Source organism: Chanos chanos, chromosome 6, assembly GCF_902362185.1.
Source record: "Chanos chanos chromosome 6, fChaCha1.1, whole genome shotgun sequence".
NCBI lineage: Eukaryota > Metazoa > Chordata > Actinopteri > Gonorynchiformes > Chanidae > Chanos > Chanos chanos.
The window spans coordinates 27,854,714-27,926,467 of NC_044500.1; the positions used below are offsets into that span (position 1 = coordinate 27,854,714).

The 71,754-nt window shown below is 40.6% G+C and overlaps 5 protein-coding genes across 7 annotated transcripts in view; 3 read left to right on the forward strand and 2 right to left on the reverse strand.

The window, feature by feature from the left end:
- Positions 1 to 1,746: 1,746 nt before the first annotated feature.
- On the reverse strand, positions 1,747 to 6,526 carry snrpc (small nuclear ribonucleoprotein polypeptide C). Its single transcript, XM_030777870.1, has 6 exons — positions 6,492 to 6,526; positions 5,870 to 5,912; positions 5,577 to 5,685; positions 5,299 to 5,388; positions 4,267 to 4,371; positions 1,747 to 2,355 (listed from the first exon to the last, which is right to left on the reverse strand). The coding sequence occupies exons 1-6, from the start codon at positions 6,497 to 6,499 to the stop codon at positions 2,231 to 2,233; spliced, it is 480 nt and encodes a 159-aa protein (XP_030633730.1). The 5' UTR covers positions 6,500 to 6,526; the 3' UTR covers positions 1,747 to 2,230.
- Positions 6,527 to 10,717: 4,191 nt separating this feature from the next.
- Positions 10,718 to 20,689, forward strand: ilrun (inflammation and lipid regulator with UBA-like and NBR1-like domains). Of its 3 annotated transcripts, none has more exons than XM_030776859.1 (5): positions 10,718 to 10,968; positions 12,067 to 12,221; positions 12,469 to 12,666; positions 16,588 to 16,904; positions 19,982 to 20,689. In XM_030776859.1, exons 1-5 carry the CDS (start codon positions 10,811 to 10,813, stop codon positions 20,015 to 20,017), a joined length of 864 nt encoding a protein of 287 aa, XP_030632719.1. In that variant the 5' UTR covers positions 10,718 to 10,810; the 3' UTR covers positions 20,018 to 20,689. The 3 variants fall into 3 exon arrangements, with proteins under 3 accessions (XP_030632719.1, XP_030632721.1, XP_030632720.1); XM_030776860.1 differs by having other exon boundaries at positions 10,811 to 10,968; positions 16,588 to 16,892; positions 19,982 to 20,017; XM_030776861.1 differs by lacking the exon at positions 12,469 to 12,666 and having other exon boundaries at positions 16,588 to 16,892.
- A 15,937-nt stretch (positions 20,690 to 36,626) lies between these two features.
- On the forward strand, positions 36,627 to 40,034 carry spdef (SAM pointed domain containing ets transcription factor). Its single transcript, XM_030778695.1, has 5 exons — positions 36,627 to 37,077; positions 38,407 to 38,604; positions 38,796 to 38,843; positions 39,326 to 39,460; positions 39,856 to 40,034. The coding sequence occupies exons 1-5, from the start codon at positions 36,627 to 36,629 to the stop codon at positions 40,032 to 40,034; spliced, it is 1,011 nt and encodes a 336-aa protein (XP_030634555.1).
- Positions 40,035 to 44,569: 4,535 nt separating this feature from the next.
- pacsin1b (protein kinase C and casein kinase substrate in neurons 1b) lies at positions 44,570 to 50,204 on the reverse strand. Its single transcript, XM_030777488.1, has 9 exons — positions 50,142 to 50,204; positions 49,035 to 49,191; positions 48,460 to 48,695; positions 48,093 to 48,248; positions 46,918 to 47,093; positions 46,346 to 46,466; positions 46,073 to 46,197; positions 45,400 to 45,602; positions 44,570 to 44,679 (listed from the first exon to the last, which is right to left on the reverse strand). Exons 1-9 carry the CDS (start codon positions 50,202 to 50,204, stop codon positions 44,570 to 44,572), a joined length of 1,347 nt encoding a protein of 448 aa, XP_030633348.1.
- Positions 50,205 to 70,537: 20,333 nt separating this feature from the next.
- rps10 (ribosomal protein S10) overlaps positions 70,538 to 71,754 on the forward strand; it is a 3,279-nt gene continuing 2,062 nt past the window's right edge. The window contains exons 1-2 of the mRNA XM_030776464.1: positions 70,538 to 70,580; positions 71,334 to 71,483. Of these exons, the coding sequence (XP_030632324.1) occupies positions 71,334 to 71,483 (150 nt within the window). The 5' untranslated portion in view covers positions 70,538 to 70,580. The remainder of the gene's footprint in view (positions 70,581 to 71,333; positions 71,484 to 71,754) is intronic.

Genomic DNA, 71,754 nt, shown 5'->3' on the forward strand with positions numbered 1-71,754 from the left:
TGACACTGTGCACACTCAACTCACTAGAGCAGAGCCAGCGTATTCTCGAACTACTTCTAACGGCCGTCTTTGGCTCGTGACATGATTTTAGTATTTAAAACCAAATGTAGTCGTGTCTTTGGGCCTCGGAAAAGGAATATTATTGTTGATGTATACTTTAATCTTAACTCAAATAAATTCTGTGCTTCTGTAGATTGATAGTAATTCTTTATATTATTGGTATGAACGGCAATGAGCAATTTCGTGCACACATTTAGACTCTGTTAAGACCTGTGAGCTTGTGCAAGCACAGATATCTGTCAATTCAACATTGTATTCAAAGTTTGATGTTTCAGAAGTTTTGGGGAGTGCTCCAACCTATTCAAAAAGACTTTTTCATAGCCGTTAGAAAGAGGTTATTGTTTGTTTTATTTAGTCTTAGTCTCAGTTTGTCTCTCTGTTCTCTACTAGTCCCTGTAAACCAATTTTCAAAATGTCTTTGTTGGCTTTTCCACCTTTCTTTGTAAACTTTCATTTGTAGAGATAGAACAGGCAACAGGCACCATGCAGAAGAAAATCCTTTTGAATAGTCCTATCTCAGCTGCTACACAGCATTTATAATGACACAACTGCTTGGAAATCAGGGCTACATTTAATGTGAACTATTATGTCCTTCCTTAAACATTGACTGGTTGTACACTTTTGTTGCTTTAACGAAAGCCAAAAGCTGAAAGTTGAAAAATACTTGCACACAGAAGAAACAAATGAAGGATATGAATCAAAGGTGCGTGTTTCTAGCTCTCATGTCCAGAAGTCCTGCTGGTTTTTGTTTTTGCCAAATGCTGTCACTGATTAACTGATTAATACACCCCAGAGGTCACCCTCGTTAATTAAGACGAAAATCTGTGAACCCTTGGCAAATAGTGTCTCCATTAATTGTAATGTGTTGCTCATTTACACAATGTGATATCCTACTGTGTTTAATTCATACACCCAATGTCTTCAACACCCTAAATACAGCACTCTTTTTTTTTAAAGAGTATCAAAATCACAATGCCAACAAGAGATCTGATTCTGTGCACCAGTTCCAAAATAGCAAATTTCAAAATGTGTATTCCATTTTGTTTTATGTCCCCCCACCCCCCACTACTTTAGCAAGTGCACTCCAGTGAAAATGACTTCAATTTTTTGCCCTGCTCCATTCTCTGAGGCTAGAGTTTTATGTAAGACGGTGAACTGATTTTAAACATTGACCTGGATAATCTCATAAGAGCTGTAGGAGTGTATGTATGTGCATTTAACTGTATGTATAACATGATCATCTGGCATGAACGCCTGTTGAAATCTAAAGAAAGAGCACTCTTTTTGTTCTAATGTAGGTACTGGATACAACATTGTCATGGGAGATTTAGACTGATTAAAGTAACTCAGGCAAACATCATATCCCTGATCTTCCCCTTACCAATCACATATGTTGTGTATCAAACACTAAACTAATTAAAAACGGCAACCTGTGAGATCATCTTTGTGTTGTCTGGCTAACTGAATATCTGGGTTTATTGAGAATATCCTTGCATTTTTCATCATGAGAGAAGAGTGGATACAGTCATATGGTTTGAGTGGTATTCTTAAGCTCTTGTGTTAAGAGCTGGAATAAAAAAAAAGTTTTATAATGTAATGTAATGAATATGATATTATAAGCCAAACTCACCACTGGCTAAATAAAGTCAACTTTTATTTCTCAAAAAAAAAACAACAAAAAAAAAGCTGAAGTCAAAATAAAATCCAAACTTAATTCATACAAATCACAATAGAACTGTCACAAATGAACATGATACCCAGCTTCACTCATCTGCTAAACTGCATCCCCACGCGTAAATGCAGACATTAAAAAAATAAAAAAGAGAGGAAAAGATGAAATTTAAAAATTTGACAAACAAAAATCGGGACAAGGTGAGACATAAAAAGTATGCTCCGTTAGCTTACACGCCACTGAATCAGAAAATGGTTTTGGAATATTGGCTTGTGTTGAAAGACAAGCTCAATTAATGAATATTCAAAGAGAGCTCAATAATTAATGTCACATGAATGTTTCTGAGCCAACGATACACAAAGCTAACCAGTTTTCAAAATTAAATTGGAAGTAAAACTACTGAACTGACTAAAAGAGTGTGGCAGTGGGGTCCTGGTTTATGAAGCAGACGGAAGAGACTGTGCTGTGGTAAAGGTTAACACCTAAAGTACTCCACTTTCATCGGTCAGGGCGGGCCATACCAGGTCTTACAGATACCATCATTGGCCGAGAGGGAGGTCGCATCATGTGAGGTCCTGGCATCATTTGCATATGTCCACCCATTGGAGGTCGCATGCCTGGACCTAAATAAAAAAATAAAAAAAAAAGAGAGAGAGAAAGAGAGAGAATGTTAACAATGGGACAGAGAGAAGGATCTCCCTCAGTTTCACATGTCAAAGGGAACCAGATAAGATTGAATGAAGGAATCCACACAGGCTAAATGTTATCATAACTGAGAATTACTAACTGCAGTCATCTGCTATCTCTTCCACAAGGGTGCAAATTTGGCTAAATTTTCCCCACCATTAGTCAACCCTCTTTAATCAGTTAATAACCGTTAACAGATAAGCCAAAATTGCTCCGAAACAGATGTCGTACAACCATAAAAGAAATAAAAATGTAAAAACTTTTTCCCCCTCTTGGAAAGGCTCAGACTGGGTCATGACGCTCTAATCAGAAATGATGCTGTTATGTTTAATGGGGGCCACAAATGCTGAATGGTGAAGAATGTGTTACACTGGATGCTATCAGTGAATGGAAATGTAATGCATCATTAAATCCCCTTTCAGACACAGAACCCGCAACTTTGCTGGATTACCTTTCCCGAAAATGCTGGTGGATTCCCCCTTTTCACACTAGCACCCCAGTGCCAGAACAAGCGTGTTCACACGTGGCATGAAAATCTCAGAGAGGCAGGGTGTAACTTCTAACTTATGCAGTGGAAGACCCTTTGTTTTGAACAGAGTGATGGGTGGACACATCCTATTGAGTATCCATTTGCTGACAGTGATATCCATTTACAATACATTTTGTAGAAAAACTGATGATTGTGACATGTTATACTGGGTTATCTTCACTGATTGCTTATCGTGCATTAGCTAGCTTTTGTTTAATTGATTTGTTTTACTGATCTCCTGGCTCAAGTTGCAGTGAGCAAATCACAGGACAAATATGTCATCAAAAACACTCATCTGGTCCTCTCATCTGGCAATGTACAGCTCTGTTCACACTTAAGTCTATCTATAATGTTTCCACGTATGTTCCTAGGCCTGGTCCCAAAAAATTAACTTTTCTGGCATCTCGTCTTTGGTTTGCGTTCACACAAGGTCCCATTCCAGAAAATTCCTGGCACGTTTATGGTTAAAGTTGTATGTGTGAAACGGGTTCAGCTTAAATGTCCACAAAGAACAAAAAAAAAAGTTTGAATAATGATACCCATAGCAGCAGACACAACTATCATGTTCCATTTGCTTGTTCATTATTAAATCAACCCAGGTCTTATGGTTAATCCATTGATCATAAGGTTCAGTTACCAGTGCGATCATAGCTTTTTCTTTAACATGTAAACGGTTGTGTTTATATTTTAATGTCTTGGTTTTCCACAGCTCAGGGTTCAGTCCTGACACCCTCTGTTAAAGGTCAGGCTGTCTGCCAAGAACACTCTACATTTCAGTTTTCTTATGTAACTCAAACCATCTCTTTAACTGACAAGACCAGCCGGTCCAAAGGTTGAATGGCAGTTAACTGAAAAATGGTTAACATCTTACTTGCCATTTACAATCCATTGCATTTAATAAAGAGGCTGTTGTGGCCCTTAGATTGAGAGGTGATATTTGTAATACTACTACTACTAATAATAATAATCGGCATGAAAAACACGTCAGTTTTGGCTGAACAATAGCTGTGGTGGCTGGTGCGGCTGGGGGGCCGCTGGAGTCCATGTGGTCAAAGCAGTATGGTTTGCTTTTGAGTGGCAACACAGAAGATTTCTATACTATTGATCAAGGACTGGGAAACATAAATCCACACATAAAAGCAAGTACCTTCAAACGGCTACCAAACTCCTGTTCGACGAGGTGGCAACTCACTTTCGCTGTTCCATTGTACTACTTAATCTCGTTGTACTTGTGCAATGACAATAAAGATATTCTATTCCATTTCAAGCTTCATTTGATTTCACAGATTAATAACAGATTTTTCCAGATCGGTCTTACCTGGCCCGCCAGGCATCATGCCATGTGGTGGAGGACCCATCATAGGCATCATTGGAGGTCCACCCATGGGTGGCGCTGGTAACATGCCTGGCCGAGGGGGACCGCCTTAAGGTTGAGAAAAAAATCATTTAAATGAAAACCTGCTGAAACGTCAAACAAATGGGTAAATAATGAAAATGTGCGGGATGAGCTGTGCTTATAGAGAGTTTTTTCCTTCATATATCTTACTTGAGACGCTACTGTAATATGACATTTCTACCATCAACGACATAGACATGAAGGAAGAGACAGGCTATGCTTTTGTGGAAATAAAAACAGGAAAGAGACACAACACTGTTCACTGAATGACCCCACAACACAAGTGCAAAAGCTTTACTGATATAGTCATCAGTTTCTATGTCAGCCTGTACATTACTGGAGGTGATGAGAGGTAAGCTGATTTTAGCACAGTTTGAACTGTTCCAGTGACAGATTTGTCTGCCAGAATAACAGCATCATTATTAATTAACATTTCACATCTTTAGAGTCCTGCATGGGCAACATATAAGCCAGTGCCTGTGAACTCCTGCCAAATCTCCGACTGGACAACATTATGCACAAAACCTCAAACATTACGCTGTGAAGCTGCTCACACACACACACACACACACACACACACACAGCATTTTCTAGGCAAAGCAATGCTTTGCTAAGCTGGAATGTGAATAAATACTGGCTACCATAACGGACGGAGAACAGCACGTTCTTGACAACTGGCTTGTGCTCCAACACATGATTAATTTATGTATGTGTTAAACTGCCAGCTGCCACTTTCTCAAACTGCAAAACACACATCATTTCCAGACAATGTTGTGGCAGTGTTGGCATATCTAAGACTTAAATCCAAGCCCTACTTGCACCTAACTCTCTCATGGAGGAAAAAAAGGCTTTAATACAGGTACTCTGTGTCATAATACTGAGTGGAATATCACAAAATATGCACTTAATTATAATGATGTACTCTAGAGCATGACTTTGAACATGTCCACTTACTGATATTTGGGTGGGGGAGTAGAGATCCACCAGGAGGTGGAGCACCAGGAAAAGGCGTGGGAGGGATTTTCCCCTGCTGGAAAGCCGCCGCTGGAATGACAAAGAAAACAAGTGATTTAGCTCCAACTATTAAATACTATTCAGTTTCATTAAACAACTAACAGCCTCTTCCGTCTGACTTCACAATGCTTATACGACAGAGAGAGAGAAAGAGATCAAAGTAAAGAATAGCATGATTCAAAGATAAAGCATTTTGAATAATCACTCCCTAGACTCACTTGTTTTGTCAATAAGACTCTGTGCTTGCTCTTCCATCCATTTTTGATAGTAGTCTTTCACATTTTCTTTATGCTTACGTCCGCTACAGTGAGTTTTTCGAACTGATGGCTGCCAAACAACAAAAGTAATCACAAATGATTAGCATCTTTTCAGGGGTAAGCCAAAAAATGCTCAGCTTTTAAAGCACTTCCACAGTAACATGAATCACAAGTATGGAGATGTCAATCCAGTCCCAAACTTTATACAGACAATTTGCCAACGTACATTTGCCGATTCCAATAACAATACTTACCGAATCGTGTGTTAGGTATGTGTCACAGTAATCACAGTAAAACCTAAAAACAACAAACAAGACCGTGAAAAAAAGCATTTTTAAAGAACCCTTCCAACTTTGGGTTTCAGTTACTGTCCTTTGCAAGTATTATAATGTCACTCTAAAAACGCCGGCTAAGTGAACCGAGACAGCATTTACTTGGTAACTCTGATTCAGCCAGTGTCCTGCAGCAGAGAACAAGGCAGGTTAGATGGGATAGCTAAGCTAACTAGCTTAGCAAACATTTTCAGTTCATGGACACTAATCATTGTCATTTACAGTTTTGGAACATTCCGTCTAGTGTAGCGTCATTAACCCAAATAACAGACCAGCAATAAAACTGTTCCAGGAAAACCCCCAAACAACAAATGTTTGTCCTACCTACAAATATGATCTTTCTAGAAGCGACGCTCAGATGCAATAGCTATCTGACTTAGCATACAGCTTGGCTAAGCTGACTACAATAAATCAAAATGTAATTCTGCGATTCTGTGGCCACACTTAATTTGCTGCAGAACTATACGCTTTAAACCAGTTTATATTCGGAGGTATATACATCACAGAAAGTAAAAAACACTCTACATATGATGGAACAACTTACTTCGGCATTTTCACGCAGCGAAACAGCGCGGTGTTTCAACCGGAACTAGTTCTTCTTCGTGGATTTAGTCTTTTCTGAAGACGAGTTTCAGATATTGCGTTGTTGCCACCTACTGGAATGCGCTGTGTAGAGGAGACTCATGACGTTTTGTAAGTAATGTATGATTTTTAATCTACTATTTACGGCCATACTTAATGCTTGATATTCCTAACTTCTACAGAATTTCACGATTTTCACATACCTGCGATAATGTGGATCAACCCGTACGAAAGTGCCTGGTTTCTTTTCATTTGTAGTAGGTATACAATCGCTTTAATCCTATGGTGTGTGTATTACCACTCACAGTTAACGTTCTGTAGTATCTTATAGGAAATCATTTGGCACTGTCATGATCTCATGACCAATACAGGCATCTGATGAACTGACAATGCTCGTAGTTTAATTATACTGCTCCACATCAATATGATCAAGGATCAATTATTTAATTGTTGAAAATATTTTGAGATTATACAGTTTTATGATTAAAGGTCACCTAACACCATTTGACTAAATATCTACAAGTAAATCATCTTGTGAGGCATTTAAAAGTAGTATACTGTGAAATATTTTTTTTTACCCTGCATCATAAACCTACAGCACATCACAGATGCAGAAGCCTCTCCCAAAATAAAGCAAACTCTTAAATAAATAAATAAGGAGAACACAGGAGAACATTGCCAAAAGCAGGTACTTCCACACTGGTGCAGCAATATTAATATTCCATAATGCAAAAGGTCACACGGAGGAAATACAAGCATCCGTTATTCTGGCCATTCTCACCTAAAGGAAGAGATTTCTTTGACTTTGACTTTGAGAGAAAGGTGATTTTGGTGCTATGTTTAGTGGGAACTTCAATAAGGAAGACTACTCGTCTTGCTAATGTTCCACGAGGAACAGTGGCAGAGGTAACATTACCACGCAAGTCTGAGGGAATGACATCAGCTGCAGTGAACTGATGTCAAAAGCACATACGCCCTCAAGGTGCTGATAATGATGCAAAAAAAAAGTCTTTTTACAAAATACACCTGGTGTAGACAAACAAATGAATAAAGGTAAATAATGGAATCAAAAGAGTTTGTAGTCCTACCCATCTGGCAAGTACTAGCTAATCCAGTGAATTATCAGGCTTTTTTTTATTAGTAGTAATTAAGATCTGAAGCAAGACCTGAAATCTTTTATGTAGCAGAGATCCATTGTGACACAAGTAAAACAAGCAAATATCATAAATTCTCAAATAAAAGCCATGTCTCAAATAATGGCCGGGTTTCACATACAAGCTGGGAAACAAAAAAAAACCAAACAAACACCCCCCCCCCAAAAAAACAAAATAAAACATAAATTACACAAAGGCTCAGATGGTAAACTCATCATATCTCCACAGCATTATTTACATCAGTACAGCAACATACAGTAATTATGCTCACCTCTCTGTTGCAGTTAGTTTCACTTTTTAACAGAAATACCATACCAATAGTGTTCTGACTCACAAGGATTGTGGTCACTGTAGGACTAATCATAAATAATAATAGCCTGTCTCAATTAAAGGCCTGGTTCTTTCTTCAGCTGGGGTAAATAAAGGTCCTGGGCACTATTTGAGAATTTACAGTACAGATAAAACATAATGAAGTTTGATAATAATGATCAAAGAAAGAGGGCTTGGCTGTATTTACAATATGTAGAGCTACACGATAAGGAAATCTTATGTATTATAGTCCTCCTAGTCAAGCAAATGCCAGCTAATCCCACAAACTAGGTAACAAGGTAACAATGGAATGAGAAGTAAACAGATGAAGGTTCGTAGTCATAACAGTCTCGCCTGGATTAACAATGGATGTATTCTAACTGTAGTTATATAGCAGAGGCTAAAATTGAAGCTAAATGCTGTGTGTAACTATAGCTACACTCTGACTGATGATTGTGAATTGTGCTGCCTCTCTGATGGAGAGAGGGCAGAGGTCGGTCTGAGGTCACAGAGGGTATTCTAGCTGTGATCAAATTAGAATCATTTTAGTTGTGTCTGGGATCAGTGAGTGATCTGATAAGAACTGCAACCTTGGCTCTGACATACAACATCAGTGGTGTCTGGAATCAACAGAGAGTCAGAGAGAAAATGACATGGAGAGTCACCGAGAGGTTTACTCTAGTAGTCGTTAATTGGAGATGCGTCCAACGACATGGCTGCTAAGCACAAGCACCAAAACATATAAAAGTATGTTTCTGTGGTAGGATATTCATCCAAAGAAATGGGAGAGGGTTTGGAAAAGGAACAAAAGCTGTTCTTACACTAGTAGCTGGCTGGCAAAATTTTTATTAGAGGGACACCTTCCTTTTCCTTAAGACAAATATTTAAATTATAAAAGAAATAGTGAGTTTCCTTATTTATTTATTACACAAGAACTAATCAAGTAACACTTACAGGACCCATTTCATAATCTCCATTGTTAATTTAGCTTTAGACAGTCACCAAACATGCTGATCTAGCCTCACCTCACTATCTAAGGACTGAGATTATCCGGATCCACATGTTTCAGAACATTATACATGCGACAATTGAATGGAACATTTAGTAGAGAAAAATTTAACACTGACTGAGACATTTATTTCATAAAACTGTTAATTTTACTGTTTCATATCCAATGCGGAAAGCAATGTTTTTGGCAGCACTGCTTACAGTATCACAATTTGAAAGAGGTAGAGAAGGAATTCCTTTGTCTGTGCTCACATTGCCCATGTCTTTGAATATGACCAATTACAGCAAGGTGGCAGCGTCCTTGGTATTAATTCTATTTTTTTTATCTCCTGGTATTATTCACTTCCATTCCATTGTTAGGGTGGATGTAAAACTACTGTATGGGTCTGATCACTTTTAGGTTTCACTACCAAGAGCTGCCCAAATTATCTTGGAAATTTCCATGTATTTCCATTTCAAGAAGCCGGGCAAACCAGACAAATAACTCTGAAAGAGTTGTCTGAGAATATCTATCTATGGCATGACTAGGCATTTAATTAGAACACTCTGTCATGAACTTTAGAGAGGGACTTTGTTGGTCAAGTTGCAATGCACAAGCATAATAAGTTAGTTTTCCCAACACTGGTAACAATATATAGTGAAAAGAACATTATGAACCGCAGTTAGCTGTCTCCAGAGCAACAGAAAAAAAGTTGGTGAATAATGAGTGAATGAGTCACCCCTCATTCCGCTCTCAACAAGCAGATGAATGCACGTGTGCCAGAGTAGCAAGAGAAACGTACAGGCGAGGGTGCTTGTTTTTATGGTTAGAAACTCTAGCAGCTTTGAACGTGCGTGCTACATTTTCTTAACATGTTTTAGAGCTACTTAACCTTTAGAGGGAAAGGTAAATTCCAATAAAGACAAATAAAAACAAAGTCTTTATAAGTGAATACCCTCCTCCACCACCCTGGTGGAGGACCCTGTGCAGAAACATTTCTTTTCTGATGAAGGTGGTCTCTCCAAGGACGATGGTGCCCCCATCCACAGAACTCATTATTCACTGAATGGTGCAGTAAGTGAAAAAATGATGCAAACCATATGCAATGGCCATCTAAGTCACTGTATTTCAGTTTGGTTGGTTGTGGGAGATTCTGGTGTGGTGCCTAGGACAGTTTGCCACCAGAATCTGCAAAGCAGCAGACAGTGGAATTTCTGGTGAATTATGGTCCCGTATCACTGCAATACAGTTCCAGACACCTGAATCAATGCCAAAGTCTATCTAAGCTGTTTTGGCAGCTCAGGGTGGTCTAATGGCCAATTTATATCGGTGTTCACTTGTACTGCTGTCTCTCCGCAGTACTGCAGCATAACATCACTGTTCTTGAGCCTGAAAAGATTTGAAAAGACTAGATAAATGTAAGGTGCTTTGAAACTCGCTCCATTCTTTGGGTGGCTTTCATCGTATTGCTTACTCTTGTCGAGTCCTTTCAGATTTTGAAATGGGGAGTGGAGCGGGAGCTTCTCGAAATGGTGGTAGCGTCCATGTATTTCTTTGTGTGTGTCTGATGGCAATGACACCCTGGCGATAATACACTTTTCAGTTGTAGCACTCTGCCACAAAACCCCAAGTAGAAGGCAGTTGCACCCACCTCGAATAGCAACAGCTGACGTACTTTGTACATGACGCACAGAGACGTTCTCGATTAGCGACGTCACGAGTTGTCCCCAGCCATGCGTACTGCGGTTGTTGTTGACTTGGTTGTAATGACTGGATAAGGCCTCGGACTAAATTATAACACATCCCGTCGCTGCCCCGGGACACCCGCTAATGGAGGGCATGGACATAGACCTTGACCCGGAGCTCATGCAAAAATTCAGCTGCATGGGCACCACGGACAAAGATGTTCTCATCTCAGAATTCCAAAGATTGCTGGGGTTCCAGCTGAACCCCGCTGGCTGCGCCTTCTTCCTTGACATGACCAACTGGTGAGTACGGGGATATTACGAGGCCTTCAGTTGCTAAATGATGACAGTAGTCACCGATTTGTCATTTATTGAGCTGTACTTCGTATAATACATTAAACCAATGCACCCCGCTCAGTTTTAGTTATGGTGGCCCTTGTTGTGAAACAGAAGTTCGTGTCAAACTTAATTATCAGCAAGCTGTGTGAAGCAGTTTGCTAGTTGTCTCAGAGCTAGCCATTCATGTTGTTGTCCAGTTAGCAATCAGCAGCCTAAGCTGTCAACGGTACATTTGTAAGTTCAAAGACAATGCAAGGTTTGTAGCTTGTCAGATATATTTGAACGTGGAAACATCCAGTGTGTTTCTGAACATCAGTTATTGTGGCTGGGAATAAGCGAGCAGATCTTTCAAGCAGGTGGCGTTACTGTACTTTTCAGTTGCTTCGCTGACTGAGGTTTGAGCTATCGCTCAGTCACGATTCAAACTGTACTGACAGAAGTTTCATAACGTATCGACAGTCAACTTGTATCTGACAGAGTTAGATCATATTGTAAACGGTTTCGTTTGCACTCGCGGACAAACTGTGTCGTATGAGCTTTTAATAGTTATCTGGCCCAAATAACCATGCTCAATTTATTATGTGTTAGACAAACTGAAGTTAAACAGTCAGTCAGCCGTTGTCTGCTATGCAACAAATTAGGTTTCGTTTTCATTGCGTTGTGTGTGTAGGGTGTAGTTGGTCACTCAGTTGCATTCTATGGCTTTGAAGGACTAAAATAATTTTGATAAACCAGCAGACGTTAAAGAGATCATCTAAGAGGCAACTCACGAGAGTTGCCTCTTTCAATTTTAAAATGAAACTATTTTCGAAGAGTCCTATTTAATCAAATAGCGTTAACATTGCAGTGTTTTCCACTTCATTTTGGTTGTTGATATTAGCTGTTTATGTAAAAGTTTACTAGATAGAGAAGGTTTTAATGTAGTTCGCAATATATGTAGATATAACTGAGGTCAGTTCTCCGTTTCGTTTTTGATTCTGCCGTAAATTGACGCTTGTCCTGAACCATTTGCATCTGAAAGATGCACCTTTGCACTAATCCTCTCCCCTTTTCTCTTAACAGGAACCTTCAGGCAGCCATCGGTGCATATTATGACTTCGAGAGCCCTAACATCAACACACCATCAATGTCTTTTGTTGAGGATGTGACAATTGGAGAGGGAGAGTCTGTTCCTCCAGACACACCATTCACAAAAACCTGGAGGATACAAAACACAGGTGTGTGTGTGTGTGTTTGTGTGTGTGTGAGACAGAAAGAGAGACAGAGTGCCAGATCTGTTGTGTTAAGAATTCAAGTTTTTACGGTTCAGCAATATTACAAAAATGCTCAAGACCACTGAAAATTACAGACACTAGCACTGTATTGGTCAGAGATCCATAGTTTGTCTGTGTTTAAAGGTATGTGAGTTATTCCTGAGATGCGTTTGCATTGGTTGAGTAACACTAATTGCGTGTTGCCTTGCAGGTTCAGAGTCGTGGCCCCCAGGAGTGTGTCTAAAGTATGTGGGTGGGGACCAGTTTGGTCACGTGAACATGGTCATGGTGCGGTCTCTGGACCCCCAGGAGATCTCAGACGTTAGCGTGCAGATGAGAAGCCCTGCATCCCCAGGCATGTACCAGGGCCAGTGGAGGATGTGTACAGCCACTGGACTCTTCTATGGAGGTAAGAGACCAAAGGACAGGGATTGACATGAACCAGCCCGGACTGGAATCCTCCTGTACATTTTACACCAAGCAAAGAAGTGATCCCATATGCTGAAGTGAAGGAATCTAGTTGTTCTCTTCAGGACAAAAGCCGCTGTCCAGACAGTGGTGGTGGAATGTGTAGTCTCTTAAATTGTGTAGCTTTGTGTGCAAGCTTCTCTCACTGCATTTTATATTGAGATGTGATACGTTGTATTTTGCATTGCATTGGGCAGTATAGTGTCAAAGTAGTTTGATTATCTAAAGTTATCTCAAATTCAGTTGTACTCATTTTCATATTTTGTGCTCTAGCTTTTTGCTTAAACCTCTTATGTCATAATTACATAACTAGGTTACTGTCAGAAAGAGCATAATTTTCACCTTTTACTTGGTGTCCTAGGCATTTAATTATGTGAGAAATGTCAGGTGATGAAAAAGAAAGAAAAAGTGGATTTCATTCAATTCACAGCCATCTTTTATGTCAGATTAAATTGGGATTTTCAGAATCAGAATCACTTAATTCACCAGATGTGCAATGCACATACGAATTTGACTTGGCAAGTAATGCAAGAACAAAGAACATATGTACAACATACTATCTACATTCAGTACATAATCACTGAAAAAAGTGCAGCTAAAACTGCAGTGACATAGTGCAACAGAATAAGTGTAATTACAAAAGAACAGGGTTGTAAAAATTGTGGTTGGACAGGCCATAACGAGTAAGTGAGAGCTGTGCCATTGTATAGAATAAATACTGGCACATGAATGAGAAATTATAGGCACTATCGTATTACGCTGAGTAAATACAGAGATCAGTAGTGGGCATAGACCTTAAGTGTGTCATCCTGTGAGAGGAGGGGGGGCAGAGTGGATCCTGGGGTGTGGATGGGTATCATTTTTCAGAGACACTGCTTTGGAGACGAGGCTGTGCAAGTGTCGTGTGGTGCTGGTCCTGACAGAGCGATACTTCTGTCCAGAGTGGAGTTTCTGGAGCAGGTCGTTGCCTGGATATGTGGGGGTCAGTGTGGTCTTTTCAGCTCTCTTCCTGGCCCGGGTGACATGCTGCTCTTTGACTGGTAGCGTCTGCTGGTCAGTCATCCTGTCTGCCATCTGAATAGTCCGCTGTAGTCTGTCCTTTGTGTGGGTGAGGACTAGGCCACACAGTGATGAGTGAGGTGAGAACGCTTTCAAAAGTGGGTCTGTAGAACTGGGTCAGCATCCGTCTGGAGACATTGAGTTTTCATCAATACCGCAGAAAGAACATCCTCTGATGGGCTTTTTTTATGATGTTGGTAGTGTTGTTCTCACATTGCAGACTGTTGGAGATGGTGGCTCCCAGGAATTTGAAGGACCCCACTACATTCACAGCTCTGTCGTCAATTACCCCGGGAGGGAATGGAGGGGGGTTCTTTGGGAAATCAATCCGCATCTGAACTGTTCTACGTGTGTTGAGATCCAAATTGTTATCAGAACACCACATAGCTTGGTGGGCCACTTGTCTTCTGTATTCAACTCTTTGTCATTGCTGATGAGACCAACTATGGTTGTGTCATCTGCAAACTGTCAGTGTGAGGGAGAGGTCACTGGAGGTGTACTCATTGGTACAGAGGGTAGAGTAGAGGTGAGAACATGCATCCCTGTGGTAGACAAGTACTGATGGAGATGGAGATTTCAACCTGTTGACTTACTGCTGCACATGTTGCATCCTCTCCGTTAAGGGGCTCAGTAACCTACAATATAATTGACAGTGTTACATGTTGAGAGTGGCTGTGAGTGAAAACGTGATGTCTCTGTAGATGTGATTTGGGTGATCCGTAATATAACGTAACAGTGTTACGCAGTGAGTGAAAACATAAAGTGACTGTGTTTGGTCTCTGTAGATGTGATCTGGGTGAGCCATAATATAAGGTAACAGCGTTACGCAGTGAGTGAAAACATAAAGTGACTGTGACTGTGTTTGGTCTCTGTAGATGTGGTTTGGGTGATCAGTAATATAAGGTAACAGTGTTACGCAGTGAGTGAAAACATAAAGTGACTGTGACTGTGTTTGGTCTCTGTAGATGTGATTTGGGTGATCAGTAATATAAGGTAACAGTGTCACGCAGTGAGTGAAAACATAAAGTGAGTGTGAATGTGTTTGGTCTCTGTAGATGGGATCTGGGTGATCAGTAATATAACGTAACAGTGTTACGTATAAAGTGACTGTGACTGTGTTTGGTCTCTGTAGATGTGATCTGGGTGATCAGTAATATAAGGTAACAGTGTTACGCATAAAGTGACTGGGACTATGTTTGGTCTCTGTAGATGTGATTTGGGTGATCAGTAATATAAGGTAACAGCGTTACGCAGTGAGTGAAAACATAAAGTGACTGTGAATGTGTTTGGTCTCTGTAGATGTGATTTGGGTGATCAGTAATATAAGGTAACAGTGTTACGCAGTGAGTGAAAACATAAAGTGAGTGTGACTGTGTTTGGTCTCTGTAGATGTGATCTGGGTGATCAGTAATATAAGGTAACAGTGTTACGCATAAAGTGACTGTGACTGTGTTTGGTCTCTGTAGATGGGATTTGGGTGATCAGTAATATAAGGTAACAGCGTTACGCAGTGAGTGAAAACATAAAGTGACTGTGACTGTGTTTGGTCTCTGTAGATGTGATTTGGGTGATCAGTAATATAACGTAACAGTGTTACGCAGTGAGTGAAAACATAAAGTGACTGTGACTGTGTTTGGTCTCTGTAGATGTGGTTTGGGTGATCAGTAATATAAGGTAACAGCGTTACGCAGTGAGTGAAAACATAAAGTGACTGTGCCTGTGTTTGGTCTCTGTAGATGTGGTTTGGGTGATCAGTAATATAAGGTAACAGTGTTACGCAGTGAGTGAAAACATAAAGTGACTGTGCCTGTGTTTGGTCTCTGTAGATGTGATCTGGGTGATCAGTAATATAAGGTAACAGTGTTACGCAGTGAGTGAAAACATAAAGTGACTGTGACTGTGTTTGGTCTCTGTAGATGTGATCTGGGTGATCAGTAATATAAGGTAACAGTGTTACGCAGTGAGTGAAAACATAAAGTGACTGTGACTGTGTTTGGTCTCTGTAGATGTGGTTTGGGTGATCAGTAATATAAGGTAACAGCGTTACGCAGTGAGTGAAAACATAAAGTGACTGTGCCTGTGTTTGGTCTCTGTAGATGTGGTTTGGGTGATCAGTAATATAAGGTAACAGTGTTACGCAGTGAGTGAAAACATAAAGTGACTGTGCCTGTGTTTGGTCTCTGTAGATGTGATCTGGGTGATCAGTAATATAAGGTAACAGTGTTACGCAGTGAGTGAAAACATAAAGTGACTGTGACTGTGTTTGGTCTCTGTAGATGTGATCTGGGTGATCAGTAATATAAGGTAACAGTGTTACGCAGTGAGTGAAAACATAAAGTGACTGTGACTGTGTTTGGTCTCTGTAGATGTGGTTTGGGTGATCAGTAATATAAGGTAACAGTGTTTCGCAGTGAGTGAAAACATAAAGTGACTGTGACTGTGTTTGGTCTCTGTAGATGTGATCTGGGTGATCAGTAATATAAGGTAACAGCGTTACGCAGTGAGTGAAAACATAAAGTGACTGTGAATGTGTTTGGTCTCTGTAGATGTGATCTGGGTGATCAGTAATATAAGGTAACAGTGTTACGCATAAAGTGACTGGGACTGTGTTTGGTCTCTGTAGATGTGATTTGGGTGATCAGTAATATAAGGTAACAGCGTTATGCAGTGAGTGAAAACATAAAGTGACTGTGACTATGTTTGGTCTCTGTAGATGTGGTTTGGGTGATCAGTAATATAAGGTAACAGTGTTACGCAGTGAGTGAAAACATAAAGTGAGTGTGACTGTCTTTGGTCTCTGTAGATGTGATCTGGGTGATCCTGACGGTAGAGGTGGGCGGTCTCCTTGGCGTGACGCAACAGCTTTCCTCCTTTGAGACGGAATTTAACACCCAGCCTCACCGCAACGTGGAGGGAGACTTCAACCCATTCGCGTCACCACAGAAGAACAAGCAAGATGCCAATGACGACAACCTTAAAGACCATGGGGGTACCTGGGAAAGCCCTATGGACTCCATTCAGCCAGATCAAAACGGACTCTCACGCAACTCTGTAAATATTACGCCAAATGGCCTCCAAAACAACTTATCTGTAGTCACTTACAGCCAGGTGTGTCCAGAGGTGGGTCACAGTCCTTTTCCATCTTTTCAGCTGTGAATTCAAAATTGAACTGTTATAGATACAGATAGTAATATGCTTGTAGACAAGAGCTATCTTCCTTTTTTAGTTGTTGTTGCTCTAGCAGCATGATTAGGAAATTTTCTTGGAAAAAGTTCTGTGTTGTGGAAAACAGCCATGAATGCAAGCACACTGCTCACACCCACACTCAATATTTTGGTGAGGTCCTATCCAGCATGTTAGACGTTTGTTTTGACTTTTGTCGCTGAGGAACAACCCTCTTGTATTAAACTGACTGATCCAACTACGATTAAAAATATTTTTCGCTGATTACTGCAGAATTATAGCTAAGGTGTATTCCCTGGCCAACCCTTAAAAGAGTTCAAAATGAAGGTGTAGAATTTTAATGTAATTTTAAATTATACTTTAAAGTTTTGTTACACACACACTTTAAATGTGATCTTCAAAAGCATTTCCCCGTGTTGCACGTGTTATCAAATATGCTCTGGAATTTTCCTCCTCAAGGGGAGTGTCTTTTCTTATACTCCTAATTTCACTTACAAATATCTGTTCAAATATAACGTACAGATAAGCTTCCAAAACAACATCAAAAACGTCTGAAATCTTCAACGTGCGGATGACAGTAATGGCACTGCTTTGTCTGAACACTCTGAGACCTCTAGACAAAGGGTTATTTTGGAGTATGGATCATTGTTTTGATCAGTATCGACTACAGCACTGGGTCACTGTGTAACATATCGCCCATTTGACTGTGGCCTTCTCTTTTCCTCTTTCCTTTTCTTCCGGACATTTTTCCAGAGAAACCATACGACTGGTCAGCTAGGGATGAGTCTCACTTTTAGCACTGGGCAGCATGTGCAGTGTGTTTATTTATTTATTTATTTATTTGTAAGAGTGCACACCTCATGAGTCATTTTTACAGTAGCCTCAGCTTGTTTGAGACTTTTCCTGCCCTCATTATGTCTTTTCTTCATGATGTTTCTTTATCGTGTAATTCTGTAGGCGGCTATCTCGCTAAAGCCACCACTCCTTTCTGAGCAGAATGGTGGGGTTTGAGGTTTTGCCAGAGCTTTTTAATGTGGTTCATTTGAAAAGGTTTCCTGCGGTAGAACTTGACTGAAACTTGTCAGGGCTGACTGATAATGACTCAATCAGACTTTATGTAAGGGCCCATTTTGTAGCAGAGTGGAAACAATAAGGTGCCGTCAGTCATATGACTGTGCGTTAATTTCTGTTTCAAGATAAGGACACCAGACATTGTTTCATGATGTTGATGTGGGTCATCACTTGAATCATGTCGATAAAATGTCAAAAAAGTGTAGAAATGAGGGCAAAAGTAGTTTAAAAAAAGGTTATGGTGAGATTTGAATTTGGAATTCCAGCACTTAACTGCAGTTTAGTGAATCCTGTCATCGGGGAGGGGGTCGGGGTGGAGGGGTGGTGCCTGTGCGGTGGAGGTTTCCGGCGAGACAGTTGTAGACCAGCAGGTTAATAGAAGCCATGGTTTACTTGACATGTCTTGGAGGATTCGTGTACTGGCGTTCATTCTCCCTGACTGGCAGGGAGGTCTTTCCCTGGAAGGGGCATGCGATATTACTCAGAATTAGCCCTTGCAAACTGAGAGAAGAGAGGTCAAAAAACAAAACAAAAAAAAATCAAGAAAAACGCCTGCCCTCTGTGATAGTAAAACCAAAAGAGAAACAGTGCTTTGTCTTGAGCTATAAGATTAGGTTTCCCTTTTTTTTCTCGTTCGTCCAATATGCTGGTTATTTATCATATTCCCTACCCAGCAATCAGGTCAGTCCAGAACTCTCTTTCTTAGAAATGTGGAGGTGTGACCTCATTGCCCTGAGAACATGGTAATTACTCTGCAATTTCTTTGGAAAAGACAAAATGAAACCCGTTAATTTTGATGCCAGTTGAGTTCTTGTTATAGTTTGAAGCAACGGTTAGGACGATACAACTAAACATCCAGACAGACCTGTTATGCCCAGTGACACACTTTTATTTTATTGCCTTGTTGTTTCTATCACTTGTGAACAGTTACATGGGTGGTAAGCAAAACCCAGCACAATTATCTCAGTAACAAAGTGGGTGTGGTGCTTAAATTGGCTTTACCATATCGTTTCTTTCATTTCAGAGCTATTGTTTGGAGACACACCTAAGAGCCCAGGCATAAGGGCTTTCGTTACTGAAAGTAAACTAAAAAAAAAAGAAATCCATGATAAGTGTGAATTCTTACCATTAGTCAGCCTGTATTGGGTGCTGTCGTAGCAGTAGGTTTATCGTTACCTAGATGTCGTTTGGCTGTGAAATAGCAGGCAAGAGACCAGGTGACCAGAAGTCACACGTAGCCACAAGAGGGAGTATCTCTACGCGCAATGGGGTCAGGCATATGAGTTCGTTTTGAAGCTGGTGAGATACTGACTACGGATTGGTGTTCCTTTCGTTTGCATTGTGCTCACGTATAAGTGTATTGGGTAGGATAACATGAATTAGTCATGCCGTACAAACTTCAGTTTCAAGCCTGTAGCAAACAGTGAATTACTGCCTAAGTGTGTATGGGGAATTCTAATGATGGCAATGATGGTTGTTTGCTGATGGTGAGAAAACAATAGAGGGTAGGTTATCTGTTATTTTTGTTTCTTTGTCTTCGGTCCTCTTTCTCTCTTTTTACTTAAAAGGTAATTCATATATGTGGTAGTTGTGTGATGGGCAGTCCTGTTCCTGCAGGGCCACACTGTATGCAGGCTTCTGCTCCAACCTATAGAAACACCTTGTATTCAGCCAATCAAGGTCCTGGAGAGACTCAGAGTAAAATCTCAGGGTTATTAGATTAGATAGGATTGGAGCATCATCCTGTGGGAATAAGTCCCTCCAGGGGCAGAACTGCTCTCACAGGTGATTGGGAGATAAATAAGAAAGAAAAATGTCACACTCTTTCAAATTTACATACTATGTAGAAGACATGGTTGGTGGGGACTGTTTTGTTTTACTAGTACACTCAATCACAGTCTCTCTCTATCTCTCTCTCTCTCTTTTTTTTTTTTTTCCCCCAGGGCATTCATGGGCCATACCCATTTGGACAGTCTTAAAGGACAAATCACGACCATATAGGCAGCTTCCAAGGCTGTGGTTCTGGAAATCATCCAGGCCTGGGAGCGGGTGGGGGCAGGTGGAGCGGAGCAACCAAGATTTTAAAAGTAGAGACTGGGGAAAAAAAAAAACCTCCCCCTCCCACCAAAACCCACCACCACCACCACCACCTACAGTTTGGACACAGCTGTTTTTATGTTCCAAAAAAAAGAAAATCGATGTTTGAGAAATTTTAACGCCCAAGTTAAGCATGTATGAATGCTGAATTAAGTCGAGTGCTCAAAAGCCTGAAAGAAACAAGTCAATTACACATTTTGTTTGTTTTGTTTTTTTTTTGTTTGTTTTTGTTTTTTTCCCCAAATCTTGTCACACTTACTTCAGAAGATCCAGGTGGAGTAAGATAGAATGTGTGTGAATGAGTGTGAGTGAAACATGCACAAGAAAGGAGTGCAAAAAATCAAAAAACAAAAACAAAAAAAACAAAGCCATCGCATAAGAATTTCTGCCATTGAAGTAGTTTTCTATTTTAATACTTTCAATGTTAATTGTTATTGTTCTCTGACTTTTACCTGGTTAACTTAAAAAGATTTTACCAAACACAAACCTGTGTATACTCATTTTGGAAAAATATGGAATTGGCAGTTTTGAGCAATGCTTATACACACACACACGCACGCACACATACACACACACACACACACACACACACACACACACATACATATACATATATATATATATATATATATATATATATATATATATATATATATGTGTGTGTGTGTGTGTGTGTGTGTGTGTGTGTGTGTGTGCGTGTGTGTGTGTGTGTGTGCGTCTCTTCCACCTGTCTGCTAATGTTTGTTTACTCAAAATTGATGCTCATATTCCTGCTGGATGGTTATGAATACTTATGAAACATGCCACAAAATCAGTATCCACATCAGTCAGTACAGGCATTTGTTAGTCTTCAGAGAGGATATCACTAATCTGGCATCCAACCTGATAGTATTAATGCAGAAAGTCTGGAAGGAAATAGAATTTAGCATCATTTTCACCTGTGGAGGCATTGCAGCTACCAAATTGAACGTCCTTGCATTGAAAGTCTTGTCACTTTGTCCATTATGATCCTGTTGCTGTTCTCATAGATGTTACCATGGCAATGCCCAAAGCAAATGTATAGGTATAGTGACACAGTTTAAGTTACTTGCCATCAATCATTTGATTTGTTTGGTTAAAAAACAAAAACAAAGAAAAAAAAAAAAAACACACTCAGAAAAAACAAAGACAAATGTTGATTGCTTACGCTTGGTTTTGGTGCAGTAGTCTGTATGCACATTTAGCAATTAAGAAATTCATTATTTCTCAAGTCCTCTGTGCAGAACCATTTGAAATGAATAGTAGACATTAACTGTGTTTGCATCGTCTCAACTCAGAACTCGCATTTACATTCAAGGTCACATGACCGGTGATGTCACAGTTGTTACCGTCATGGCTACTCTGTACCTTTAAAACTGTTAGCTCTCGTTTAACAAACACCTAAGCAGTGTTTGAAATATAAATTGATAATATATTTATTGAAGAATGTTTAAATAATGAATGATGAATACACAGCATATACCTAATGCATTTGAATTGTTTATGTTCAGCCTAAAAACAAACAAAAAAATCTCCTATACATGTTTACACTGATTACAATTAATCCCACCAAAATCAAGTTGATTGTGTGCTCCTTGAAATAATGTTTAAAAAATTAGATCGTATGAACGTGCCAATCATTTGGATTAAAGCAGATTGACATTGTAAAGGTTCGTTATGCTATACAAGCTCTGTTTATGCTGTAGAACATCCAACAAGGCTGGAGCATGGTGCACGTGAAAAACAAAAAAAAATGTTTATTTTGCTTCATATCCGGAGAATATTTTGGCATATACTGTCATATCCTGACAATTGATAAAGGAGTGATAAATGAAGAATGTCCTCTTCAGCCTTCCCCTCTCTTTTGGAACAGTCCCCCTTTTCTATGCACTTGCTAATTTGTGTGAAATGAGACAAACATGGGTAATTAAAAAAGACAAACAAACAGACAAACAAATGCTGTGACGCATTTGAAAATTGCAGACAATCTATGCAGCGCGAAAAAGATTACTCGTGTGTAATTTGAAATCACTAACTGCTATGTTACTGTTTGAAGTAATACAGTTTGTCAGATGCCATCGGCCGTCTCTCTCTGGTCACGTGTCATACACAGCTTTCTGGGGTGGACTGTCAGTGCTTCTTCAGTAGGGTCTTCCTTTAAGTTTTCTCTGTGAATGTCTTCATCCCAGCAGTAAAAACTGATTTGCCTGTTTTTCTTTTCTTTTGTTTTTTTTTTTTTCAACTTTACAGTTACTGTCTGGACGTGTGTGTATGTGTATACGAGTGAATATTTGCTGCGTTTATCTATCTTTCTTTTCTGTTTTTTTCTCCCTCTTTAATCTTTATTCTTTTTTTTTTTGTTGTTGTCTGTTGAGTTTTCTCCACAGTGGCATAATGTATGGATGAGCTGAGAATTTGCATAGAGTCTCTATGATAGCACATTTAAGAGAAAAAGAGAATACAAGATGAAAGACTTTCCTCTATGTGTAAATGAGTATTTGTATGAGTAAATTAACACTGAAACAAACCAGAAAACATCATGTGTGTGTCTGTTGTTTTTTTCATAGTTACGTTCTGCAACCTGTGTTTCCTGTTGGTCACTAAAGTATTGGAGTATTCTTTGTCCCACCATTTAGCTCTTGTTTAAATCTTTAAAATTCACTTTACTTACTCATCGCTGTCTCACATGTAATTGTTTGTCAGTTGGTGTTCTTTGTAGCAGTTTCATGACAATAATCCTTAGATATCTTCTGGAATATGAAACTTTTTTTTTTTTTTTTACACTGGGTTGTTATAGGTGTTCATTTGCTTTTTTCTGTCCCAAAATGCAATTCGTGCAGTTTTGGGACCTTTTGGGACCTGCCTCCTGTCTCTGGCATTCTGCATTCTGTTACATGTACACACACACACACACACACACACACACACACACAGAGTCTATTAAGGTAGAGATCTCTTCTGTTCACGTGGTACAACAAACAAGCACACGTCCTGCGATACTGTTAATACTGACTGTTAAGACTGACTGTTAATTCTGTTAGGGGTTGGAGATCAAACTTTACTCAGCTGCAGTTTTTCAGTTGACTTCACTCTGTGCCACAAAATTTCACAATGAACCTCATACAATATGGTAGCAGCCTTTTCCCAGGATATTTTCTCAAGTGACAGCACCTGTCATTTCAGTTGTTACTTCATACATGATGTGGCAGATCTTTTGCCACAGCTTCTAAGCAACGTGCCAAGAAGAGCAAGTGCATTCAGTTAACAAACGTCTCAATGGAGACGTGAACCAGTCGCCCGTAAATGGTAAATTTCACCGGAGACGTCTCGCTGAGGGGTAGTGAGTTGATCCAGAGAAAGACCCCTACTGACCCCTCCTCTCCCAGCAGTGCAGCGCTGACATTGGGCTTTCTGAGGGTCTACAGTGTCCTGTAGTCACTTAAACAGACTAGAGTTTGGATAAGGGTACAGGAGTGGCAGCAGTACGAGCAAGTTTATTCCTGGACATGGTAGTTTGACTTGTTTTGTTTTTTTTCAAGAAGTCATTCAGTGCTTGAATATTCCAACCAAGGGATCACTTCCACAATGACATGATCTCAGCGTCAGCCCAGTCAGCGATGGGAGGACGTGATCACACAAGTAAAAAATACACATCGAGAGACCCACCACCTCCATAAAGGTATACTCTGTTGTGTTGTTCAGTCACCGGCTCTAGATTTCTTATTTCTTATTTGAATTTGAATCTAACAAATCTGAACAAGTGCTGAAAACATGCATGCATTCTTTGATAAGTTATTTAAACTCAGGACTTAAATGTCTTGGCTGGTAAAAAGGTTGAGAGGCTCGTAACGACTTTCAAAACCACTTGCAACAATTGTTAGTGAGCTAAAAAAGTTCATTTCAAGCACTGTTTTACCAGTTCACTTCAACACTGGTTACTGGTGTCCATAAGTGCACTCAGACGGGCTGAGCTGGCAGTAAAAACACAGAAGTCCTGAATTCCTCATCTAGCCAGAGTTTCCATCATCCACCAACCCTCTAGGACCACGGTTACCTTGCCTGTAGGGCCTGTCCCTCAACTCTGGAGCTCTTCTGGTGGGGTTGCTGTGGTAGCGAGGTTGGCAGAATTTGCTGCTGTGTTTGCTTCCCCGATGAGGAATCAGGTACTAGTCTGTACCACAGAAGGGCAACAGTCTGTTGCTTTGTTACTGCTCTTTCACCTGCATACGGAAAGGTGGTGATAGAGGTTTCAGGAATGTCTCTAAGACCACTTTTACCAGTCTGTGTCTTGGCATGAATCTCTGGTTGTTGTATTATTGGTCCTCAGCCTCTGGTTTCCTGTTCTTACAACATGTCCCATATGGATTCATAGAACCTCAGAACCTCAAGCAGGAAATGGCACAAGAAACATCAAACTTCTCTAGGACAACTTCCTCCAGCTCACAGACTCAAGTGGTCTGCTGTTCAGTCATCTTAAAGTTGGCCTCATGACTATCAGCATCCAAAAACTCTTCCCCATGACACCTTCACGTCTTGGGTGATCATACATCAGGGTTGCAGCAAGATCACCTAAAACTAAAATGTCTCCAAGTAGGTTGTGATTGAATAAAGTTTCAGTTTCCAAAGTCCTAGAGTTCTCTGAAGGCCTAGATGTCAGTTGTTTGGTTTGTCTTCAGTCTTCAGCTGATGTGTTGTTAAAATGTCAAATATGACACCTTAAGTGCATAAATACATTAAGAGAGTGATGTTGGTCTGTTATCCATTCATTCTGGTATTCTGCTGAAGCTATTACATCATTCATTTAAAAAGTTTCTACACTGTTTATGAAGTAATGACCTCATATTGTGTCATCATCCACATTAATAGAACATGAGTTTTCACGATGTTACTTGATTAGATTAAGCACAGTTATTACATCATGGGTAGTTATTACTTTATGAATTGCTACATCTAATGAAAAGCAGATTAAGGACACATGTCTTCATGGCAAATTTGATCTGCAGAGATCTTTCATTACAAGATAGATAGATAGATAGATAGATAGATAGATGCTTTATTGATCTCGAAGGAAATTTAGGTATCCAGTAGCTCCATACGATACAATTAAATACACACAATAAAGTTTAGCAATACATACATTAAAATTAAAAATAAAAATACAATAAAGTGAAATAAAATAGAATAAAATAAGCTAAAAATGAACCTGTATAAAGAGACCATACATAAGCATGGGATACTAAGGCTTAATCAACAGGGTTCTGTACATGTGGAGAGTATTGATGCAATAGATAAATAAATAATGTCACAGTGCAAAAGAGTACAAGAGAATGAGACAGTAAATAAAGTGGCTTAGAGAACAGGGCTGGTATAGCCAGTGAAACAAAGCATAAAACACAAAAAGCAAGAACAGAGAGCAGAGCATCAGGTTCAACTTTGTCCCATGTTTGTCATTCAAATGAGACTTGACTGCCTAAAGATAAAGAATGTGTATGAAGAAAAAATATTTGCTCTACCCTCAACTCATTATTGTACATTGTGAAACTCACCTTGGCATTGGTTCAGCTCAAAGATCATTTTCTCACAATAAATCTCACAATAAAGTTTAGCGATGCCTTTTAACTGAATGAAATTAATATTTTTCTTGGCATCGTTTTAAGACACATCGCACAGAGGGGGCGTGGTTTATAAATTGGCAGCCAGAGTCTTCAGGGGAGCGTAGACATTTGGGTAAGGAAGCAAAATTAGGAAATTCACAAGTTAATGCAATAACGGGGGTGGCACAGGAGTGTTATGGGTTGCTCTGTCACCTCACAGCAAGAAGGTCCCCAGGGTCTTTTCTGTGTGGAATTTGCATGTTCTCCCCTTGTCTGCGTGGGTTTCCTCTGGGAGCTCTGTTTTCCTCGCACAGTCCAAAGACATGTCAGGTGAATTGGAGATACTAAATTGCCCCTAGGTGTGAATGAGTGCGTGAATGTGTTTGTCTGTGTTTCTGCCCTGTGATGGACTGGCAACCTGTCCAGGGTGTTTCTCCACCTTTCACCCAATAAACGCTGGGATGGGCTCTAGCACCCCCGGCGACCCTAATTAGAATAAGAGGCTTAGAAAATGAATGAATGAATAATGCAATAACTCCAAGAAATGCTAACTAAAAATGAACTCAGAGTAAGCACTCTGTGTCTGATGGTATGAAACCAAACGATGACATAGATTTAATTAAAAATGCCCTGGTTTCATGGACATAGAAAAACAGTCTCTATACACAAGGAAGTGGGAAGATACTTACTGTTGAAATTCCCAAGTGACAGATAGAAATCTAAGATCATTTCTCACTAAACAATTGAGAACATAGTGGAAATTCTGTCATTTACTTAGTGTCATGTTTGCACAGGTGGATGGTAACTGAAGCCTCCGTTTGTGTGTATATGTGTGCGTGTGTGTGTGTGTGTTTGTGTGTGTGTCTGTATCTGTGTCTTTTCATTTAGCCTCAAGCTACAAGGTTGGCTTGTGCATTGCTTACATTTATTGCATGTAATTGGCCACACACGGAAGAAATGTGCTTAGTTCAGTCTTGACCCCAGTCTTTCAAATGACTGATAGAAACAAAAGGTATTTGTTAAATAATATCTGTCTTAATAAGAAAAAAACAGTCCCCCCCCCCCACCCACAAAAAACAAAAGTACAGAAAAGGCAAGAAAGTGAAAGCACATAATGAAACATCACATGATGCACCTATCTGACTGAGAAACTCCTTCATTCACTCGTGTGAAAACCCGAATTAAATCCAGCAGAGGGTTCCAGACATGCACAGGCGTATTGTGCCGGAAGGTATCTGTTCAAAAGGCTACGTGTGTGTTAGCTGAACAAAGTTCATAAAAAAAAGTCATAAATTGCTATGTGTACAGTAATTATATTAATTACAGCAAGGTAACATGTGGCATGTGGTTCAGGAAGACTGACTAAGTGTAAAGCTGAGGAGGAAGACAAACGTATTCTCTGGGTGGAGGTCTTCAGAAGGACAACATCATAAAGACTTACAGAATACACAGACCATTACGCATTCATTTCCCTGTCCTTAACCGTTCAGTCATCGCTCCCCATCCAATGACTAAGCTACAGTATTTAACCCCCCCCCCCCCAACCCTGGCACATGCACACATACACACATACACACACACACACACACACACACACACAATCTCATACACAAAGAGAATGCAGCCTGAAAGAGCACATCAATGATATGATTGTGGTCAGTTGAAAAAGGCCCGATTTCTTATTACATCACGGCATGAATGACAAAAAAAAAAATCAAATAAAAAGACCGACTGTGTTACAACTCAGTCTTGTGAAAGAGATGTTTTTTTGGGGAGGGGGGGGCAGAGGAAAAAACAAAGAGGAGTGGGCTGGGAGTGACCCTGCAGGTTAATGCTTGACTCCCAGGCAGAGCATGCTGGGGGACGGAGCATGCCGGGATATTGACTTTGTACCAGAGGTCTGTTGGCTCTTACCTCTCTCCCCTTTCTCTGTCCACTGCTGCTATGGCCTTGATCAAGGAGTGTAACCCAAAGTCCTCCAAGGGTGGTAACCCTGTGTCTCTGACCCTGCACCCCAGGACAGGGGTCTTGGTGAAAGAGAGAGTGTGCTCAGTGGCCCTGCCTTGGTTAAATAAAGGCTTTTTCCAAAGTCTATCAGCCTTTTAGCACATTACACATCTGTTGGGTTGAATGTGAGCCTTTGGCTCCAGTGCAAACACACAAGCTCCCAGAGACGGCCATCAGTCATATTTTATTGTGCTCTTATGGTCTTGTGACATCATCTTAATCTCCTATAAACACCTCTTAGTGTTATGTTAGGATGTTATTGCCTTACGTAAAAAAAGAGAAACCTCTCCTCGCTTATGTGGACAGCAACTGGAACTTAGGCTATAGCTATAGATCTGATCTATTCTATTCTATTCTAATCTATTCTATTCTATTCTATTCTATTCTATTCTGTTCTATTCTATTCTATTCTATTCTATTCTATTCTATTCTATTCTATTCTGTGTTTAAAGTTCATCCTTGCATATCAGTAATAATCAGTGTTGTAATAATAAGCAAAGTAAACTGTAAATAAAAGATCAAATGGCATTTACACATGCATCTTTTAAGCAAATAGGCTAACTGCATAGTAGAGAAAGACCTGGTTCTGAAACTTAGAATGTCATTTATATAGACAACTACACAGTCTGACTGTCTGGCAGTCTATGTTTCACATGACAAGCCAATTGCTATACATATACTGACTTCTTTTCACCTAGAGTTTGAGCTAACTCTCCAGGGAGCTTCGTAAAACTATTTCTGGTCAGCAAGCAGTGTGAAAGTTCATCTTATCTTTATCTCTGACAAGTCACAAATATTTTACTGATTCTTGTTCCCCAGAGCTTAGTATTCACTGCACAAGAAAGAGATCAAAAGAAAGAAAAAATATCAGGGAAGTACTTTTTTTTTCCTATAACCATTTAATAACTAACTGCACTTAAATTCTTTGGTTCAGTTAATCTGTGATCTTTAATGGACCTCCATTGCTTTCCTTAGGAGATCTTAGTGTTGTGCATGACTTACTGGCGTCATAACTATGTATCCATGGCGACATGCTTTTAGTTTCTCTTCCTCATTCGAATAAATTACACTCCTTAGACATTTAATCATATAAAATTATGGAACATTTCATGTATTCAATTAATTTTTTTTTTCTGAATTTATGCAGTGCTAGGTCTGTCCTAGGTGAGTTTGGATTTGTTATTTTGTGAAGAAAGGTTTTATACCTCACACAAGCAAATTTCTGGGTTGGTTCCTTAAATCCTATATGTTTTCCATGAACTGCTAAATCACCTAACAAAAGAATTATTCACTGAATACACACTGACGCCTACAGAATAATCAAATGTCATTTGAACTTCATGTTGACAGACACTCTGCCCTGAAGGCACTGACAGTCCAAAACTTCACTATCTAGTCCATGAGAATGTTATTTTAAAACCAGAGGAGTTAGGCTGCAACACAACTGCCATGCAAATGAGGCCATCATTGAGAATGTCAGATAAATAAGATTGCTAAAAAGATAAACCAAAAAAAAAAAAAAGAGCGAAGGGTTTTCCTTACACAATTTCTTATGTGGTCATTGATTGAGCCATCTTTTCTCTCTCAAACTGTGAACAACGAATATTTGGCTGTGTTGTAAGTCTTACCGGATTACTTTGTATGAGTCATGTTCTCTACCGAAAGAAAACCTTTCAGTTAAGCTATACAATGCCAGATCTTAACTTTTGAGACTTCATGTAGGATTTAAAAAGCTTAAAAGCAGAAAATGCTGGATATTTTATTCAATTATTTTTGAAAGCTCTTATGAGATAAAAGGCCAATATGGTGACAAATTTAAGTCAGTATGAATGTAAGTTTACAGTTTTATTTCCATTTTATGTCTAAAATATCTTGACCTATCGTGACCTGACAGTGCAGTGAAAGTGTAACATTGACATGCCATGGTTGGCATAGGAGAGGATCTGCATCGTACAGGGGCCACGCAACAGTTTCAAAGGTCATGACATGCAATATAACTTTTTATCCAAAAACTCTGTTAGGATAAGAGCTATATCTTTTTTAATCAGTTAATTGAGTGTGTGCGCGTGCACACACACACACACAGACACGCATGCACAGACACACACATGCACTCACACAGAGTTCTTGATGAAAACTCCTTGAGTATGTGAGAAACACATCCTGTAAAATGAGCGTGTGTGAGTTAGTTCAGATGGTTTGCATTGGCGTGTCCATTTAACTGTGCAAACAATGCGCTATGCTCAGCTATTGCCGTGTCTTCGTCAATGCACTGACGTGAGCTGAGCATGCGCACTTATTCATACACACACAAACACACACACCCACACAGACACAGACACACACACACACACACACACACACACACACACATACACACACGCACACACATACACACATACACTGCACTATACTAACAAGAAATCTCTCTTCCATGCTTCTGCAAAACTTCTGAACAATGCTGGAAGGTAAAACAGTTCTTTTGTTAAAATGGGCTTAGGAATTGAGAGCAGGAAAAGGTCTTAAAGGGGAAAAAAACAAAAACAATATTTACTCAGAAACTATGGCATGCCACAGAACTAACTCTAAAAGGTGTTTTAAGTTACTGAGAGCTCTCTTGTGTCTAGTGTGCAGCATAGCACAGCTGTCTCATATGAGAAATCAAACCATAAAAGAAGACAATATACCTCACTATATTCCAGATCAACGCAGTTTATGTGGTGACTGTGTCTCAGAGCTTGATCTCTGAGCATGTAAGCTGCAGTATAAATCTGTCTACAGACATTCAACAGAGCAAAACAGATCGCTCTGGGCTTATAGAGCAGAGACAGGCGGGAGGGCAGAAGTCTTACTCATCTCCTTGTCATCTATGGTCAAATTACAGAATATTCCAGTGAACTTGCTACTGTTTGTCATTTTATCAATAGTATGACTGAGCAAGTGGAAGAATTAACATGAGAGAGTTCATACGTCTTGTTTTTGCAAGCTATTAAAAAACAAAAGTCTTTCTCTCTTAAAAGCACATAGATCCTCAATCTGTGTAGTATTATTTGTTTCCCCATGCACATTTAGTGTTCCATTAGTGGTGTGAAGTGCCCTGTAAGTGTTTCCTTAAGATCATCAATCTTTTGAAGTGGACGTGGTGGGTGGGTGGAGGGGGTGCACCACAACAGTATGCAGGATCACCCCCAAGAGTCCTCAGGCTGAGGTCGCCATAGCGAGAAACTGTTTGCTCAAGTCGGTAAGGCCCTCCTTATAAATGTGACCTGGAATCTATGGTGCAGGCATTCCTTCACTAACTCTCATTTGAAAGCTTGTGCACACCCACAGCAGGTACACACACACACACACACACACACTCACACACAAAAGTATACATATCCACACGCATACACAGGCAGGGGAAAGTTGTCACCGGCTGAGTTAGTCATTGAGTCATTGAGGTTAGTAATGTCGTGGAGTGCGGCCAGAGCTTGTTGAGCTTCACCTGCTTTTTTCTTCAGATTGCCAGGAGCCTCAGGCATCTGTTTTTTTTTAGGGTAGAGACATTGCACTGCCATTGTCTGCAGCATCCTCAGAAGTGTTCCAAACAAGAGTTACCTGTTAATCAAGAGACCTAGGAGTTTGAACAAGGAAAAGGAGGAAAAGAGGGAGCTGTCGGTGCTGGACTCTACCTGCTCAGTGGTGTTAGCACAGAGGAGCAGGGAGAAACACCTCTCTCCTGCTGAGCACCTCCGTGTCGACACAGGTAAGGCCAAGCAGCCCATCTGTGCTCCGTCAGTCAGTGCAGACATGTACCGCAGTTTTGCTCTAGTGCCACTGGGTGATCAGGCATGTTTTCATGTCCCTACTCCCGAAACAGTCTTTGAAAAAGCGCGAGTAAAGGCGACGTTTTAGGTGGGTATCTTTATTTTGAGGAAACACGGATAAGATATGGGTTACAAAAGCTGTGGGAAAAAATCGAGAGGATGAAAGATTATGTCGTCTGTCCCTCGTCATTTTTCCGTTTAATTTCTTCAGAAGAAATGGTTTTACTAAACTGATGATCATTTACATTCAAGGTTTTCAGATTAACAGATATTAAAGAATTTGTGACCTTGTCACTGCTGTTTGTAAAACTTTGCTTAGAAAGACTCCAGGTGCTTAACCCTTTTGGACAATGACAATCAAAAAATCATTATCACAGAAATGTTACAAGGAAATATTTCTTTTGGGCTAGATGCCAAGAAAGCAACAATGAGTTCCTAACACAGGTGATTCTTCTCTTTCCTTTTATTTTTTTACATGACTCGTCTGATGTTCTTTGACTGTATTTCAGCTCTTAAGAATGCTCTACATTCTGACAGCCAGATTACAAATAAGGGAGTTTTAAATGCCATTGAATTATTTTGAACTAAATTTACGTTGGAAGCGGATTAGGTTACACATAAGAAACATTGTTATCAGAACATCTCCCAGGTTGTTGTGTGAACCCAGAACTGCCAAAACTGTCAGATTACAGAAATGACTGAATGAGCAACAACGAAAGACTAAAAAAAACTGTTAAACTGAGTATACTAGGCCACATCTTCTTTTCTTCTTCTTTTCTTTCTTCTTCTTCTTCTTCTTCTTCTTCATTTTCTTCTTCCTCTGCTACTACAGCTTTTACATCTACTTCTACCGCTACCACTAGTTCTTTTCTCTGAAGGTATTAGCTTCACTGTTGTCGGTGAAAAAGAGAAACATGGTTTCATTAAGGATGACAAGAGAAATCTTCTGACCCCCCCTCCCCTCACCTCCCCCCACAGAAAGACTTGGCTGAGCTCCATCCTGCCTGTGCCAGAGATTGAGGTTCACTGATAGCCCCTGTGGTTGATGGGTTAACCGCAGTTATGAGGGACAGATCACCCGTGTTTCCTTTAGAACTGAAAATATAACAAACACGGCCATGAGATTCTTATCTATGGGTGTTGTTGTTATTTTTGGATGATGTTTTCATACTGGAAATTAGAGACAGTATAAATACATAACTATGGTATGGAGGTGTCACTTTTAAAAATACAAACAGTGTCAAAATGAACAGAGACAAATTAATGCTCAACACCCCGAGAGGCAAAAAAGCCTGACTGTCAAACAAAGAGCTTCTTAAAAAAAAAAAAAAAAAGAACTGTTTGTTTGAGTGGAGTCTTACTCATCTTCAGTTAGCTGAGTGCTGAATAGACGCCACACAAATTCATGCAACTCACCTGTGCTCAGAAGCACAACATGTCGCAACAATGTTTTACATGTCAGGGAAAACATTGCAAAGAATAATTATCAAAATAGAGAGTGAACGATCAAATTATGCCAAATTTTGACTTGCAACTGCTAAAAGAAAACAAAACCCATCCTGAGTAAGGTGCTGTCCTCAAATATGAAAACCATACCACAAATGCTAATGATAACACAAGGGTGATATGAATGAAATATAATATCAATACATTTTTTTCAGGCGAGACAAAAGTTTCACTATATTACACTGTTTTGAGTTTCATTGTGAGTTTCATTGTACATCCCATTTATTGATGGAGAATTTAATGTTTAACCCAAATCAGTTGAAACATTTGTTGCTGAAACCATAGGTACTTTAAATGCAAAACTAATGCTCATGTCCATTTTGGTAAAGTTTGACATGTTCCAGCTCATTGGCATGGGGAGGGCGGGTCACCTAGCAACCACTAAAACAAGCGTTGTCATTTCATGCCAGTATCAGCGACCTGTGCCACCCACAACTTTTCTCAGTGATATGTCTCCTTAGCCCATTTATAATGAAATACTCATTTCCTTGTTTATACATACACATCATATTATATTTCATTGTCTATGTCATTATATTAGTAGAGAGTCCACGTGGATCAGCTGTATGAACTGTCATTGAGGGGTATACACATCATTTAGAGATATTACACAAGGTCATCTGGAGCATCTCTTCAGGAGACAGATGACAATAATTAATGAAACATAACCTCTTGAATTAACTTGAGTGTTTTATATCTTTAATAGGACGGTGTGATCTGAATGAGACGGAAACAAATCTTACTTCATGCCTTAATCTTGAAGTTTACTTAGAATGGCAGCTGACACGTCTTGCAGAGGTAGACAGTCATAAATCTCGTTTTCCTAACTTCCTGACATAAAGTCAAGCCACGAGACAGGCCTTTTGTCAATGCTGTGTAATCATTGCTGAAAGTTTATGTCCATTGAGTGTGAGTACATCTGTTAGTGAGCACCTGTTTTGGACAACATACAGTTATAGCTACCCCCCCCCCACACATAAACAGACGCGCACACATACACACACACACACACACACACAGCACAGGAACATTAAGACATGTTTCTTGAACCCAAACAAACTCTAAAAAATGTTCATTTATGGTTCATATTTCTTATATCCTTTTTACATATCTATGCCAATCCATGCTGGCCTCTTTGGTAAGGATGGGGTACTTTTGAAGTGAGGGATGCAGCGTGGTTTTCTCTGGACAGTTAACTTTCATGAGCTTTTATCTGCGTTTCCCGTGAGAAATAGCGGCCTGAGAGCACTAAAGACTCTTTTTGTAAACCTTGAGAACATGTACACATGGCAAACAGTCACGCCTGATTATACACACTTATTAACACTGAAGTCAAACAAGAGCACCCTTTCTTGTCAAGTGTTGAGGGGGCAAGAGGTGAGGGGAAAGGCTCTCGTTTAGTCATTGTCTTTTTCCTCTACTTTCTCTTGCCAAAGCACTCACCAAATGAACAGTCACTGTTAGTTTATGGCCATACCTTCAGTATCTGGTGTTTAGTTGTCAAAGGGGTGTAGGTAGCGCTGATATTAGATATCATTTTATCTAACATCAGAGGTATTGTGTGTAGCATTTTAATGGCTTTTTTTATTCTTGCATCTGTGAAGCTGCTCTGAAACAAAATAAAATGTATACATTTATGCAGTTTCATAGATTGAAAATTAGAATGGAAGCCATATTGGTTTACCACGACAAACACACACTTCCCCCCTCACATGAATGTATCTTTCAAGGAAGTGGCCATGAAAAAGAAATGAAGCAATCAAAAGCAGAGCAGAGAAAGAAAGTCTTAAAGCTCTGGTCTTGTTGGCCAAAGTGATCAGTGTCTTACCGCCTTGCTGCTTAACAATGTGCGCCACTGACCTGGCAAATGGACTGGGCTCTAATTCCCTGAAATGAATTTTTGGAGTCTTTAACCAAACTCATTTAGAGATCAGTCGTGGCCCTAATCCTTTGCCTGGGGAGCGTGTTTGCATCTCTTCCCATCAGCACTGGAGAGAGTGAATATGACTAAATATGCCGCACTAATGGGTTTAGCACAAGCTGTTGCAAGGGATAGTGGACACTAGGAGCCCCCCCCCCCATGCCCCCTCCCTTTAAAGTGACACTGCACCCACTGCCCCTTTAAGCTGACCCCCAGATGAAGAAGAGGTGCAGTCCTCTCGTTCACATGGTAAAAAGGAGATGAAAGTGGGAATGTGTAAGTGGTAAAGGGGATGAGAGAGAGAGAGAGTGAGACAGAAACAGAGAGAGAGAGAGAGTGAGACAGAGACAGAGAGAGAGAGAGAGAGAGAGCGAGAGAGAGAGAGGAGGATAACTTCATTTCCTTTAGAGCTAACCCTAGGTCAGCTTAAAAAACAGACCTAAGTCTTTTCCTCAGTGTTGCCTTGCGTAAGAGAAGAAGGCAAGAAGCCAAATTACCAAAACCCTCATCCATATGTCCGCTGTGCACTCCAGTATTGATATAGCGCCAGTGAATGGCCATAAATGTATAAGATGAACAGATGTCAATAAGTTATAATTAAATAATCTGATGTGATGTGACTGGGGAGTGGGGCAATTAGGTTTTATGAATAACAATGACGTCAAGACCAAACAAATGTCAGCCCATTCAAGAACATGTGGTACGCGAGGGCCTGTCTTATAGGAGTAAAATTTCCTGTAGATGGGTGATCTGTAATTGCTTGAATTCATCTCATTCTCCATCTGTGCTTTGTTCAACAAACGACATTTTACCTCAACAAACAAATTTTCACTCACTTAACCGACAAAGACAGTGTGTACAGTGGCAAACATCCGAAAGGAAGTTTTTTCTTAAAAAGTAACACGGCTTTGTTTTCGCTCCTTCTCCATCTGATAACAGATTGTGATAGACTCCCCTCCCTCCTCAACCAGTCCAAGTCAAACTGCATTAGAAACATCCTGTCCTACACATTATCACTCTACCTTGATTTGATTAAAAACTCCCGCTGACAGTGGAGACAGAGACCTGCGGGAAGAGCACCTTGAAAGTGAGTCCGTCCCGAGCCTCAAAAACAAGCCACTTACTCCGAAGTCACAGGGCATTTAACAGAAGTGACCCGTGAGTAAATGATTCAGTCAAATCCGTTTTACCGCTCGCTTACTGACTCTTCACCATGACTCGCCCTGGTTCCTCCTTACCCTCTCTGCCTTCTATTTAAGACACTTTTAAGAGGCCAGTGGACACCTCCAGAACCTCACATCTCTCTGACCACTCACACAGACTGGCTCAAATTTGGGAGGAAAGCAATGTGATCCAGTGATTTTTAACCCTCTGTTACCAAGAAACAAGCAAAACCTGTTTCAGAGAGGTATCATATCTCTGTGCTTTTTCCTGTTAATAACGGAGACTTGTGTTTGAAGGCGTGGATGTTTCCAATTGTTTCTTTTTTTCGTGTTGTGCCAAGAAGACTTCCGCTAACATGATACAAGGCAAAAATGAATTCTCTGGTGCTCAGATCAGACAACCTTTAGTCTGCACCTGTTTCAAGTGAGAGAACAAATCTTGAACAACTTTCCTCCTCTTCCAACAGGTGACTATGGCAACTCCAGTTAGCTCTCAGACAGAGAGTGTACTGCATCGCTCCAGGGCAGGTTTCACAGAGAGCTCCCTGACCATGCTGAAGCAGGAGGAAGGGCTGGTAGATGTCCTCCAGATGGAGGACGGAGGGAAACCAAGACTGGATGGCTCAGAGCGGGGCCTGTCTGGACTCTACCTGTCCTGCTTTGACATGCTCTTCACTGAGGATGCTGCCTGGCTGGTGAAGGTGGCGGGGGCCTCGGCCATGCCCAGCCAGCGGGTAGAGCCTGTGTGCCCAGAGCCAGAGCAGTGCCCGGTTATCGACAGCCCTGGGCTGGGGACCGAGGCAGTGTCCCCGGGGCTGGAGGAGCAGGTGGAGGAGAGGTCCCTGGAACAGGTACAGACTCTGGTGGTGGGAGAGGTGTTGAAAGACATTGAGACTGCCTGCAAACTGCTCAACATCACCCCAGGTGAGCCACAGAGTCCATGGATTTTTCAAATCTATTTTGGTGTAAAAATTATGAAATATTTGAATAATTCACAGCTTTTACATAGTGATATTCACAATTTACATCACAGAATGGTACAAAGTGTATGGTTGGATGTCATTCCAGTGGGTATTTGATAATTCATCTACACTGAATGGTACAGAGTACTCAAAAAGTGCTGGGCAATTAAATAATACTAAATTAATTTAGGTAATTCCTGGATTATGTTATGATCGATTTTATGATGACGTCATATTGTGGGGTCAAGGGAGTTGTTGCCCCCTATTTCTCTCTCTGCTCTCTGCTACCTGCATCATAGGTTGACATGCCATCTCGCGGTTATGTGATAATTCGTGCTGTTCTGACGGTTTTCCCTTTTCTGATGACGGTCCTGTTAACCGTGCGTGAGCCAATGGCATCCTACAGTGTAATAAACGAAGAACAGCACTTTTCCTTTCTGTCCGGCTACATTATAACAGCTTTCCTGAGAAACTCGTGAGGATCAATAGCCGGATCTTTACAAGTGTCTCTAGATCTAATACGTCAGTTCAGAGGAAATATTGGATTCTGTTTACGATTCCTTGTAAAGTCGCTAAATCGACATAGGCCTACTTTCGGTCACGTCATTCGAATCACATATTGAGATGACTGCACGCATCCTCTGTCTAACCTTTTATGCAAATTAATTAATGTGAAAATGAGTCAGTGAGTGCGTGAGTACTTAGCCACCTACACCCAGAACCAGGGCATTTATGATTTTGTGGAAATAGAACTGACAACCAAATTTGTGACTGATTTATTTAAGTAGAAGAAGCACACAATGCATACTGGTGCATGATGAGCTTTAAAAACGACATGGAAACTTCGTTGGAGTAGGTCTGCTTGAAGACTTCTTCTGTTTACCCTCCAGCAGTTGTGTACACTGTCAGAGTAATCCCTTCCCCAACACACGCAATGCATTCTACCCGGGAAAGCAAACAGTTAGTACAGTGGAGTTGATTACTCCTTAGCCGGATTCTCCAAATGCTCGGTAAAATTCCATCAAACCGCTAACCTCACTAACTTTTTAAAGCTTCTGTTGACTTATGGATTGATTTCACGCTGGATTTCTCTTACTGAAAACAAAATCGCCCGTGATACCTTGCGCAAGTAACCGTTTCCCCACGTCGTTCATTCTCTCTCATTCTATCCAACTGACAAACAATAGATATTTTTACGAAACCGAGAACCAGATGTTGGAAGACTTAAGGTCAAAGAACTAACAGATATGAATCGAAGTTGAAAGTCATCTCGTTCTTTCCTTTTGACCAGACCCCACGGAATGGAATTGTAGTAACGTTCAAAAATGGTTGCTTTGGACGGAACATCTGTACAGATTACCTCATGTGGGGAAAGCTTTCCAAGACCTAGACGGCAAAGACCTGTGTGCCATGAACGAGGAAGATTTCCGCTTGCGGTCACCCCAGTGCGGCGACACACTGTATGCTCACCTGGATATATGGAAGTCAGGTACACACGCGTGCGCACAAGTATCTGCGCCCCCGCTTCAACACACACATACACACGCAAGTACGCACTCACTCACACACACACACACACACACAAGCAAGCAAAAAAAAAAAAAAAAAAAAAAAAAAAATATATATATATATATATATGATTTGATGTTCACAAAATGGAAAATTGTTCTGTTTTTCCAGCTGCTTGGATGAAAGAGAGGTGTTCTGTTGGGGACAACAGAATAACAGGTATGTTTGAGCGCCAGGAATAAAAATGCTCAAAAATACAAGTTCAGATAGGAGATTCAGAAACAAATTTGTCTTCAAAATAACCTTAAAACACATTTCTAATCTTGAGCACAAAAGAACACCGATTCCCACTCTTCGATGTTATTGTCACAGAGGTTTAAACTTTAACTGACTGTATAGATTACTGTTCAATTTTACCTGTTTTGCTTAGAATTTTTAGAAGTTAAATGTTAAGCATTTTCTTGCAAATTGCGGTAAGAATGATATTACAGGCAATTCGTGAACGTCGCTTTTGTAGGCTATTTCATCAAGAACTTATTTTCCATGAGTTGTTTCACATAGTAAATTAACTACAGTTATTAATTAGTAAAAGGATATTCGAATGAGAGTCATCTTGCTGATACTAGAAACCGAATTAGGATCACTTGACTACTGTAGTGTCACTGGAAGTCCGTGGTAACGCTCTGTTGTGCGATCCGCAGAGGGGGAGGAGCTGTGGTCGGAGGCAGACTCCTCATGCTCCGGTCAGCCCATCCATCTGTGGCAGTTCCTCAGAGAACTGCTTTTAAAGCCCCACAGCTACGGCCGCTGCATCCGCTGGCTGAACAAGGAAAAAGGTAAGTCGGGCGTCTCCGACTTTAAAAAAAAAAAAGAAAAGAAAAAATCGGTCTCACTTTATCTATACACAATAGTCTCTGTAACACAAACATGTTGAGACATTTGTGTGTCCACTCCTTTAGCTATGTAAAACCAGGTAGCGCTAGGCAAATGTATTTGATTGATATGTCAACATTGTTTAGGTTAAGAGCCAGAAGTTGACAATAAGTAGCCTGTGGAGTAAACACAAGGCAAAGGATCACCCATAGCTTTTCATCAGCTATTCAGCACTGGTCCTGTTTTATTTCCTAACTCGGTAATTCTACATGTTTACAGTAATGAAAATGATGATGAATTAAAAAAAAATGCGAGAACATGAACAGGTGACATATTAACCCCTCCTTTCTTCACTCAGGTATCTTCAAAATTGAGGATTCGGCTCACGTTGCACGGCTGTGGGGTCTGAGGAAGAACAGGCCAGCTATGAACTATGACAAGCTGAGTCGCTCCATCAGGCAGTACTACAAGAAAGGGATCATCCGCAAGCCAGACGTGTCTCAGAGACTGGTCTACCAGTTTGTCCATCCCGTCTGAGGGACGGAGGCCTCTGCTTTGGCACCTGTGCGGAGCAGATGCGTACAGACTGAAATCAAATGCACTGATCAGACCCCTCTTATTCATTTCACACTATAGAAGAAACTAAAGATTAGTTTACTGGGATGTTTTGCTACACTTTACTATGGAGATGAGATTGAACTGTAAAAATGACTTTGCTCAGAAAACTCTGGTTATGTTATAAACCTTAAAAAAATACAGCCAGTCTTTTTCAACTTCAGTCCTGACTAGGTAGAATCTAGCTCAACCCCAGTGTCACTGATAATGCAGAGAGGAAGATTAGCAGGCAGTTGAGTTCAATGGGCTCCCTGTGACTGGAGCTGAGAAACCCTGTTTTAACACTGTCAGCGATGAGCTCTCAACACTTTTTTCCATAGGGATGTGGTTTTTTCTCTAACAGCCTCCAAAAATGGTTATGTGAATCTAATCTAACCCTTACTGATTACTCACTGTTTCATAATCATACATTACTTAGTTGCCTATCTAGACAGACATGAGAATAGAACTGAGCAGATACATTTTAAGTTTCAAGTTTATTTAGAGCCCAGCATCACTTTCCAAAGTCTCAAAGGGCTTTACATATCCGCAACCACCAAAACAGGACTTTTTTGAAGATGTGCTATTAAACACAGGGTTCGTGCCCTCTCTTGGACATGTCTGAACTTGGATGGAGGAAGTATTATCAGGTGAAGTTGTCTTTTTGGGAGATACTTTGTGGTATCATTGAGTTATCAAATGAGTTAGACAGCTGATATAAGATATAGATGAATATTGGTTAGGTGACGTTATGCTGTAAACAAGAAAGAGAATTTCCTATTTTTTTCAGGATGTTTGCATGGTCTGCCTGTGTCTAAAAAGATCATCATTATTCTGGTTGTAAAATGGGGCTTTGTTATCTTACTCTACTTCTTTTCAGAATTATCACATACTGCTCTTCTTTCCAGCACAGTTTGTAAATATGGGCATGCTCTCCCTCCTGCCTTTCGATAAAGGATTACACACTTCCACACATTTCACATATGCCACATTTTAAAATGTCTTATACATGTCACATGACCACAAGAGATGCTCAACCTTTGTGATCACTTAGGGGTATGGTAATTGTTTAGAGAGGACTGACTTCATAAATACTTATCATTAATAGTACTATTACAGTAATCTTCAACTTGCTATTACATTTCTGTCAGCGTCTGCTGTACAGGAGACTTTACTCATTTGTTTCTTCTTGTTATATTGTTAATCTCCTCTCACCACAGAGAGGAGTAAAGTGACTTTGTTGTTTTTAGGATTTTTTTTTTTCCCACACTCTGTGACATTTTGTCCTCATGTTTGTGTCTGACTCTGGTGCCAAAATGATGGACGTTTTGCAGTATCATGGGCAACTTTTATGATAGAAACTCATTTTAATTACATTTAAGGGAAATATAGATTAGATTACAGTACAAGAAATGTCTGTTTTTAAGGGGCATGCTTCGTTTTTCGTTTTTTTTTTTTTTTTAAGTGCCTGTATGCAATGCTGACCTCTAGTGGTCACTGATATCATTGCAATCTGCCTTTGTTCTTTTTAAAGTCGTTAACATTTACAAGACGCTGCAAATACAGCCATGTACAATATACACTCATTCACTTGCCTCATCTTTGTAAAATAATACTTCTCTCAGTGGTGACACTGATTGACTTTAAAATCACTGTGCAGCCACACCTCAATAGTGTTACAAATGCTCTAACCAGTCTCACACCCTTTCAGTTGTGTGTATACTTTCTATGAAACTCTTGTTGTGCTCTTTTAACTGAGTAAAACAAGAAGGGGGGGCGGGCAGCGTATCATTAAAGCAGCACTGTTTCCTTCTCCTGATCACCCTCTACAGGTTGTAATAGCTGTGTAGGAGTCCATGAGGGATCACACCCTTTCTTCATTATTCACTTCATTCACTCTGTAAGGGACAGTCACCAGAACAAATCTGGAAATGGTTATAGAACTTTCATTGTCTTCAATGTCAATATTTTCTTTTTCAAAATGATCAAACATTAAGCATAAAGGGGAAAAAAAGCTGCTTCAAAAAATGTCCAACCTTTACCACAGTGCAAACATTTCCTTCAACACTACAAGTGAAACATTCTCTGTACTTTTTCTGGACACGTTCCAACATATATTTTTCAAAATACAGATCATAAATAAAGGTGGAAAGTATTCAGTGATGCAGAAAATTCCTTCACAGAAACAGACTACAGCGGCACAGTGACACGGTGGGTAGCGCCGTCACCTCACAGCAAGAACGTCTTGGGTTCCATTCCTGGCTGGGCGGCCAGGGTCCTTTCTGCGTGGAGTTTGCATGTTCTCCCTGTGTCTGCGTTGGTTTCCCCCCACAATCCAAGGACATGCAGGTTAGGTGAATTGGAGACACTAAATTGCCCCCAGGTATGAGTGTGTTTGTCTGTGTGTCTGCCTTGAGCTGGACTGGCGACCTGTCCAGGGTGTTTCTCTGCTTTCACCCTATGAGCGCTGGGATAGGCTCCTGCAACCCTGATTAGGATTAATGGCTTAGATACTGAGTGAGCGTGAGTGAGAAACAGGCTAGGCCAGTTATTGTTGTTGTTTGTAGTTTATTTTTGATTGAAATCTTTTATTGAACAGTCACTACACCAGTTTGGAGATGAGGACATAGCACTTCATCTTAAACATACATATATGTTCCCATCCATTCTCATGTACCTCCTTAAAAATGAGCAAAAGAGCGTAAAAGAGTGTCAAATCGGTTTCAGCACATCTCTCTCCTGTACTGCTTGTGATGTGCTTACATGTCAGGACCAACTCAACAGTTCAGGGATGGTTTTGAGACACACATTATCATATTAATAAAACCCAAAGTGTAAATAAAAATGTGCTGCCAGTCAAAATCTCTATCACAGTTGAATTAAAAAAAAGAAAAAAAAAACATGCACTGATCTCAAACATCCTTCGGACTCTGGAACTGGCACAGTTGGGAGACTATTGTACATTTGTGTGACTTGCAGCTGAGAATGTCAAATCTTAACTTTTTCACCCTGGGCAATTTCTTTTCTGACTGACATTTCCTGATGGGGTTTCTTGTATGTCTGATTACATTTCACAGTCGCCAACATTTGTCAACGTCAAGACTACTCTTGTGACATAACGTTTACCTCGAACCGAATTTCCACACAGGGCTGCTAAGAGGGCCCGATGAGGAGCTTTGTTTACTAAAGGAGGTGTGTATATGGAAAGGTCTATAAGAGCATCACTGTGGTCTCCTCAGCCTTAAACATGATTAAACAATTTGACAAGTAATTTGACAAGTGTAAACAATGAAGACATCAACTGCAGATCATCATTTGGATAAATAGCATAGATGGTTAAAATGTCTTATACATGTCACCATAAAATGAGGCTGAATTGGACTTGGAGCAATTTGGTTTCTCAGCACCGAAATCAAAACGATTATATTGGCCTAAACAGGGGAGACAAACCGGAAAAAAAGACAGAACATAAAAGTGAAAAAAGAAAGAGTCATAAAAAAGAAGTGCCTGAGAAGGTCTCCAGAGAAAGGGATTTGGGACCTTCAGAAGTGAAGCAGTGCAGAGGTCAGGACCAGTGATGGGTCCTGCCTGTGCTGCAGCGACTGACACGATCAGAACCAACCTTGTGGCCCATGCTGTCAAGTGACTGGACTTTCAGACAGAGAGAGAGAGGACTGAAACATCAAATGCTCTAGCATGTACGTCAGTCAGGAACAGAACCAAAAAAAAAAAGAATCCAACACTGAGACACTCTCTCTTTTGCCATTACATTAACCAGAACTGTATGGGCATAGCACTGAGACTGTTGCATAAAAAAAACCAAAACAATAATAATAATAATAATAATAATAATCAAATATACACATTGCATAGCTCATTCTTGCTATGCAGACTTCAATGACTACATTACACTGACAGTGTTTGGTTACAGGAGAACGTACGCATACACAAACGTCAACTGCACACAGATTCATACTGAACACAGCTACATAAACACGCAAAAGAAAGAAAAAAAACCTCTTCCTGCCCTGCTGGAATAGTGGTGTATTACTGATATGTATACTCTGTCAGGTTCTCATACACATTTTTCCTCCAGTCCCACCAAACAAACATACATACAGACATATGTGTACACACACATATATATATACGTATGTACGTATGTATGTATTTATACACACATGCACACACACACACACACACACACACACACACACACACACACACACACACACACACACACACACATATATATATATATATATATGTAGTGTGGATGTATTCTGTCTGTCTTGTCCAGTCTGTGACCCTTTTTAAACATCTGTCTTTTTAAGCTATGGTGCTACTGGAGAGTTGTTTAAGAGACTGCTGAGCAAGTCTGTGAGGCAGGGAGAGTGTTGCTCATGACTCTCAGTTTATGTGCAGTTGGACTGTGCAGTCAGGGGGGTGGGGTTGTCCTCCGTACAGTGTAAAGGAACTTAGACGGGCTCAACGTAGTTGGCTGGGTACAGGCCCGTCTGCCCGCTGTCCAGACGTCCTTTACACCAGCCCTGTTCGTCCTCGTCTTCCAGTTTGGTCAGCTCGTCTCCTGGCAGGGTGAGAGAGAGGGCGGTCCAGTGAGATCAAAAGTTTGTAGGCTGCCACAGTTTATTTAGATTCACGTACGTTGTGTACATTTTCTACTATCTTGACTCGGACAGGCAATGTTGTTTAAAAGTTAAACTGTCATTGGAAACATTTTGAATCACCCAAGACAATTATTACATCATTCTAAACTCACATCATGGTAATACAGGAGGAGAAATATAGTAATACGGTGATACCTGTACACACTGATACACAGATCTTACAGACATATCTGAATGCCCCAATGTGGCTAAAACATTGTCTCCCTTCCTGCTGGGAACAGAGGTAAGGGCTTCAAACACAAAAAAACTATGTCATAACTTCTAGTGCTAAGTTATTAATTACTTTACTATGTTATGTGTGTAGAAATGCTACTGAATTGGGAGTATGAAATTCAACAGTCCTGTGTGACTCATATACCCGCCCTGTAAATGGGAGAGGAAAGGTTAACAGTCTGGATAGGATGATTAAAGGATCGCCTATTGACTCAAACCACAGTGCTGATATTTCATTATCCGCTGCAGCACAAGACCACTGCACTTTTATTTGTAAGTATGTTCAATGTAGAATAAACCAATAAATAAACCAATTTATTGACTGATACAGGCTCTTGCAGGCACCTGAGAACAGTGGAAATTTATTCCATATTCAGTATGGTTGTGAATGGAATGGAGGTCCTAACCTGCTTTAAAGGTGAGTTCATCCTGCTCTTGGCCGTCGTAATCATACAGTGCCCTCACTCTGACTCCCTTCTCCGACTCCTCCTCAAATGGGTTTCCTCTCCCGTTGGTCTCAACGGCGACGGTGGCCGCGGTGGCGGCCGGCTGCTCCTCGTCCGACCACTCCGCGGGGTACGTCTGCTGATTCTTCTCATAACTGCTCACACTGAAGACAACAGACAGGGACGCTTTCAGTCTGAATGGCCGTACGACCGAGAGGACACATCTCCTGTATTCTATGTGTATTGATCAGCCTCTACTGAAATTACAATGACGCGTTGTGTAGGTTGTTAAGCTTGCATTAACTTTACTGGCATTTACTTACAAATTACTGTATGTGTGACTTGTGTACATGTATGCAGTTTTTTTCAGATGCACAATGCATAGATGGTTCTATTCCACTCTACTCGGTTCTACAGGCCTGTTCCATAGATACAGAATATGACGAGGTCATTTCATTCCTTTGCATTAAAGCTGCTGAGCAGAGTTCTTTTTTTACTGTCTCTTTCTATACCGTCAGACTCAGTCCTGAAAATCTGGCTGAGACCATGGTTAACCGTACCTGATAGTGTGTGTTTGTCACCTAACAAACTCGAAGTGAGATAAGCAGTTTACTGTCAGGAGACGTTTGGTTACCTGCTCCGGTCGGCCTGCGTCACATGATCTCCTGCTGCTGACACGTGGGTAAGCGTGACCCCGTCATGGTTCTTCTTCACCTTCTCTTTTTTGCTGATGTTATGGGTCAGGTCTGGGTTATACTCCTAACAGAGACATTAGACATCAAGACATTAACCCTAACCTTAAAATTAACACTAACCAAATACAAAGCAATTATTCCTTGATAAATAGTTTAATTCTGCAATATGTTGCTTGTTCACAGGGAATGGTGATAGGAGTCCAGTCCAGTACCTCAAACTGGGGCCAATTCATGTGCATGCCTGGGCCGTGGGTGTTACTGAACCATTTAAGATCCTCCTGAGCACTGGCTGCATTAATGGTCTGCTCCAGGTCCCGGTACACTGTGGCATAACTGTCCCCGGGCAGCAAAGAGTTAAACACATTCAAATGATCTGAAGAAATCTCAGTCTATACAAACAATCACTTACTGTTAAATACTCATTCCACACTGAATGTTTGTATTTCATAATTAAAACAGAATGTGTAGTTTGTTACTGTGATAAAAATGAATGGAAAAAAAAATCATTTTCATATTTTTCTTTTAAAACAAAACAACACAATACAAAACAAACACTATTGATTATTAGAACTGAGAATACTTATTGGAACATTATCAAATACTACCACTGCGATGGGCACAGATGATTACCAAAAGTGATGGATTATCAATATTTTCTCACAGCTAACTGAGTAAATATAAAAAGTAGTTTTAAGATAGTTGGGTAGGAGGAACGTTGGTGTTTTCCACTCTGCCAATGAGAGAGCAGTGACACTTTTGGTTAGAGGTCGACTGAGTTACTGACCTTTGGTTCTCTGTGAGGTTGAGGTGACGTTTAACATCCAGCAGCACCTCTCTGAGGAAGCTCAGTCGTTTCTCCTCAAACTGCTGACATTGTTCAAACACCTGCTCCATGTTCTCCATGTACTGAGGAGTACATTTACCCAACTCCTCCAGAGCTTTCTCATACTTCTCCTTGGCCTGACAGACAAAGCAGACGCCAACAAATCAAAAAAACAACCCTAAATGAAACACACACACACTCTCCCTGAACGAATAGGCTATCTCGATTAACAGATCAACGCACCAGAGTCAAGAACTTTTTCCTTAGCTACCAAGAAAAAGAAAACAAAAAGAAAACAACCTAAAGCTGCACCTATCTTTAGTCATTTTAATGAGCACACTTCCAATTACGTAAGAGCCCACTTCTAAAACAGACACGATCCGCCTCTTATATTCCTTATATTCCTCCAAGTCCTCCAGCGTGACTAATCTAGACTAATGGTGGCATTAAATGTTTTCTGACAGGGTATGGACAGACGCCGTGGGCCTCAGGGGGACGGTGGTGACTGTGATGAACACAAAGTGGGGTTAAAGGTTAATGAATTGGCTTTATGCTGTCTTTAAGGAGACACAGTTGAGGGGTCAGATTTGCCCCCCCCCCCCCCCCCCCCCCCCCTACTAAATGGGTCAAGGGCAAAGCTATGACATCACCAAAGGTTGAGGGGCATAAAAAAAGGCTGCCATGACAATAAATGAATGATGGAATTGGTTAGAAACGAAGCCAGATGCTGTTTAGTGTTTCATGAGCTCAAACACTGCCAGCACAATGAGGTTTTCTCTTTTCATCAATTAGAGTGCACTCCTATTTCCAAGAACTAGCTTGCATAATGTGCACATTTATAGTGGACCATGCTTTTTTAGCAACTACAAATAGAATTCTTAGCATAATTGATTAGTCTATTTATATATTAGTGTGATCTAATTTAATTTTGTTAAGACAGCTGTTATCATAAAGGTGACATTATATCGCCTGACATGATATTACAACATATCATTATGTAACTTACACACAGATTCAAAGTAATGAAAAATTCCATAACGTTCACTTAGTGCATGTGGAGATGTAGAAAACTGCTTATTGTTCTCTGACAGGAGGAGCTCAGTGTTTGTTGAGACAGAGAAGGCTAAGACGTTTACCTTCTGTACGTCGTTTTTACACTTGTCCACCTTCTCATGGAGTTTCTTCTGTTGGTCAGAGGTGACAGAGGACTCCCCCTTAACGTTAGCCTCGCGGCTGGATGCTACTTTCTCCTCCTTACACGCCATGTGGTAGGCTTTCTTTGCTGTCTCCAGCTGTGAGAAAAGAGAGGTTCTTTACCATATACTCAATGACCCATATTACACATTTACACACATTAACACTTCCGTGATTCTGGGACACCTTGGCTTTTGACAAAAATGCAGTAGAGAGGTTTATTTCCCACCATGGTGAAAGTGACACCACCATCACAACCACCAACAACAAACCCAACAACATTTGGGAGCTCTGTCTTTTTTCCCTCACCTCTTTAAGTTTTTTAGCCCAGGGTTTTTGGGCTTTCTTGAAGCCTTCCTCTGCCTCTTTGGTCTCCTTGAAGCCACCCATCATCTGTTTGTGGTAGGAGTCTTTCTGCCAGTTCTTTACCTTCTCAAAGTCCTCATTCAGCAGGCCATTCTTTACGTCCTGGTGCAAATCACTCACCTTTTCTGCCTCCATCATCAGAGCAATCCAGGCCCTCTCCACAGTACCATACTGAGGCCCTGAGAGAGAGAGAGATAGAGAGAAAGAGAGAGAGAGAAAGAAAGAAAGAAAGAAAGAAAGAAAGAAAGAAAGAAAGAAAGAAAGAAAGAAGAGTTGAAATAGCTGAAATATTTGTTTGAAACTCTTTTTGTATTCGGGTCTTGAATATCTAAAAACTTTCATGTTCAAGATAGACAGATAGATAGATAGATAGATAGATAGATAGATAGATAGATAGATAGATAGATAGATAGATAGATAGATAGATAGATAGATAGATAGATAGAAAGGTAGGCACTGTATGCTGTATGATGGAGAATTATTTCACCTCTGTTTGACCTCTGTGTCCTGTCTCATACCTTTGTCCACAAGCTGTCTCCACCTCTTAGACCAGTCAGTCAGCTGCTGGGCATAGGCCTTCTCTATTTTCGCACGTTCCTGTATGCAGTTCATCAGGTCATTACAGAGGCGATGACCATCATCAATTCGTTTCACAGTTCGCTTGTAGTTTCCCACCTAGAAAAAAAAAAAATAATCACATTTCAAAGAGCAGCAGTCATGCACGGAAGATAACCTACTGATAGAGAGCAATGATCGCTGATGTTTGGATGAGTCATAAACAGTTTGCTAAATATAGTCTGAGATATGCTCTTTGACGTGGATACAGGGGTTTGTAATATTTATACTGATGGGCAAGATCAAACTGACACCACACGACAAAAAGAGCTGCTACTTTGACGTACAAACGTTCGTTTGTGGTCTCGCTAGCATTTATCAACATGTATGGCCTTACCTGACACAACTCTAATCGATACGACTACAAGATGTTGCTATGGTAATGCCGATTTAATAAAAACAACAATGACAAATGCTTTGAACCCTACGCCCTACGCAGTCTACGTCATCACTCTTACACCAGCTTATCTATGACTGTCCAGTGACGCTCCTGTCTGTACACAGGGGTGTGGTTACACGTCACAGAGAAGAGAGCTGGTGAAGAGGTGGCTCATGATCAGCCATGTGGTATTATGAAATGATGGGTGTAATTGTGTCTCTCTGTGTGTGTGGGTGTGTGTGTGTGTGTGTGTGTGAGCTGTCTCTTTGTATTCTTGTTAAGATGTTAAGCAAGCAGCCGGAGGAGTCAGACATTGTCCATGTGAGCACACAGCCCAGTCACACACACACACACATATACACACACACACAAACGTAACACTTCCCATAAAAATGCTGTTCCATGGTAGTTCCAGCTTTCATCTCATTGTGATCAATTGTTTCATTTTATTATATCTACTACATTACTGAAGCTGTCTGTTAACTTGATGCACGAGAGTTACTGCTGACTATCTCCATTACTGCCTCAACTTGACAGAGAGGAGTATTCTCACATAATTTCAGATAAAAAAAGATCTTTTTTTTTTATTAAGAGTGATTTCATTGGTAGATTTGATCTTAGATTGACAGACCTCCCAGAAGCTGTCTGTAGTCTCCTCGAGACCAGCGGCTATCTCGTCATAGGCACCCGACATGCTGAAAGATTTGGCAGAACAGGCTTGAGTCTGAGGCTGAGTGCTGCAGCAACGTGATGTTCTTCATGCACTGAGAGAGAGAGCGAGAGAGAGAGAGAGAGAGAGAGAGAGAGAGAGAGAGAGAGGAGGACATCGTCGGTTTCAGATGTACCTTTACAATGAATTGTATGAGTTGTCCTCAGAACACCGCAGTGTGTGTGACATCATCCGCTGACCAGTAGTATTGAGAGTGCTATGTCAGTGTCTGGCATATTCTTTTAAGCACATCCTCATGAAAAGGGAGTAAAAAAGGGGGGGGGGGTGAAGCTGTGAAGAGCAGACATTACCCAGTGCAGTCATACATTTCTGTCAGATCAGGGTTACGATCTAAATCCCTGAGTATGAAGATTCAACCACTTATTCAGAGTATCCGATCCTACAAACTCCTACATTATGAATGAGTTGTCTCCAGTAACACACATTTCACCCTCGAGTGTGTGTGTGTGTGCGTGTGTGTGTGGATGACAAAACTCTCAACCTCTCTCTACAGTTAGCTGCCAGCAGGAAGAGTCCTCACTCAATCTTAAGACGATTTTCTGATGATTAATGGCTGTATTTAATAGTCATTGACTTATTTTTCTCTCTGACCCTGGGAAAAGTGACAGAAAAAAACAATATTTGAGCCTTCTGTGTTGTATCTGAGCTAATTATCCTTGGCCAGCCTTCCTCCTGTCTCACAAAGACATCTCAGGTTATCTCTGGGAATGAACATTCCGGAAATGACCAGAGCCTGTGCTAGTTCAAGTGTTAACAGTACTCAGTGTACTAGCACGCCCCACAAGGTTAAATTCAATTGACCCGCCTAACTCCTCATTGACTCTTTGACATGGACACTGCTTTCTGTTTCATTTTATGGTTTCAAACCCCAATGCCAACTAGTGTCAAGGGTTTGGGTTTTTCTCTGGTCCTTCCGTAAAGCATACCACTCCATCCGTCTCCAGGGAGAAAATGTTTCCATCGCTAGGAGAGAAACGTTATAATACATCTCCTGCCATCAGTTAGATGCAAGTGAAATGCGGTGATTAAACCTCCCTACAGACTGTTCTACTACAACAAGATTCAGAAAAAAAAGTATTAAAGTAAATCTATAATGGAGTGAATGAGGAGGACTGATACTGCAGGACCAATGGCTTTTTTAGCTGAAGTGAGTCAGTCAGGGGACATCCATCTCTGAGCTGGAACAGAAATATCCTCCTGCACAGGAAGAGGAAATTCTATTATCTTTGATAGTGTACATATACTGTGGGCAAAATTCACAGAACAGGGGTTTCAATACGTCCTGTTTTGAAACTCCTGTACAGAGTTAAATATATTACACAACACAATTTATAAAGGGTCAGTTGATCTGACTTTCTAAAAGGAAAAAAAAACCTTTATTCCAAACATAGTGACACAGTCAAGAATGCACTGAAATTCTTCGAGATCATATATCCATGGTTAAATTGAGCTTATAGGTTTATAAGATTATCTGTGTATATTGCTCTATAACTCCACATACTAAATCCCCACACATTACGTGGCCACATAAGCTTGTATTACAGATTATGATATAAATTACAGGCTTCAGAAAAGAGGAGCCCTCCAGATTAAAATACGGTTTTAACTCTTGAAAGCTGAGTAGACTGTTTACACCCAACAGGTGCTGAAGAATATGAATTGAGTTATCAGACAATGCCGCACAGAGGAAGAACTGTGGGTGAAAAACTAAATGTCCTGAGACAGGCCTTTCTCCATCCCTAACATTCATGCGTCATTCAACCACTCTCCAAACAGACATTAATTTAACTAGTACGGACCCAGGATGAGTCATACCCTCACTCATTGTAAGAACATGAAATAAAATATTTAGTTTCACTAATATTCTTTTAATAATGCATCAAGGAGATGAAGCCCACAAACCAAACCGCTATTTGCTAGAAAAGAGAGGAAAGAGCCAGTGTTGTAATAAAAAGCAGCTAATCCATGCCTGGAACCTAATACTTTGGTAATTGTCTTCCTGAAGAATACCTCCACAGTAAGCAGCAATCCCCACCCTTTACTCAGTGATAGAAATCCTGAATGAACTAGAATTATCCATTAAGCCAATGTTACGGAAGACAAGTAGAAAATGTAGAAAAAAGACGTATTGAACAAAAAAAGAAAATAGAGGGAGTAGGAGGAGACCCATAAGGACACGTGATAGAGCCGACGGCTAATGTAAGCAATTCACCGACACCTGACGGAACAACACACAAAACAAATGTCACATTGAACATCTTTTCCTTCACTGAGACATCCTTCACTAAAATCCCTCCTGCTTTTTCCCTGACGTTTCAGACCAGACAAATCAGGAAGATTTGTACACTGTGTTCATCCCGCTCTGCTGCTCATCACAATGTGAGAACAAGTAAAAGTCGTGACTCTTTACCAGCTGAAGACCCCAATTTGGGGGGGAGGGGGGTGGAGCTCTGCCTAACAGACACATGGCGGGAGAGTGGATGGGTGGGAGGGGAATTAGAGAATACTTGTTTAAGTGGAGGCAGAGGGGGGGAGGGGCAAGAGGGGGGAGTGTGGGTATTTGGGTCAGTTTAAACCAATGGGAACATCCGAGACTCAACAATAGGGAGAGGGAAAGAAAGAGAGAGAACAGAATGAGACAAAAAAGCAGGAAATTTGTTTTCTTTTTTTTTTTCCTTTTCAAACCAGATGAGGTGACAGTAAATGTGATCAACTGTCCAACAGCTACACCAGAATGAATGTGTGACACATGGTAGTCTATTAGAGCATTTTTATCCTACTCTATGCTTGGTTAATCCATTTGAGTGGCCAGAGGCAGGTTTTGTCCTGGAACTGTGCTGGCGTGACAAGGGCTATACTTAAACGTGTATTTACCTCCACATCTAGGCAACCAGTTAGCCTGGCAAATAACAACAGCCTTTCTTTCCCTTTCATCTTTTATGAACTCCAAGGAAAATAAAACTGCATGAAGAACACAAACTCACATGCTCATCATTGTCCTTCCAGCGAATGGCAAAGACACACACACACACACACACACACACACACACACAATTAAAAGCTAGGCTCATTTAACTGGTCACATCACTAAAAGCTAGCTCAGCCGCTGAACAAAAGAGAGGACTTTGAACATGCCTGTTAAAATCACTGCTTCTCATTCCTCTGGCAACGTCATCAAATCTTGACAGTCTTGGATGAACATCAGAAAATACTATCACACTTTGTTCCCTTGCTGTGAAATTACCTAGATTTGCTCTTACTGACTGGACAAAAAGGATGATGATAAATCTGATAATCACAAAGAGGGTAAACATGCAAGAACTATGCACCTTACAGACTTTTAAGCATTTATCAATCCAGCATACACAAATCACCGTAACACCAATAATCAATAAGAACTCATTTCATACATAAATACATGCACTTTCCCTCACACACATGCTCAGCGTGCACTACCAGATAAACACACACACACACACACACACACACACACACACACACACACACGTACACACACATACAACGCAGCTTGTGTTTCCCTCTCACGGGTTCACAGCTAACACATCCCTGTGTGTAGACAAACATGGCACAATGCCCCTGCAGCACCTGCACACAGCCTTGCATTCACAACAACGCCACACAAAGCGCACACGCACGCACACACACACACACACGTCCGTCTCATTCACCAAACCGATATTAACACACGCAACCAGCACAAACAGCATAGAGACAGAAAGCCAGTTCATCCCGAGCAGAGCACACGCAGCCTCCATCACAACAACAAAAGCTTACCCTCGCTCCTCCATTAGAGTGAAGCACTGACTGCCTACAGATCCAAGGCACGTGGGTCTCCCCCAATCACCAATCAGGGTACCTCAGCCCTCTCCCTGTGTGTTAACGCTGTCCTCAGCCTCCCTCTAAACGTGGCTCTGTCCGCTGAGCCGAGCAGCCACGGCTGTTATCGTCAGAATTCACCCTTTGCAGTCAAAAGGCTGCATCAATGCATGTGTGAGGTAATATGTGGTGTGCGTTAGCATGCCTCTGTGGAGGCTGTGCATGTTTGTGAATGGTAGAGAGCTAATCCGGTCAGATTCTGCTTGAATGAGTTTCAGACTGAAGGGTGTGGGGGTGGAGCAGGTGGGTGACACAGGGGCAAAAAGGGGGGGGGGCAGGGAGGAAGAGAAAAATCAAGATCCTTTCTTTACCCTGATGCCACAACCCTTAGGTTGATGGATGTGAGAGTTCACTACTGCTTAAGAAGAGGAGAAGAGAATGGAAGAGAAGAGAAGAGAAGAGAAGAGAAGAGAAGAGAAGAGAAGAGAAGAGAAGAGAAGAGAAGAGAGTAAATTAATTATGAATATCAATACAGTTGAAGAAACACATATGCCCTGATATGCATAGTGATATGAATCAAACATTAACTATGACCTTCATGATGTTAAATAACAAATGATCCTGAATATTTGGCAGGACATGCAGAAAAAAAGTGACAAAATGCCAAACTAAGAAAATGGCCTTTGGTTTTCATTCCCTCTGTTAAGACCATAAAATGAGTTAAAGAGGGCCAGATCTCTTTAAGCACTGATTTAATTACATATCATTAATGTCAGCAACACATTGCTGTTTTTATCTGGCTATTCAGATAGCTAAGAAAACCTCAGGGAGGCTTTTTTTTCTGTGTCACTTCAAACATTCATAACAGCCAAAGTTATAAAATTGCCACCATCCTGTTACACAAAATGAGAGAAGGAATTTGAAGTATGCTGTTGAACCATTGTTCGCTATGTTATCTTATCTGTCTGGGTGCCCAAGAGATGTACAAAGTCTGAAGGTAAAATTTTTACGCCCCAGCTCATAACTGCACTCTCCACATTGCCCATTCATTCTACTGCAGTGAGTAAATTGATACAAATCTAACACTGAAGCTAGGAATAGTGACATCACCCCATAGTTAAATATGAATCATGTGGAGGAAAATGCATTCTTTAACGTCATAAAACATTGACAGACAAATGTCATAAACCCACCTTGTTGGATTTCAAGTAGTCTAACTTTCAGTCAGCACGACTTCAGTTTGAAAGAGGCAGGGACAGATTCAGGCTGCTTTCTATGTTTTTGCTAGTAGTTTTAGTTGTACTGTATGTCTGATTTTTTAAAAAAAAAAAATATACACACACACACACACACACATAATAACTGACCAGCAGTCAGCATCTTTTTTCTGACATAAATATCAGTTATTATGCGACAACTGCATCATCTCCAGAGAGAAACAACCACTCAGTAACTGCCCAACCATTTGAATACTTACAGCTCACTGTGTTCATACAGACTACAAACACCCACACATCAGAATATAAAAAATATGTAAAACAGTCAGTCCCGATGCAATATAAGATAAACAAGCCAGAGGAAAGCTTGGATTTTCAAAATGCAATTTGCACAGCAAATTATCTGGTGTTTTGCAAAATGACATCCAAGTGGCACAAAGTAAAAACTGAGCAGAAACCACTGTAATAATGCTAATGTCTGTTTTTGTCAAGAGGGCACATGAGCACACACACACACACACACACACGCACACATACACACACACTCAAGCCGAGGTGAGGTGAGGCTATGAAGTGATTGATGTATGCTAGGCAGGACAGGCTGCAGAATGCAGGCACGGAGCCCAAGCATTAGCCAGAACTCCTCAGTACAATTCCACTGCACCACGACACACACACACCATAATAAACATCAGCACACGCTGAGCAAAAGAATCAGCAAACACGCCATAATAAACATCAGCACACGCTGAGCAAAAGAATCAGCAAACACGCCATAATAAACATCAGCACACGCTGAGCTAAAGAATCAGCAAACACACCCCTTTACGTTATCCTCAGCTCCACGCACTCACAGCAGAAATCTAGAGGACCAGAGCACGAGGGTAATTTTATATCAAGCATCACATGTTTTATCTTTTGACTGGCTATGCTGTCATGTGACTACAACATTAAGGTCTGAGTACTCAGGCACCACACATTTTGTTGGCAAGACCTGCTCAGAGAAACAGGAGGTGGTGTGTACGTGTTTATGAGGACCCATTAGAGGTGTGTGATGTTCTCCAGTAAGAGACAGCTACTGAATGACTTCTAAATACTGCATATAAACATTTTTTTCCTTTGCAAACGTCATGTCTAAACTGTAAACAGACTGGAGCAAGCTATCCTCTCCAGTTCTAGTGGGTCAGGTTAAATGCATTGTGCTGTGGCGTAATGTGCGATTCAGTTTACTTTAGTTGAGCTGTACTTTCTCCAGTGGCTGACGCTCTTCTTGGTGCAGTGTCCCGACCACTGCAGCAGACATGTGGCCCTGCAAATCAGTGCCCCTCAAGGTCAGAGCTACTGCCAGTGCTCCAACGGAGTGCATAGCAGGTCTGACTTAGCTTCTCTGCATGCTAAAGGAACCCCTCCGGTTCTCTCACGTGACATTCGGTAGCAGACGCAAGCTGGACGAAGCTGACCCTCTTCTGGCACCGCGTTCTGGAACGACGCATCCGTGGCATCTTGGCACAGACTGCGCCACTGCAGAACTCCGCTGTTCCTGGACAGAGAAGGGCCTCGCTTCTCTCATCATATCCACCTTTCTATACATAGAGTCTTGGCTCATGAATTATTCAGTGTTCTCCGTTAAAGGATCACAGTGAAGACGAGGCCTGCTACAGTAAGGAGGCTGAGAAAGGGTCAGAGTTCCATCACCTCTGCCAGAAGAGTCCTGACTGACATCTTTAATGCATTTCTGTATCAATATGAAGTTATTCTCCTTGTTATTACTCTGGTTACATTTAGTGTTGTCATTGAGTAACAAGTGTCTTGTGGTATTATCATAGTTCCAGTTACTGGCTGCAAGATAAGTTGTTCTGATGTTACTTGCATTAGGGACATTTATATTGGGTTGGGTGTGTGTGTGTGTGTGCGTAGTAGATAGCATAACACTCTAATCTGGTAGAGCTAATATTTACCAGGCAAACAGAGAAAAATGCGGATCCTAGTCAGACAATCTAATTTAAAGACATTGATTTGACGAGACTGTCGTCCTCTCAGTGTGATAGAGCCTTCTCTCTTTACCCCGATACCAAGAACAGCCTGCTTCTATAAATAAAACACACATCCAACTACGCCGGTCTGAAACCAAACACTAAGACCCAAAGCCACCGCACAGTCCAATACACAAAGGATAACCTGTGTCAAAGAGGCTTAAGGCATTCACTCAGAAGTTTGAGTTTCCAGAAATCTCTTGTTTTTGCATCTGTGTTCAGCTGAGTCCGTCACAGGTAGGCACTCCCAAGGTAAAATTACAGCTTAAAAGTTACAGAGACCAGGAAATAGCAATTCAATATTCCAACTCTGACAAGGGTTTTTATATCGTAACCATTTCAAATGTTTAGTATTTCATTCCCGGAAAACGTTAAACACTAAGAAAAAAAAGGGTTTCAGGCATCCACATAACGTGTGATGGAAAGAGGCGCATATTGTCTCATCATAGAGTCACATTTGCATCACACAAGGACATGCATTTACATAACTGAGGTTATTTATAGGTTATAGAACTATATAAATTATTCGACTGACAGTATGTGGCTCTGTATTACGGCTGTACAATAAGAGTGAATGATAATTTCTCACCTGTGTCACCCAGTCTACAGGGCTGGTCGTTAACAAACTGCTCAGGGACGTGTCACAGACCAAGAAAGTAGGAGAGCAACTCCATGCCACACCCTACTGTCAAAGGCACTTTCTCAAACTCTCTCTCTCTCTCTCTCTCTCTCCCTCCGTCCCTCTTCCTCTTCCTAACTCCTAGCAAACTGAACTTTGACAGCCCCTCCCAAGACAGCTCTGACAGTCAATCATTACCCAGCCAGCTGAGTGGCTACTCCTGTGCACAGACACTCAGAGAGCGTCTTGAGGAGTCAAACGGTAAAGGAAGACATGAGAGAAATGTCAGGTGAATGTTGGTGTGACAAGATGTCACTATGACCACAACGAATCAACAGATGAATCGATCCACTAATGCTCTGCATCAAACCAATCATCACATACTTTCTTTTGTTCAATGATTGTTAAGTGCTTAAAAAAAAAGACAAACAAGGAAAATGTTTATCATGTAAATGACTTACCAACCCACCACAAACTGAACCGAGTCATCTCAATAAGATGTAACCCGTTAAAACAGCTTGTTATCTTTTCTTCTCCCTCAGAGTTCTAGATACTACTTGAATAGAGCAAACACTTCATTGCTGCTAGTCCAGAGAAATATGTGTAAAACAGCTCTAATCACCCAGGTCAGATATGGACACAAAATGAGGACAACAAGGCAGGAAACCGGAGGCCAGTGGATGAGACAGTGGGTCAGTGGAACTCAGCTAACCACAGGAAGCAATCCATAACATTGATTACCCAGTAAATGGAAGCCTATCACCTTTTTTTTGTACAGACCCAGAAATGTGTCTACATTTGGCTCAGCCAACTCTCAACAGTCCAGTGTCCTGCAAAGAGTTTTGGCTAATGTTCTGACTGGGCTCCAGTGTTTCCGCCCGTTATGGATCGAACCCGCACATAACCCTGATAGCACAACAACTCTTTCATTAAGTATCTACCCTGTCTGCCTGCCAAAAACTTTCCATTCAATTTAAAATTAATCTAGAGGCTAATGACAGCCATAGACCTTGACCATAGATCAACAAACTCCCAGAATGTGTTGTTGACTAAAATACCATCCAACACTGAAAGTGTTGCCTACAACTTAATTAGACAATTAGAGAGTTTTTTTATTATTTTTTTTTTTTTAAAGTGTGAGGGGTTTTCAAGGTTTGTTGCTTATGTAGAAGACCATTTTTTTGCTCTATAGGCCGCTTTCACAGAAAATGCATTGAAATTTCAAACAAAAGTTGCTAAATATGTTAGTTCGTTAGTTCTGAACTAGTTCTGCTGCATCAATTGTCTTGCATGGACTATTGGTCAAATCATGTTTGGAACTGGATGTGTGGAATGAGCTCTCAGAATGCATACAACATACTGATATACATTATGGTTTGTTAGTTGTGAATATATTTTTCAACCTGTACCTCCCGTATATAGAGAACATTGTGAAAGTGACACCATATTTGTTTTTTCTGCTGTTTACAGTAGAGGCTGGGTTTCCAGTTCTAGTTTATTTAACTATTGTTACGTTGCGTAGTTTGATTACAATGAGCTATTTTTTTTCTTTTTTGTTTTTGTGAATTTAGAATATTGAGCTGTAAACCCTCAATTTCCTTTTCTCTTTTTCACATAATTTCTCAACTGATTCAGAAGACTAAATCTTGTCCAGATTGTACATCAAGAAGGAAAATCCACAAAGTTCTTTAACGAGCCATAGCTATCTAAAGGAATCAAAACTGGAAAACTGTGTTGTCTTGAAACCTGAGAAATACAAGTAGTGCACAGCAGTGCAACACCAGGCTGCCCAGTGTACTAATATAGCACTTACAGTGCTAATACAATCACCCTGTCCTGAATGTCACTGTTGTCTGGTAATAGTGCATCATAAAATCCATCAAGAAATACACCACACAGATAACCCTGCTGATATATGCCAGCAAAGAAAATCAGTCATTTCTGGTCTTAAACCTGTAGCACACTGCAAGCTAAGGAAAACCAAAGTGAAAGAGGAATTTTTATAATGTATTTTTACAGTAGGAGTCTGTCATGGTGTGGTGCATTCTTTGTAAGGAGACGGGGGTTCTCTCACGAACCCTGTTATGTCACCCTTTATAGTCCGATTTTTGTTTTTGGTGTCAACAACTGTCAGCTGCTGTCCAGTGTCAGAGGCGTAGCCAGGGACTGTCAGAAAACAGAGCATAAGTAAATATTTGTCCCAACTTTACAGGACTGCATGAATGACATTGTGGTTTTGGTTGGGTAAACCTGAATGTGTTAGATAGCTGGAAAAATATTTTTTTTTGGCTAAGACATGTTAAGGCTGTGGCATTATTTGTAAAAGCTGTTTATCGTAACACGGGTAATTTGAGATGAAAAATGAGTGAATTTATGACAAACCATGATGAGAAGAACCTCTCGTATTCAAAAGCAACAGTCTGAGCAGAGTACTTCCTGAAAAGTTAGCTTATTGTCAATACAAACAGACTCCACGTGAAGTAATAGATTATATTGTTGAAGGGTTTCACCTCTCACTTACATGTATTAATGTACTAAATGGCATTCTGGTACATGGCAGCATCTTAAAACCCTTCTCTGGTTAACTAAATGGTTCTAAAAGATCTTTCACATGGACAGTCTAGGTGTGTATGCGAAACACATCAAGCAATGCTGAATGAAAATACTGCAGTGACCACATTTTTGGTTACTCACCTTTTTTAAAACTTGTATTTACTCTTTGGTTTCTGTTCTTCTTTTCTGTATTACATCATAGGAAATCTATGCAGTATTTCATCTTTAGTTGCCTTGTGCTAACTTTGTATAACAGGGATGCTTTTAGGAGAGCACAAGGCTGTCACTGGTGGAGCAGACTTACAAGACACATTTTTATCTAGGCTGACGGGTTCTGTGTGCTACTCGCAGAGTTAGGGTCATGATTCAAATGTGAAAAGGAGCATGTATCCCAGTTTTCCCATCAGTGTAACCCAAACACACACACACACACACACACACACACACACACATGCACAGCAGAATGTTGACATCAGCATTTCCAAGAGAGCAACCAGCTACATTAATATTAAAGGCTCAAGTCTGTTAGCTTCACCGATTTCTTTGGGCTCAATAGTGCATGTATGTTATGCTACGGTATATAATGAAACAGTTATAAATACACAAAGCCACACTGTAACGTCTCATACAGCAGTAATGTATTATTGTTTGATTAGATTCAGCAAGGGGGGGGGGGGGTTTGGGGGGGGGGGGGGGGGGGGCGGGGGGGATTCTTTATACTAATATGACTCTGACTGTAGATTAGTAGGTTCAAAATTCATTCATTCTGGCTCTTGGCCCGGGATTCACCCTTAATCTATAGCCACAAGGGGAACAGACGTGAGTCACTATTTACATTTATTTGTTCTCTGAATTTCCCCTAACATCCATTTTAAAGCATTTTAGAGATTCTCCACCCGTGGTTAGCATCAAAGTATGATACTGCCCCTGCATGGCTAAGATTACCGTGTGAAGAGTGAACAGAGAGAGAGAGAGGGGGGGGGGGGGGGTAATCCAAGAGAACCAAGAGAACCAGAGGGGCTGCAATGACTGGTATGTATCATTCAAACCTTACAGCTCTACAGAACAGAATCCATATTTAATAGCATTGATTAGAGGGCCATCAGCATGATAATCATCCTTTAAAGCTCTTAGAGGGTTAGAACTCCATAGGGAGCTAGTTAAGACAGAGCTGGCTGTGTTTTATATAACATGTTGCAGTGTAATGGGGTGAATGAGTGGATAACTGTTATCTTTGGGTCATCAGGGCTCCATATAGCACTGGCATAAATATGACTGATGTGATAGATAAGAACAAATGATTAGACAATTTAAACTTTGACTAGAAAACACAAAGTACTTGACCCTTGTTCCTAGATTTCACGGAGCCACCTTCTGATTGGTCGTTTCTGTTCTCTTTTATTGTTCTATACTTGTAAATCTGGCTGTGTTTGTGATGTGCATTTGGAAACTGCAGGTCTGGAAACAGAGTATAGAGGTTATGAAAGACGTAATGAAATTCTCCTCACATTAATCATGTGAGGACAGCTAACACACAGTGCTAATACCCAGTGCCCAGCTCAAGTTCAGTTTAACCTTTGTCCTTTTAACAGTACAGTGGTGACAGGGTTAAGGAATAGGGTGAGAATGCATAATTGGACAAAGTGATTTAATACAGATCTCAGAGGTGAGGAACAGTCAGTGAGTCAGTCAGAAGGATAATCAGGGTTCCAGATTATTACAAGCCTTATTACAAGTCATCACGCTGCTTCCTGTTAATACCACCACATAAAGTAACTGTCATTTACAACTGACAGGCTAAATGGGTTGCAAATGTTATTTACAAACTGAGCACAAAGTACATTCATTAAGTAATCAAGGGTTGTGACTGTGTCATCAGTGAATTTCCAAATAAACAATTTTTTTAAATGTCAAATGAGCTTAAGAAAAATAAAAAGGCTTTTAATTCTCACATTTTTGTATGATGAAGAAAAAGCTCTTTACAGGCTTTTAAGACTTCTAACTTTTAGCATGTTTTTTTTTCACCTGGTCTTTCTATTAGAGTCACACTTTGATATGCTTACTACATATGCAGACAAGACTGAACGAGCCCTTTAACAATGAGCAAAGTAAGTACCACAGCATTCAGGAAAAGAAGCCTTCATCACCAGGTTTGTAGTAAATATGATTCCTAACCCTAACACATACCATAGGCATTTCTTGTATGGATACAGCTCTGTTTTACTGTGTTTGAAAAACATAATCCGATCGTGGTAAAACTGAGAGCGAGAACCGAAGAGGGAGAAATAACACCCTCAAGGGACAGGGTATGGAATTGCATTCATGTCACATACTGACATTTTCTCAGAAAATTATTTCAAATATGGATATAAATTATATCTAAAAAATCAGTATTTGATCTCTGTTTAATGACATGCATACAAACACAGCACATTCAGCAATGTAAAAAAGCGTTTATAATGTCCCCTGTGAGTTGCATATAGTTGCGCATACACAAAACTGTGTACACACAAAACTCATCCTCACACACACACACACACACACACACACACACACACACACACACACACACAAATTCCTCTGCATTGCCTAAATGCACCCACCTCAGATAAACCCCGTTACTATGGCAACATGAAGTGCCCCATCTCTTCCTCTTGGTTCAGTTGCACTATACTGACAGCATCAGTCTTCAGAGGCTGGGACAGGAATGAAGACACAGTTCCTGCGGCATTTCCCACACACTCCGTCATGCCACTTTATCGACAGCAGTGGCTTAGGCCAACGCTATGGGAAAAATCACTGTGCTGTGTTTACTCTGCTCTGTGTTTGCAGTAAATGCTGCTGGACTTGTTTATGGCCAGTCTGCCACACGTAACCCGATCTAACACTTAGCATCCTGCATCAAAGCATCTGGCAAATGGCTGAGGGTTGGTGGCTCACTTAAGCTCTTGTATTTATCTTGGAAAATTCAATCAATGCCTCAATTATTATTATTAATATAGTATGCATTTCATTATCTCTGTCAGGTCACCTTGGTCTCTTTAACATTAACAGTAACATTAACAGTAATTATCTTTTTTTTAATTTTTGTTTTTTATTTCTATCCTTACTTTGTTTTTTGTATTATGTAATTTCTACAGTTGCTTCGGTTAAATAATTCAGCTCTGGCAGTGAAATTTGCCTAGGATAAAGTTGTTTTTTTCTTTAATCTGCCATACAAGTTTTCTCTCTCTCAGGAATACCACAGAATCTTGAAATGGCAAACTACACTGTAGTAACTGTGTGACTGAAATCTCCTGCTGTTCCATCTCTTCTCCTCCCTGATGGACACAGCTAGAGCCAGCACATCACTGCCCAGTGTGGTCAGACGGCCCATGGGACTCACACAATACTGCCCCATTCCTCCTGATCTTCCAGACTTCCCTTTCTAACAATGAGTATCTTCTGTCAGCAGCCTCTCTGTCTAATGTTACCGAGGTTATGTCCATTATACCGGCCACACAGGACATCTAAAAACCATCTGTCTGTCCCTGTTACACACACACACACACACACACACACACACAGAAGCTCTGCCACAATCAATATATTCAGCTGTCTACCTCTTTAATTTCTCTCTCTTCATCTCTGTCCATCTTAAGCTGTGTCTAGAGACAGATGATAAAATCAGTCCAAATAGACGGGAGAGATCAATGAAGAGCTTTAATCAGACAGAGACTGGGCAGTCACCCATTATGTCAGACGCTGTCTTTCTTTTATTCTGTCTTTCTCTCTCACTCTATCCACTGTCTCTTGCTTCCCCCTAAGTGCCCCAGTGCATGACAGGGAGAAAGAAGTGGCAGGGAGAGATGAAGAGGGAAAAAAAAGTGCGAGATGAAGAAAAGTATATTTAAATGTTGTCACGCACTGGTCCCTCTGTTCTCCTGGTCCCTCTGTTCTCCCTCTAGTGTTGGGTTTGGGTTCTGTTTTCTCTTGTCCTCCCCCCCCTCCCCGTTCTGTCAGATTTTTGGTTTGTTCCTGTCTAGTCTTTGTTCAATCATTACTCCCACCTGTGTTAGTTAGTGATATCTCGTTTAGTTTGATATAAGTACTCCTCGGTTTCCTCTGTTTCCTTGTGTTGGCATTGTGTGTTTTGGATATTGCCTCCAGGTCACGTTTACGTTCTTGTTTTGCTAAGGTTCTGTTCTCGAGTCTGTAAGTAAGATTCTTGTTTCTTCAAATAAAGAGAAAGTTTGATCTGCAAATGCATCCTGTCCCTTTCGAGAAACGTGACATGTGTTTTGAATTTATGCTACACTTTAATTACTGTGAGAGTTTGTGTTTGTGTTTGTTTTGTGTGTGTGTGTGTTGCTGTTGTTGTTGTCTAGCGATGACATAAAATGGTTTAACACTTTTTTTCCCCAAATCACTGTCATACTAAGTCAATCACAATGTAAAGCTCCTACTCACTGTCTAAATTTGCCCATAATTCATGTTGATTATGAATTAAAATTAATAAGGAGAGGACATTCCATATTACCTCTTCAGTCAGGCCACCTCACATCAGATTCCTCTCTGTATCAAAGTTCACATTTTGTCTTTTCATCTTTTTATGTCTTAACTTTGTCTGTCCAGCACGACAGAACTTTTTGATCATGTGCTACCATACTTGCATGGCATCTAGTCAATACAACATACCTGCCGCACCTGAGACAGATCTTAGCCATCACACACTAGATCCAACAATGTGCAATATACATATATATAAACCTCTTTTTCCCTTTTTTCTCACTTAGAACTTAAACCCAAGTGACATTATTATATGGTGGCTTGGTTTTGGTGTGCTAGTTCTGTTAGAAGGTTGCTATGGGTCAAACTAAACTGGAAATGTCTGTTCAGTGAGGTAGAATCCTACAGTGATCAATTCACAGCAGGACTTCCTCTCTACTCTCCCACACCATATTACAGGCTATTCCCGAGAGTCTCTAATAATAAATACTAACTGTATTATTAACAAACCACAGCCAAGGCCTCAAATGTACCGTCTCTCACAGAACCAGTTTCTGTCCCTTACAGCCAATTCAAGCCTTGTTTTTGTATTTGCTTATCTCCAGAAGGGTTTACGTTAATAAGCACACAATAGGGTCTTTTAAAAACAAGTCTCTTTCCCTCTTTCTCTCTCATTGACTTTTTTTGCTGATAGTAATATGATCCTTGAAGCAGAAGAGAGCTGAAGATCCTATTGCATTGGTTCATGTGTGTGTGTGTGTGCGCACGTGCGTGTGTGTGTGTGCTTGCGTGTATCTGTGAGCATGAGCATGTGTGTGTGTGTGTGTATGTGTGTGTGTGTCAGAGCTCTAAGCTCTTATAGCTGTAATGTACTCTGTATACTGAGATCCATAGCTAACGAGTGTTTTGAGTGTTCCAACCATATCTTAGTAAAGTACCTCATTTTCACTCCTTTGTATGAATGAGAGATTAGAAGAGTGGGCGATAGAACCACTGCTGATAATAATAAAATAAAATTCAGATCAATCTTATGCTGGTACAGGCACATATGAGCTAGCATGCCTTCCTGTTTGTAAAATTGACACCCTCATAACCAAGGCCTGAGTCCCTGGCATCGCTGGAACTTTATTTGCTCAAAATTACAGTAACATTTTCAGTATTTGCTCAAAATTACAGTAATAGCTTCAAATCGCTGCATCACTGTATATATGTATTCTACAAATTCATGTTATGGGAGATCATTTCTTATCATTATCAAACTGGAAAAATCAGTGAGCAAATTGGAATGTGTGGTTTTGAGAGAGCAATCTCCCTATTGCATACATCCTATTTAGCGACATGCTCGTTAAGAGCTGTTTCATGCCTGTAGACCGGCAGGGGAGGGCTGGAATGTGCCTGACATTTTCAGACATGAAATGAAACGCTATCTCCCACCGTGCACATCACCGTTTCTGCCTTAAGTGAGTAAGAAGGCTGTAAATAGCATATTTGCATGTACACACACACACACACACACACACACACACACACACATTGCTTCAGAGTGCATCTCCCTCATGGTCTACGTCTTATATACAGCTCTCCTACAGCTGATTACTGCTGACCTCTGTCCCTTCCAGTCAGGATTCCTCATTGGAGGTTGGGAGGCAGATTGTCATCCATGAGAGGCAAACCCCTTTTAGACCACTCCTCCTCTTCACATGGACCTGCCCCCTTCTTTGGCCACTCCCATCATTTCCTAAGAAAACATCACTCCCATAGCACAATCATTCAGAGATTCTCCTCTACACTGTTTAATTATTAATGCTCCTCAGACCCCACTCTTCATTCCACCTAAAACCAGAGCCTTAAATGAACAGCTGGGAAAGCTCAACCCTTCACTATATCAGACCTCAGTTGACGTGAGCCAAAGGCATCTAGAAGGTTCTTCGGGGCAGAGGAGAGGGAGATGCATGAATCTTCATCTCCAGCTCTAATTACACAACAGCTCTTTGTCCCGAAGCCTCACTCACTATCAGAATCAAGATCAGTGTTCTCCCACGGTGCCAAGAGAGGAAGTGTTTAAAAGCCTCTGAGCCTCTGAAGTAGATTTAGCTCTCTTTAAAAGCCTTTAAGAGCATGTGGTCCTATGGGATGCTAAGAGAACTTAGCTGGGTTGTAAACTAAGCTGCTGGATTAATTAAAAGAAAAACAAAGCATCCATATATGTATGCACTGATGGCTTCATCTGTGTGGGACAGCATCTGCACATGTTCTCAGTTCTAGTAAATCCTTCAAAACACACATACTGATCAAATGATGAAACAGATTGCAGTGTAAAAGAAGTCATATTAAGACACTATCTTTGGAAAGAAATAACTGTAAGGATAAATTGATACTCTTAACAATACTTTGACTTTGCAAATCGCTGTGAATACTAAAAAGACCAATTGCCAAGTCAATAGAGTATTCAACATTAGCATTCCCAGATGATCACATTTGGAAAGCAAACACAGATCTTTGTTGTCCAAGAACGCAGCTTCAGTAATAGGCATTTGGAAAGCAAACAATACAAAATTGCCTCTCAAACACCCAGCCAAAATATGAAAATGACAGAAATGGGCAAGGAATGTAATTTTATTAGATGAAGCATACAACAAGCTGGATTGCAAACATGCAAACATTACTGATTCAATTCCTGGTGTTAATTTACTCAACTCAAACAACAGATGGTGTCACGCAGTTTGTCTCAGCAAGCAACCATAGGGAGTTGCGATATTGTCTACATTTTCGTAATAGCTAAAATCCACATAAATTCACACCCAGCTTGTCAGTCCCCTTTTACGTCTAATAGGAAAGTTTTTTGCTCAAAGCTGCAAACAAAAGAAGTGACCATGGTGATGTTTGATGCCGTGACATGATGAAATGCAGGCTGTCACGACCACTCCTCCTGTCACTTTCCATTTGTTCAGCCCAAACAATAACAATACATCAACCAGGGGTGAAAAAGCCATTGACAAAACAAAACGAGACAATCCATCAGGTGCAAGATGGCTAGAGGTTCAGTACCCTGGACAGTTCTCTCATGAACAGCCAGTCTGCAGATTGAAATCACTTCAAGGCCTCAACTTTATTGAAGAAACTCAAGGGACCAGCTGGTCTGTGACTACGATGAAGCCACAGTTTCCTAATAACATTCAGACGTAAGTGATTACAGCTAGCATGCTCTAGTACTATAATCTTGTAATGACATTTGGGCAAAACGCAGTGACAGAGAGGCCATCCCGCTCGTTCTAGAAACTTCTATGACAAGAACTAGGCCTAAGTGACACGACCACCTGCAGCTCACTGGAAACCATTGTTTCGGTCTCTTGGGAAAGGCAAATACAATACGAGACGGCACTGAGCTGCTTTGGCTTAAGGCTCACGTGTCTTTTGTAACTTAGCATCCAGCTGTGGTGATTGATTCCTTATCTCTTTGGGTAACCTGCTGTCAGTTAAGTTGATTAGACCTTTATAATTATCATAATAGGACACTATGAATCCAACACGTTCTCCCACAGGACCAGCTGAGATTGCTTTTACAGAAATGGCCCATTGTGAATTTCCAGGGGAGATCTGATTTGGCTAAAAGTAGCTAATTGGTTTACTCTCACTCTCACATTCACTCTCTCTCTCTCTTTCTCTGTGATGCAACATAAGGGTCAGAAATGGTGCATGTCTTTGGAATACTGATCACATGGCCTTGGTATAAATGAGCATTCAGCTGATAGGAGTCAGCTAGTCCTGAGATGCTACAGGAGGACAGAATATAAACTCCACCAGAGAGAGAGAGGCACAGTTTGTTATAGTCATTTCCTAAAGGTGCATTTGTACAGCAGAGTTCAGAATTAGTAATATACAGAAATATGAATATTACTGAAAGGCTATTTTTTTCACTATTTTAAAAATAATAAATTGTTGTCCTACAATCAGATTTCATTCATAAATTTAATTGCCCTTGAGAAATATCCTAACAGATTTAGCAGTACCCTTAGTTTTTCTGCAATTATTCAAACGTTCAGTAATATTACAATAACTTTAACTGTAGCACAATGAACCCAGTATACCAGCAGAATCAGCTACGAGGTCATACCCAGCAACAACAACAACAACAATAATGATCATAACAACTCCCATCTGGTAATGCTACATATAACATTCTGTACCGACTGTCGAACAGTCTAACAGGAAGGGTCAACAGTGTCGTGAATTGTTTTGGTCAGGTCAAAGAGAATTTATGAAGCTGAAGGAGACTGCAACGGTTTACTTCTAACGAATTCAAGAGCACGTTTCGATGCATAGCAATCTGACATTAAGTACGAATGTCGATTACTAATTAATGAACGAGATCATTTTACTGTCAGCTACAGTACAACAGAAAACGACGAAGTGACGAAAACAAAAATTACAGAATTTTCAAGAGCAGCTGAGCCACAGAACCGTGTCAGGATACAAACCTGTACAGACACGTCTTAACTACTCTCCAATACGTGTTTACATTATTTTACGGTAATACAACATACGACATTGACTCTTTCGTGGTTAACATGTAACAAAGCAGATGCATGTATTGAACATACCAGTGGCCAGTGAGAAACAGTCCAGCTTCGTTATGACTGGAAATCGCGTTCTCTTTGCACAACAGCTTGGGTCCAGCCGACGACCCCTCGATGACTGACGGGGTGTGCTGCAGCTGATGTTGGAGAGGCGCAGCGGCAAATGGGGGTGGGTCCCGTTGGAGGATGCTGTTACATATTAATGACTTCTTTTGAAACGAGCACTCTTCAATGAAGAAATATTCAAAAGCGTACGTATGTGTACACACACACACACACACACACAAAGATATCTTAGTTAGGTTAGTTTCTATTCAGTCTAAGCTTACCTAGGATGCTTGTGAGGTTAAGGCATCCTGTCATATGAGTCTCCTCACCTTTGTAATGACCAACTGATAACATAGTGTTTGAATGCTTTGTTGACTCAAGCATTGCTTATCTAGTAGGCACTAAGTCTGACCGTCTTTCTGTTCACAGAATTGGAAACAGAAAGAGTAGACAATGGTGCGTGGCCGGGCAGTTGCTTAAATTGCAGCCAGGATGTGGGTTCACCTGGAGTGTAGCTGGAGCTATGACGTCACGACACCCTCCGAAATGTTTGATGCATGGCCTCTTGTCAATATTTGATAAATCTGTCGAATTCATTAAAAAGGTATCAATGTCAATTAGAACATAATCTGACGAAAATACATGTTGGTTAAGAAATGTATCATATGAAATAAAAATGGCCTATCTACCTTGCAAATCTCTGCCTTCGGTTTTTAACCGCTCCGCCGGCCATTTCCATCTCAATTTGGATTCTGGCTCTGTGTAACTTTCGGTTTGATTTCATTATTTCGTCAAATAGCAATCACCACATGAAAACGACAGAATTCGTCTTTTTGAGGCACTTCAGACTCCAGTTCACTAGGTGGAAGCATTGGGCTTGCTGGTTGGTCCGTCGCAGGCCGGTAAAGATAGCAGAAGAAACGACGGAAGTTGTCCTTTCCGGCTCCGGTCTTACAGCAAGTGCAAAGGTAGGCCAAACGCAGACCTCAAAAATCTATTAAAAATCTTTAACATCTGACATTATATTTCTTTTTTAGCATTTTATTTTCATTAACGATCATTTGGGAGTTGTGCGGCTGCCGTTCTTTGTGGAATAGGTGCTTCAGTTATCACATTTTTGATAGATGTTTTCTATCACTGTGGGCTCAGCCATATCGGGATGAAACGAAGGTTTCAAATTCTCAACGCTAATTCAGCAATTAGCACGACATTGGAACCCGCCTTAGTCTTATGTTCACATTATTTACCCACATGTAGCTAAAGATGACAGTAGTACAGTATTAGAAATTGTATGGAAATGTACCATTAGTTATACGTTAAGTATTGGGTGATATTAGCTTGTGCGTCAGGCTATCTCCCTAGCTAGCAAAAACTGCTAGCTAATGTTCCGCAACCTCTTGCAAACAGTTGCTGTAATAAATATATCGTGTCCTGGTAGTCCTTTCCTTATAATACAATTTAAACGTTTATTTAAGCTTTCAACTGTGGTCTTCTTCGGCTAACGTTAAGAAAGATGTGCATGCTGCCGGTGTTCTTGGCACTGTGTTAGACAAGTCTATGCCCGGCAACTTTTTTGCGACGCCGTTATGCCCCCAACAGTAATGTTACAAAAAAGAAAGGGGAAAAGACTTTGTTGAATCTTGAGTTTTCTCATGCAACATAAAATGGTTCATATGTTTATTCGGTCTCACTGATGTATCCATTAATATCTGTGTCCTCAGATGTTGATGCCCAAGAAGAACCGTATTGCTATTTATGAGCTCCTCTTTAAAGAGGGCGTCATGGTGGCCAAGAAAGACGTACATCTTGCCAAGCACCCCGAGCTCGCGGACAAGAACGTGCCCAACCTTCACGTAATGAAGGCCATGCAGGTGGGTTCAGGTCTGAGGATGTTCGTCACTCTAATAACCAGTGGTTAATTCTCACAGTGTTTGCTAAAATACGACTCTAGTAGGGTATTGGTAAAAAAAAAACGTGGTAGAGGATGTTATTTGGTTTGAAGCTGGACGTTTGTGGCTGTAGCATAAAGCGTCTGGTATGAATATCCCTGTTGAACACTGAGTCTTAACAGTGATTTTATCGATTAGGAAAGTAACTTAAGGTTGAAGATTGGCAGCTGTGTGCTATGAATAATCTTACTTC

Bases quoted from the DNA above. Each gene is read 5' to 3' on its own strand.
- snrpc (XM_030777870.1), bottom strand. The intron at 5,686-5,869 runs GTAAGTATTGTT...GTTGTTTGGCAG, and splicing joins CATACCTAACACACGATTCG to CCATCAGTTCGAAAAACTCA. The intron at 4,372-5,298 runs GTAAGTGGACAT...CTCAACCTTAAG, and splicing joins ACTCCCCCACCCAAATATCA to GCGGTCCCCCTCGGCCAGGC.
- ilrun (XM_030776859.1), top strand. From the start codon at position 10,811: ATGGAGGGCATGGACATAGACCTTGACCCGGAGCTCATGCAAAAATTC. The intron at 10,969-12,066 runs GTGAGTACGGGG...TTCTCTTAACAG, and splicing joins TTCCTTGACATGACCAACTG to GAACCTTCAGGCAGCCATCG. The intron at 12,667-16,587 runs GTAAGAGACCAA...TGGTCTCTGTAG, and splicing joins CACTGGACTCTTCTATGGAG to ATGTGATCTGGGTGATCCTG.
- spdef (XM_030778695.1), top strand. From the start codon at position 36,627: ATGGCAACTCCAGTTAGCTCTCAGACAGAGAGTGTACTGCATCGCTCC. The intron at 38,605-38,795 runs GTACACACGCGT...CTGTTTTTCCAG, and splicing joins CCTGGATATATGGAAGTCAG to CTGCTTGGATGAAAGAGAGG. The intron at 38,844-39,325 runs GTATGTTTGAGC...TGCGATCCGCAG, and splicing joins TGGGGACAACAGAATAACAG to AGGGGGAGGAGCTGTGGTCG.
- pacsin1b (XM_030777488.1), bottom strand. From the start codon at position 50,204: ATGTCGGGTGCCTATGACGAGATAGCCGCTGGTCTCGAGGAGACTACA. The intron at 46,467-46,917 runs GTCAGTAACTCA...GCCCGGGGACAG, and splicing joins AACCTCACAGAGAACCAAAG to TTATGCCACAGTGTACCGGG. The intron at 44,680-45,399 runs GTTAGGACCTCC...TCACCCTGCCAG, and splicing joins TGAACTCACCTTTAAAGCAG to GAGACGAGCTGACCAAACTG.